General features: G+C 38.3%; 3 protein-coding genes across 5 annotated transcripts; all 3 read right to left on the bottom strand.

Annotated features, from left to right (window-relative positions):
• Positions 7,519-34,332, bottom strand: LOC100520308 (C-type lectin domain family 12 member B). 3 transcript variants are annotated; one of them, XM_021092365.1, is made up of 8 exons: positions 33,866-34,332; positions 30,056-30,243; positions 28,421-28,522; positions 23,322-23,420; positions 19,771-19,884; positions 16,962-17,125; positions 13,013-13,121; positions 10,410-11,676 (listed from the first exon to the last, which is right to left on the bottom strand). In XM_021092365.1, the coding sequence occupies exons 2-8, from the start codon at positions 30,144-30,146 to the stop codon at positions 11,660-11,662; spliced, it is 696 nt and encodes a 231-aa protein (XP_020948024.1). In that variant the 5' UTR covers positions 30,147-30,243; positions 33,866-34,332; the 3' UTR covers positions 10,410-11,659. The 3 variants fall into 3 exon arrangements, with proteins under 3 accessions (XP_020948023.1, XP_020948024.1, XP_020948025.1); XM_021092364.1 differs by lacking the exon at positions 33,866-34,332 and having other exon boundaries at positions 7,519-11,676; positions 30,056-30,418; XM_021092366.1 differs by lacking the exons at positions 23,322-23,420; positions 33,866-34,332 and having other exon boundaries at positions 30,056-30,427.
• Positions 39,950-53,736, bottom strand: CLEC12A (C-type lectin domain family 12 member A). The gene is given in 6 exon segments (NM_001301669.1): positions 39,950-40,148; positions 43,816-43,922; positions 45,475-45,626; positions 46,978-47,145; positions 47,425-47,523; positions 53,621-53,736. Coding segments are annotated over 6 exon segments (792 nt in total). The 5' UTR covers positions 53,712-53,736; the 3' UTR covers positions 39,950-39,973.
• CLEC12B (C-type lectin domain family 12 member B) lies at positions 61,465-68,330 on the bottom strand. Its single transcript, NM_001302088.2, is given in 7 exon segments — positions 61,465-61,760; positions 63,453-63,568; positions 63,771-63,925; positions 64,434-64,649; positions 66,147-66,245; positions 67,973-68,001; positions 68,004-68,330. Coding segments are annotated over 7 exon segments (825 nt in total). The 5' UTR covers positions 68,063-68,330; the 3' UTR covers positions 61,465-61,609.

The raw sequence follows: 72,089 nt of genomic DNA, 5'->3' as shown, positions 1-72,089 counted from the left end.
AACTTCCATAAGTCAAGGGTATGGCCTTAAAAAAAAAAAAAATGTAGTTGGTAGCCATTTGTTTTTGTTTGTTTGTTTGTTTCTTTTTTTTTTAAAAGAATTTCCCGATGTTTTTCAGTCATTTGAAAAATACTAACGGTACACCTAAATATCTAATAAATTCTAAGAAAAAAAATGGGATTAGGTAGTGGATACAGCAACCGATATGCATGTGGAACAGTGGGAAGAATTCGAATTAAGAGGAATGACGGAAGAAAAGCCTTCCTTCTCAATGAAATAATTTCTACCGCCTATACAAATTTGTATGAAATTTCATTTTTCTAGCCAACTCATTCCCGTGAGGTTATGGATAGGTGACCAAACTGAGCAAATTAAAGCCTTAGCATTGCCAGTTAAATTTGAATTTCAGGTCAGCACAAATATTGCAGATAAAACAAACAGAAACAGTGCATGAGGCATACATTAAAATATACCATTTTAAAACTGAATTTAAAATTTAACTGGATAGCTCGTATTTACTTGACAACCCTACTTTATTTAGGTCACAACATTTTTTGAAAAAAATCTTTTAAATTGTTAAGTACTCCAGGGCTTGGCCTGGGTTTTTCCCAATACTCTGCTTCACCTCTCTGTAAACATTTAGGGAGTAATACAGCTCAGGGACCAAGTACAAGAAAGGAAAGACAGATTGCTGCCCCTTCAAAGGATGAAAAAAGCCTAGAGAAAGAGGTAGTCAAAAATGAAGACATGGGATGCTGGGTGGTGGAACTTGAAGAATCTAGTGCAAGATGTTTATTTTGAAGGTGAGAGAAACACCGAAGAAAGATGAAAGTTGAGACGGGGGCCTGTCAAGCAAGTTCACACTGTGAATAACTAGAGTGTCATTTAGCAGAAGACCAGCATAAATACCATCAGGTTGTTTCCCTCTCTGTTCCCCAGAAGTAAAGAGATGTTTCTGTTTCATTATCAACGGTCATGACAAAACCACATGCAAAACCACAGTCTGCCTGTAGCAACTTGTTAAAAGTTTGAGCTAAATTCTTTTCCTGGCTGTGCCCAAGACATGCAAAATTGCCCCAGGCCAGGGATGGAATCCCTGCCACAGCAGCGACCCAGGCTGCTACAATGAAAACACCACCAGATCCTTAACCTGCTGTACTGCCAGGGAGCTCCTGAAGTCTTCGTAACAGTTTACAAGAGTTGAATATTTATCTCCCATGTGAGCAAGATTTCATGCCTAGTCTCTTGTTGGAGGTACCTGTCTTTTCTTCCGTCTCAGCTTAATGAACTGCCCTGTGACCTTAGGATATTGATGGGTCTGAGCAAAGTTATGGATTTGTGGATTATCCAGCTCTGCTTGGTTGTTGTAAAAGCAGGAGTGACTTATTTCCCAGCTCTCCGTACGCCAAGTAGAACTGCATCTTCCCCTGATCTGTGTTCCAGGGACCCAGCCTTGCAGCCCTTCCAGGCTGAAGTGTTTGCTTAGCTGCAGTGGGATAAACATCAGCCACACATTGGAGTCACAACTAGAACTGCTTTCCCATACGGATTTGTTTCAGGGTAGCTCCTGTAAGTACTGCCCCTCCCTTAAAAACAAATTAAATAAATAAATAAATAAATAGGCTGCAGTTGAGTGCTTAAGACAGTCCTTTGGTTGGTATGCTTAAGAGATGGCTCAGATGACAGGTTCTGGCACATCTTGCAGTTAACAGACATAACGTGATTTCTGTGGAGAAAATGCTGGGGCAACAGAATGGGGAAGAAGCCAGATTTTCCAATATTCTACTGCCATGACCAAACTGCTTAGAACTCAGCCCTTGATCAAGCCAGCAGGAAGTCTGCTCATTCCCCAGGCCCTCACCTAATACACCCACGTGCTGCATCAGAAACGCCTCCCCAGAATCTGACATCCAGACCTGTCAGATTTCCAGGTCACTGGACATGAGCCAGTAGGGCTCCAGAGGAGAGGAAAGCTGACCACCTGCTCTGGTTTCTGTAATATTGTCCCCTCATGAAAGTTCCCAAAAATCTGGTGTGGATGCATTTGTTTATCCTTAGCTCTTATGTATGTATAGGAGTAGCAGGTGTTATACAGTGAACGAGGCTTCCAGTTCTGGCCATAGACCTTTGGCTTGTATCACATGAAACTTCCTGTAAGTACTGCCCCTCCCTTAAAACAAAAAGTCATTATGAAATTGGATAGAATTTGGAAAACAACAGAGAAGACAGAACTCAAGAGACTTCAGTATACTGCTTATATGCTACCTATCTGCCAAAGAAAGAACCAAGACAAAACTCTCTTTGTAGAAAGATATTCATAATCATTACTGTTTTTATATACAATGGTTGGCAATGAATAAATAAATTATGTAGCGTCCTAAAAAAAAGAGACTAAATAGCAAAAAGCTCATTGACAAGCCAAATAATTACAGAGCTGACAAACGTAGCCGGTTCAGATACTGATGGTATCCGACAGGAGATTTAAAATAAAAATGATTAGTGTGTTCAAGTAAAAAGAGAAAAGTATAAAGAATTTCCACAGCATAGAAATAATTCAGGAATCAAATGAAAATTCAGAATGTAAGTGAATAATAAAAGAAATTAAAAATAAATCTAGGATTAAGTGAGGGAAAGATGGAATTCAAGAAATAGAAGTGTTTAGTCCCTGTCATCAAATTCACCTTTTAATATTTGATCTACCTAGAAGGAAGACAAAGGCCAGTGTGTTCCCACTGTAAGAAGCACGATAGTCTGTGGATATGTATTTGAACTAGGTAATGAGGATGCTTGGTCAGGTCCCAACTCTACCACTTATCATCACCGTGATGTTGGATAAGGACTTCACCTCTTTACAGTTCACTCTGCCACCCGTAAAATAAGGATGATAATAACAGTACTTAGTTCAAAGAGCTGTAAAGATGAAACCAGCTTAGTAAAATACATAGAATGAGATAAGCATTATATACTTAGCATATATTTTGCATATATTTTCATTGCTGGCAGTATGTTCATGGTTATATTCTTAGATCAATTTCAATATCAGGGGAAAAGTTTATTAATATTTTTATTAATTCCCCATTGAATATCTAGATGCATTTAGGAAGATTAAATTTTTTTTTACAATATTGATGTTTCTAATTTGAAAGCATGTTTTCCTATTTGCATTTTTTCAAAAATTTTAATTTTTTTTCTCACTTTGCTTATGCAAATTCCTGGTTCATTTAAATCTATTTTTGTTTGTGTTTTAATTCTTTAGTAGCTGTTATAAAAGGGGCTTATTATTTTATTTTACTTTTGCTGTCTATCAAACATAATACACCAGTTAATTTTTATTGTATACCTTAAAAAAATCTTTACATATTCTCTTTAGTTAAATATATAAATAATACCTATCCATTTATATTATTTATATGTGGCAATACCAATAAGAATTTCAGAGGAAGATTTTAAAATGAATATTAAAAAAGAACTTAGGAAGTTCCTGTTGTGGCTCAGGGGTAACAAACCTGACCAGTATCCATGAGGATGGGGGTTGGATCCCTGGCCTCCCTCAGTGGGTTAGGGATCCAACGTTGCCGTGAGCTGTGGTGTAGGCCACAGATGTGGCTCAGATCTGGTGTTGCTGTGGCTGTGGCGCAGGCCTGTGGCTACAGCTCCGATTCAACCCCTATCCTGGGAATTTTCATATGCCGCAGGTATGGCTCAAAAAAAGCAAAAAAAAAAAAATTACTCAAAAACAGTCATTCCTATCCCTAACTCTCTAACCTGTATACTTAGTAGCAAAAGGAAGGGACCTCTGCCTCCTAACAATGCTGAGTCAAATTACAAAACCCTCACCTGCAGGACCTGAAGACTTATTTCCTTTTCCCCTTATGACGTGATTTCATTTGTGTTACGATTCTTACTCATCTTGCAGGAAATTCATAGGAGTGTCTTCCTGTGATCAAGGAATCTGTTACTTTAGATAAGGAATCTGTTACTTTAGATAAGGAATCTGTTACTTTAGATAAGGAATCTGTTTAGTAATACGTACAGACTTCACTAGAACACAAGGAGCCAGGGAGAGAGACAAGCCTCCGCCTGGGGTGTAACCCTTCCACTCTACAGATAGCTATCTTAAAATGAAACCTCTGAGCGGAGCAACCTGAAGTCTCTTTGTTTCAGGGTGTGACGCCACCCTGAAAGGCTGTTCTCACTGCTTGGAAGCCGCCAGCAGCTCTATCCGTGCAGAGGGCAACTTCCAGCTCACGTTTCTTTCGAGAAATGCACCGCCAGGCATAGACGTCACTCGTTTGCTGGTGCTGAATCGCTTCCTTTTGGACTCCTCAGAATGGTTCGTTATCCCCTTTTCTATTTTCACTAATTCGACTAACCCGTGTCAGGTGGTAATTGCGTGCGGTAAACTGAGTCACAGCTTGAAGGTGGTCCATGTTTTGTTTACCTGCAACCCTGCGTTTCTTACCTGGTCTTCTGCTGGGCCTGCGACAAAGCACCTCTTTTCATAGCTCAGCTGGGAACTGGCTCGAACGGGCTGGGCCAGTGTGCAGAGGTAGCAGGGCTCATCTCAGCTTCCCTGGCCCCTTGCAGGACATTTGGTCCAAGCCAAAATGAAACTGCACAACCCAGATGGGCCTCGAACCCAACCACAACTCAGATTGGAACTTGAAACCACTGTCTTTTCATTGAAATCTCACACTTGGTGTCAGGATTTACTAAAGTTCAGGTTCTTTATGTCTCAGCATAGAAGAAATTCAGGGGGAGGCAAAGTGATATGAGTAAGAGGTAGATTCATTGAGAGAGATACACATTGCATAGACAGAATGTGGTATCTGTCAAAAGGTTTGAAAGAGGCCCCTAAAGATGGCGTTGTTAGTTTTTGTGGGCCTGGTAATGTTCTTTAAGGGTTGGGCCCTGCCTCCTTCCCTCCTGTTTCAAAAAGATCTTTGAAGTTTGATCCCTTCCAATGCCCATGATCATATGTGGTTCGTGCCAAATGGTTTCAGACAGGCCCAAAGATCAAGGACTTCTTGGTGTAGACCAAATTTCGAATGGACTTTTTAGATAGGACTGAATCTCTGCCCACTGAATCCCCACATAGATTCCCTGACCTGCGGAGTCAGTGCTGTGATGGTGAGGAAAGCCTAAGTGGAAGCTGCTAGAACTGCCTATACCTAGAAAATGGTAAACCAAAACCAATATTGAATTCCTGGGGGTGGGAGGGGAGGATTTCAGGGATGAGCGCCGTCTGCCATCAAGGACTTTAACAATACAGGGTCCATGATTCCAATCCCTTTCCCATCCACCTTTCCTATTTTGCCTGTGAAGACGACAAATGGATCTTGGAGAATGATGGTAGGTTATGATAAGCTTAACCAGATTGTTATTTCAATCGCAGCCGCTGTACCTGATGTGGTTTCATTGCTTGAGCAAATTAGCACATCCCCTACTACTTGATTTGAAGCTATGAATCTGGAAAATGTCTTTTTCTCCATTCCTGCCAATAAGACTGATCAGAAGTAATTTGCTTTCAACCAGCAAGGCCAGTAGTACACCTTCCCTGTTCTACCTCAGGCATCTATCAGCTCTCAAGGGCTATGTCATGATTTAGGTCACAGGAATATTGAACACCTTTTCTTCCAGCAAATATCACCCTGGTTTGTTACATTATGCTGATTGGTCTTAACAAATAAGCAGTAGCAACTACTATAGGTTTATTAGTAAGACATTTGTATGTCAGAGGGTGGGAACATATTTGACAAAAAATCAGGGGTCTTCTTCGGTGAAATTTCTAGGAATCCATTTCTGCAGGGCCAATTAAGAAATCTCTTCTAAGATGAGATTAATTACTGCATCTGGCCTCTCCTACCCCTACAGAGGAGGCACAACACCTAATGAGCTTCTTTGGATTTCGGAGACAACAAGTTCCTCGTTTGGGTGTTTCTCTGGTCCATCTATTTCTAGTAGAAATGGGGATGTGACTATTGTCTACATTTTATATTTAAAGCTATGAACAAAGATGAGAACTTTCAGAGAAAATATATGATAAGAAAAAAATCTGTTAAAACTCTGAGCCAATCAACATTTGAAAGTCTGATTAAGGAGAATTCCGCAAAAGAGCCAAAGTAATTGAAATGAAAGAACATGAAAGAAAATAAAGAGAAAATGATAATAAAGAAAAAGATAGGAGGGTTCAGAGACAGTTTATTGCCAATGCTTTGAAAAATTTGGCTAGTGTATGCTGACAAGTACACGAGGGTTTGGAAATCACTGATGCTATTTGAAAGTGTGGTTTCAGTGTAGTGATAAAGGCTGAATACAGAATATAGTGTACAGATGAGTAAAATGATATTGAAAATTACACACAGCAAATAGGTGTCTTTTGACTCTAAGGCATTACCTGCCTTTTATTTTTGCAACTAATCTTGTATTCCAGTGTAATGCACTTGTATTTTCAATCTTATGTTTAATCCTCTATTATCGTAATTCCCTTCTTGACACTAAATATAGACTTTTTGCAACCAATTGATAAAAAGTCAGGAGATAAGAAATCATTTTACAGACTAAGGACTTCAACTGAGTAGGTCCTAGAATTTTTTAAGGAAATATGTCCTTACATATTTTTTCTCTTTCATAGTCATAGTGACTTGTATTGAATAAATAAAACCATGGAATGATATATAGTTATAGTGCTAGGATTCTTCCTGTTCTGCAAGTTCTATAGTAATGTAAGTGGGAAAAGACAGGACATTGAATCATAAGAGATAACTTGGCTTTGCCTTGTATTTAATACAACCTTAGGCATAAAAGCTAAATTTTGAAGCTCCAATTTCTTCCTTTTAACTGTGAAAGTGATTAGATAATCTATGCAAATCATAAGGAGCATATGAGACTTTCAAGGAGAAAATATCTGAAAATTTATTTTTTAAATTTGATTGAAAATTTTAAAAATTAGAAAAAAAAAATTTGGCCATACCTGCAGTACGCTTAAGTTCCTGGGGCCAGGGATCGAAACTGCACCACAGCAGCATCTGGGACCACAGCAGTGACAGTGCCAGATCCCTAACCCACTGAGTCAGGGGGATTGCCTGAAATTTTATTTTTTTCATTTTAGCGGCTGTACCCACAGCTCATGGAAGTTCACTGGCCAGGGACTGATGCTGAGCCACAGCTGTGACCTATGCCACAGCTGTGGCAATGCTGGATCCTTTAACCCACTGAACCAGGCCAGGGATTAAACCCAAACCTTGGCAGCAACCCAAGCCTTTGCAGTCAGGTTCTTAACCCACTGTGCCACAGTGGGAACTCCATGAAAATTCATATTTAAGTCAAGTACTATACAATTGAAATATTTTCATTAACATCACTTCCTTTTCCACTCTTTGGCATAATATATGTAGAATTCCAGTAATAAACATGTAAAATTAGAGGTGGAGCCTGGTTTCACGTTATACATGAATTTAAACTTCAGATACATTAATACCTAAATGTGAAAATTTATATAACAATACTTAGAGAAAATGAAATATTATCATTTTATTTCAAAAAAGAATATCACAAAAATAATTAATACAGGATACAAAAATTGAGAAAATACAGGTCCAGTGTTTAAAGATATTAGAGGGTAGAAGTTTTTGTCCTTTTAATTCACTGTTGAACTATAGGATTTTTTTTTTCCAAATTTATTTTTTATCTTGGCAGACTCTTAGCAAAGTTCAGAAATATCACTTCTTAAGCTTCCATCCTTAGTCCTGATTTAAACTTAGATTGGCCTTGTTATCTCCTTTCTCATCCGTAATTTTTTTTTTTTTTTTTTTTTGGTCTTTTTAGGTCCACACTGGTGGCACATGGAGGTTCCCAGGCTAGGGGTCGAATTGGAGCTGGAGCTACTGGCCTACACCAAAGCCCCCCGAAACAGATCCGAGCCCCGTCTTTGGCCTGCATTGCAGGTCACAGCAACATCAGATCCTTAAACCACTCAGCGAGGCCAGGGATCCAACCTGAGTCCTCATGGATACTCATCAGATTCGTTTCCACTGAGCCACGACGAGAATTCCTCATCCATAATTCTTCATGAATGATCTTCCTCCACATTTTTATTTTATTACATCCTTATGAAATAGGAAGGGTATTCTTGATTTAAGAACAAAGGATTGCGCTCTAAAGTTAAGTGTCATAATGGGAAATACATTTTCTCTCATTTTTGAACTGATTATTTTTTAGCTTTAATGAATGGCTGAAGATATTTTTGCATAATGGTAAAAGGGAGGGTGAGTGCTAGATCATGCATTCCTTAAGTATCATCATTATTGTCTTGAGAATCTTCACAGATTTCTCATTGATAGGAATATGTATAGTCTAGAGGAAAAGAATTACTTAATTATAAAATGGAGCACACTTCTGAGGTTGTCATTTATTGTTTTGATTTTTTTTTTTTTTTTTTTTTACTTTTTAGGTCCACATCTGTGGCATCTGGAAGTTCACAGCCTAGGGGTCAAATCAGAGCTGCAGCTGTTGGCCTGTGCCAGAGCCACAGCAACTATGAATCCGAGCCACATGTGTGACCTACACCACAGCTCATGGCAGCACCAAATTCACTGAGTGAGGCCAGTGATTGAACCCACATCCTCATGGATACTAGTTGGGTTCGTTACCACTGAGCCATAATAGGAAATCCCAGATTTTTTTAAATATCAGAAATAATACCTATTTAAAAAAATTAGTAGGCAGTGTATCTGATATTAATAAAACTAGTCCACTTCTCAGCCAGAATCAGCATAGGATTATGTCTAAAAAGAAATCACTTCTAACTTTAAAAAAATTGCAAAAATAATATTATATACATGGATGTTTTCTAGAATTTTTTTTTTTTTTTTTTTTTTTTTGTCTTTTTGCCTTTTCTAGGCGCTCCCACAGCTCATGGAGGTTCCCAGGCTAGGGATCTAATCGGAGCTGTAGCCACCAGCCTACACCAGAGCCACAAGCAATGCAGGATCCCAGCCGCGTCTGCAACCTACACCACAGCTCACGGCAACACCAGATCCTTAACTCGCTGAGCGAGGCCAGGGATCGAACCCGCCACCTCATTGTTCCTAGTCGGATTCGTTAACCCTAGCCACGATGGGAACTCCTAGAATTTTAATTTTAATTGCATTTCTATTAATCTGAGAGAAGTGATGCCTTTAGAAAGCACAAATTTCTATCCAAGAATAAATTATATTATTTCTTTTGTTAAAGTCATGTTGGTATCTTTCACTACCTTTTTAAATTGTCATTTTGTATCTCATTAATTTACTCTCATTAATTTATATATCTGTTATTCAACACTATCTTTTACATTATTAGAGAGGACTATTTGCTATTCTAACAATTTTATATTTGAGTATAATAAGGCATAGACCATGGATATTTGTCATTAGATTAACCAGCTTAATGAATTATCTTGTGTTGTATAGTTTTCATTTTACTACGTAAAATTTATCTTCTATAAATCCATAATTAATATTTTGTCTTCTTATAATCAGTCATTGCTAATTTTTATTTCCCTCTTTGTGCCACTGGCTAGAATTTTGGAGCAATGTTAAATAATAATGCTGATAAGACAATTTTGGTGATTACAGAATTTATAGGAATCACTATTTTGTTTCATTTTGGCTATAATTTTAAATACAGAATCATTAGTATGTTAAAGAACTATTCTGCTATTTCTAATTCACAGAGTGATTTCTCCTTCTTTTTCCTCTTCCTCCTCTTTCTCCTGCTTCTTAAATCTGGCTTAGATGTTGAAATCTAGCAAATGCTTTTCCTCATCTATTAAGAGATCAGATGTAATCATTCAGAAAGACATGCTTCAGAAATGAATGTGTTATAAATATACAGAAACACATAGAAAAGTATGATTATGCAATACATGTTAGGTCCTTGGTGTCATGAATTGTTTGCTCAAATTTCTGGGAACATGAAATGCCAGTATTTCATATGAAAGTTGCAATCGCACAAGGAAGAATTTTACTAAAAGTAAGGCTAAAAAAAAACATATAGTTTCTAATAAAACCAACTAGAAAAACCACAGTGTTTTGTTTTGTTTTTTTTTTTAAACCCAGATGAGAATATCTGAATTAAAGGATAAATAAAAAAGAGTTTTTACTAATATCTTATAGGTGCACACGGAGCAGCTTGAGGGAAGAGACGAGGTCACTGATCATCTCTACATCCGGTGTTCTACACAGGTGATAACAGTGGGAGTAAGATAGACATTAATGAGTTTAAAAATTGCTGGAGTGGGCAAAGCCTCCTTGCCTGCCCGCTTGCATCTCTCACAAGCGTCCTACCTTAATCATTCTATTTCTTGCCTATCAAAAAAAGTTGCTGGAGTCAATTCAATATTAATCCAGTCAATAAATCAGAGTTACTTTAACTTTTAAAATCTTTTATCTTGGATATTTAGACAGAGTTGATAATGCAATCGTAATTTCTTTAGCTGAACTTTAGAAATATGACATGAAGCACACAGCTAAAAATATGCAGGCATCCTGGCAGGAAACAATGGTGCATAACATCTTCTTAGCAAGACAGGAACCTTTACCACACAGTGTAAATAATAACCTAAATACAGGTAAAAAACATCGCTGACCGTAGGAATGTTGACTCTGCCATTACTTTAGTCTCAACATGCAGTCGAAAGATCTTACTAAAAGAAATTTATCGTCATAAGTAAGAAAAGTAATTGTGGTGAAGAAAAACAATGTTATCTAAAGGAAATGACACCGGCAAAGAAACTTCACATTAAAGGAGCTGTTGGAAATATTTCATGTCTTTGAGCACAGAAAGGATAGAATGATAAAAGTCGATCCCAACTTAGAAAGGAGAATTTGCCTATGTGTAGAAAAGAGGTTCAATCTGTATAGTAAGTTGTACCGTAAGAACTTGTACCACTGTCTATGCTAGTCTGGGTAAACAAAATAAACCACTTTAATTCTCGACGCTTCTAATATTTTAAATTAAAATGGATTAAATAATGTTAATTTTACTTAAAATTTTTCCTATATAATTATAATCAACCGTAAGAGGGTTTTTAATGTTTTGACAAAAAGTCTTAAAGGTCACAATACAATCACCTTTACCTCATTTGATTTTTTTTTCAAGTGAGAATTGCAACGATTTTTAATATTTATTTATTTATTTTTGCTTTTTAGGGCCGCACCTGTGGCATATGAAGATTCCCAGGCTAGGGGTCCAATCAGAGCTACAGCTGCCAGCCTATGCCACAGCTCAGATCCTTAACCCTCATTCAGTGGGTTAAAGATCTGAGCCGCATCTGCACTTACAACACAGCTCACAGAAATGCCAGATCCTTAACCCACTGAGTGAGGCCAGGGATTGAACCTGCAACCTCATGGTTCCTAGTTGGATCATTTCTTCTGCGCCAGGACAGGGCTCCTTCATTTGATTGTGAGACTGTTTTTGCATAGTTTCAGCTTATATGGTTATTTCTATATGCCACGCTATTATAATAAACTAAGAGTGTTTGCATTTACTTGAGATTGAGAATTTGGTACATTTACTTTGTTTTCACAGATGTAATGACTAGAGTTCTTAGATTTTCAAATTATTCCATTTCCATTGAATACTGAATACGTCACTGTTCCAGCACTTGAAATACTTATGTGGGTGCCAAACCTGGAACAAAAAAGTAAATAAAAATGAGTCCTATGCTTTATCTTAAAAAACAGTTACCTCATAAATCCAATTATTACTTCTAAAACTTATTCTTTCCTTGTTAGACTATTTTAGTTAAAAGAGAAGAAAATGGCAGTAATACTGGTGATTTCTTATACTATTGTAAGAATTTGCTGGTGCTTGCAACTGTATAGGACCCCAAACCACCTCTGCCCTGTATCTACTGCCAGTTTCACCCAAGAGGCCATTGAGTAATCTTGGCTTGTCCAGGACACTGCTTATTTAGGCCTGGTATCTTGGTGTAATTATCATTAGTGCCTCTGAAAACTATTCTCCTTTGGACAATAAATCGTATGGTCACCTGCATTATAACTCACTTAAAATACTGTCATAATCTTCCTTCAGTAAAGTATATAAGCTTATATTATCAACCTAACATGAAATAGTAGAAACAAAGAGTTTCCTTGACTCCAAGGAAACACTTTATTTTTTTATTGCATTGGGTAATATCTTTGATCCTGATTTGACTCTATACCTTATACCTCATCTCCATTTCTTAGTGTCTTAGGAAAATGCGGAGCGGTTTTGGGAAATAGGGGCCATAGAGCAAAGCTTCTGAATTTTTGCCTCCTGTGCTCTTACAACCGAGCAGAACCCACCTGGACTCTTATAACTGAACAAGCCTTTCTCCCATATCCTCTGCTTCGGCTCCTCTCTGAAAGTACCTAAATAACAGTATCTGATGCACATTTCCTGAATTGTTTCACATATGTGAAAACCCCTTCACCAGGTGGAAAACGTTAACTACTTAATGACCATGAGCACATAGCCCCCAGGCCTCCTGGAGCCTAAGGACTGATGAGGTTAACCCCTGGCAATAACCTTGTTACCTCACCATTAGCCAATCAGAGAATTGTGCAAAAGGTCACCCTCAGACACCCGCTTCCTCAACCAGCTGTTAAAAGTGCTTTACTAAAGCTATTCAGGGAGTTTGGGTTTAGGGGGTAGGCATGAGCCACCTGGTCTCCTTGCAGGGCCCTGCGATAAACCTTCCTCTGCTCCAAACTCTGATGTTTGGTTTTGTTTGGTCTCACTGTGCATTGGGCACTCGAACTTGCACTAACACTCTCAGTTCCAAGCAACCCCTATATAGAATACATTTTTTACCACAAAGGAATTGACTGAGGTACAGACAAATGCTCCCGAAATTTCTTGAGTTCTCCTTCTATATCTTTGACCATATTATGGAGGATGACTTGTCAGAGAAGCATCTTTGAAATTAGCACACCAGGTATTCCTTTATTATTCACAAGAGGTAAGGGACTGGTTAACTTACAAGTCAACATGGAAATGTTTGAAACATCCTCCACTGTCTGATTTGTGTTGTCGAGAGTGAAATTCAGATCCATCCAGGAAACAGGCGATGGAAGACATCTAAAGAACAGCTATAGACAAAGGAAACATCACTTACTTTGCATGACTGCGTGTCAGTTCAGGTGCAACAGAATCATGTTTTATCATCAAAATTCCACTCAGCAGTCATTTCGGTTTTTCTTGGTTCCCTGCCCCCTTTCCCTGAATGACATTTAAAGACCTTTTTATTCTTCTCAAGTGTCCTAGGTAACACCTTCACTGCACTCTTAACACTTAGCAGACGACAGGCAAAAACAGGAAGTCACCAGATAAGCAAATAGCACCATGCAGACAACCGCGGAGGTTCTAATTTTCTTTTCTGCATTCACTGTGAAATAGCTTCACACTCCGTCAACACTCACCTTTCCAACGTGACCCCCCCACCCCGACTCTTTCCACTTTATCTGCCTCCATCCTACTCTTATTTTTTCCCTCTTTTTCTGGGCCCTTCCCTGAACTAAGACACAGTGTCTTTAAATCTCCCCCTGGCGTCATGTATTTTCTCTCGATATATAAAAAATATCTTGTCTTCCATTAACTGCCAAGGTTCTTAAGAGAAAATCTGGAGTTTTGACTTTAATGGGTTTTCCTCTTTCAGTTTTCAAGAAATCTCTAATTAGCTTCTCTGAGCACAGACTACAGCATGGATGAACCTTGAGGACATTATGCCAAGTGAAATAACCAGTTAAAAACAAAAAACAAAAATGTAACATATAGTTACATTTATATGAGGTACTCCTATTCACAGACTACTCAAATTCACAGAAAGTAGAATAGTATTTGGCAGGGCATGGAGGGAGGGGAAGTAGGGAGTTGTGTTATAGAGTGTGTATATATATGTATATATGGTATTTAGTGTGTATATATATATAGTATATAGTGTGTGTATACATATATATAGTTGTAATATGGAGAATATAGTGTGAGTATAGCGTTTCAGTTTTGCAAGATGAAAAGAGTCCTAGAGATTGGTTGCCCAACAATATGAATGTACTTAACAGTGCTGAACTGTCCATTTTAAAATGGTTAAGAGAGGAAATTTTATCCTGTGTATATTTTACCACCGTTTCCAAAAAATATTATCTGAGAGGACTCCAGCCAGTAAAATCCTGCTAGTGAGAGTCTGTGGAACCCCAAAACTCTGGAACTTCCTTCTTTGAGGAAGAACCAGCTCCAAAGAATTATCTCTGACAAGACGTAAGTAGCAGTCAGATAAGCTCATTTTTGGAAAAGTGACAAATTCACTGGGTAAGGAAGTCAGCAATGGCACGTCTGTTCTTCTTTTCCTCAGGTTTGAGCACCATACTTTTAATTTTTTTGTAATCGTAACATCATAATTTGCAGTTAAACAGTCATTTGCAAAATTCTTAATTTGTTATTTTGACTCACCTTACATTATAAGCTTTTGTAAGATTTACAAGGTCAGGGCTTTTGGACCAGCATTTGGTCCATGTTGCAGACCTTAGTAAACACTAAAGAAATATCTGTTTGAAGAATAATAAAATGTTATCAATATTTAACCCATATTACTTACTTCATTTAAAATACTTTTGTCAAGGTCATCTTTTAATTGTTGCATTAAATAAAATAATTATTTTTAGACATATCTGGGGTTTTGGAGATAGGCAGACTAGGATTTGAGCTTGCCTTCTTCTCATTATTTGTGTGACCTGACGAAATTTATTTATCTTTTGTGAATTTCAGTTTCTGTATCTTAAATTTAGGGATAATGTTTTGAGGTTAAATAAAACATTAGATAGAAAGGTTTTTATCCAGTTTGTGGCTCCTTATAGGCAGATAGTAAATAATTTTTGTCATTACTCATGTATTATTTAACCTCTTTGAGGTGTTTTCACTGGTTGATTGCATTATTCTTGAAACTCTTTTCTTTGTTAGCTCACATGGCACCATGACTTCTTTTTTTCTCTGTTTCTTTAATTATTTATTCTTAAATACTTCTGCTAGTTTTCCTATTTTCCTCCCTCATGTATAGTGGGGATATCTAGTATTCTCTCCTTTGACTTCTTTTTTTCTCAGTCTACCAGTTATTTTGGATTGTGGTTACTCAATCTATGAATTTTACTTTTATTGACCCAAACTCTTCTTTATCAGGCTTAAATTCTCCTTGATGACATGGGTCAATTCTTTATTCATCTTATATACTCAATGAAAAATACATAATAATTACTGATAAATGATTGAGAAGTAATTAATTTTTTAGTGAAATTACAAGTGGATAATTATTTCTGGCTGTGCCCACAGCATGTGGAAGTTCTGGGAACTGGGATTGAACATGTGGCACAGCAGTAACATTTGAGCCACAGCAATGACAATGCCTGATCTTTAGGCTGATGAGCCACCAGGGAACTGCATAAGTGGATAATTTTTTAAAAAGTGATCTGTGATAGTCATCTCCCCCTTAGCTCACGCTGAAATGTATTTCATATCCACTGATTCTCAAAGCCCCATACATTTTGACGTAAAATTTGCATTCAGTATCAGTCCCAAACAGAAAAAACTGACATGAAACTAATCATTTTTTTCTTATGTATAAATTCACAATAGAAAATTTTAAATTACAATCTGCTCCCTTTTCTTCACACCTCATATCTAATTATATGTTATCAGGAAACAATTTTATCTGTATATGTTTTCTTAATTTCTTAATTTTTTTCCCCTGATTCAGATGTTTTTCTCCTTAGGAAAGTAAATTACCATGGTAATATGTTAAAACAATGAAACATTTCTGACATTCTAAGTACTCCCTTTGCCTACAGAAAAAGATCACCTTTAAAATATATATATATATATTGAAAAACCTTGTACTTTGGCCAGGCTTAAAGTGTTTTCAGTATCATAAAATATATACAGTAATGAGTAAGACACTATTTCTACCTTCAAAGAGCTAAAAGTCTAGTGGTACAAAGGATGCATTTATAGCTGTGGACTAAAAACATAATATTGTGGGAATATGAAAGAAAAAGCCACTAATTGAGCTTATTGTGATAGAAGTAATTTTTTCAAAGAAGCAATGTGGTCGAAACTTGAAAACTCAGTTGGAGTAACCAAAAATAACGGAACAATAATTCAAGCAGTAAAAACCATAAAGAGCAAAAATCACAGAGGTGTGAACCACAGTCGGGTTAATGCTGATGACAACATTTTTTTTTTTTTTGATAGGCGCATGTTGTTAAATTAAACAAGAACATGTTGTTAAATTAAGCAAGAAATTAAATGAATAGATTGTTCTGAACAGAAAGGGTTTTAGCATATTACAGTTGGGAGTTTGATGCTTTTTTCTACACTCAAATATTAAGAAAAATAAGAACAGCAAAATAATCATGGGCATTGCAGTAGTTTTATCTGATTTTTTTTTTTTTGGTAGTTTAACTTTATAATACTAGGTAGGGTTTTAATATGTAGAGATAAGACAGAAAACATGATTTTATATGATTGTACCAAGTGGTTTATAGCCAAGAGTATGATTTTTCATTAGTGGACAGCAACTCTAAGGGGCAGAGAATCCCATAATTTCATTTGCATCAGTGGTCTATTAAAATATGCTTCACAATTGGAAACAAATCATTATCCTCTCCTTCCTGGTTCTGCAAAACCCACAAATCAAAGGGAATGAGAAATATATACACTTCTGTAGCTTACTTCACAGACCAGCAACTCTAATCATTATAGATCCTTACTATCTGAACCTGCAAATTCCCCAATGACTCCACCCAGAGGGACAGGGCAAAAGTAAAGGGCATGAAAGCCATTGATTAGGAACAGCCAAGGATAAGGCTATTAGCCAAATTCTCCTTACCAGTACCTTAACAACAAGACATTTCTATGGATGCATCACAAATCATAGCACAGACCTGGGTTCTATTCCAATTTTCACTGTCGTCTGTATTCATCAGGGAGAAATGATTCTTTTCGCAATCACTGTTACTCGTATTGGAAGTCTTTAGTTCGGTGGAAAAGTAGTAACAGCAGTTTCCATGCCATATCCACAGCTTGGAGCAAGAGTAAAATCCTTGGCCTGAAAAACAAATGAGGAAAGTCTGGAAAGATATGATACTGATACACACATGTGCATAATATGTATGCACTGATGTACGGTAAATAAGCACATATACCAGAATATGTAAGCATTTGCATTATGTATCAAAATGATTAACAGAAGTTATATTTCGAAAGAGACAGTTGCTTAAAATAGGAGAGAAGAAGGGAAATGTGATCTGAATGAAATGGGATTTGGATCTGTAGCAATCCAAAGATGGAAGAAAAATCATAGATACAGAGGAAGAAAAATGATGAAAAGATTATTAAAAGCACTCAGAGAAAACTTCAGTATGTTTGGATTGCTGCAACAGGACCTTAGTGACTATTCACTATTTTCTATAGAAACTTTATCACCTCACTATTTCCCACGATATTCCTATGAGAATCCACTTCAAATCTATTTCCACATAGATTTCAGGTTAAAATTCAAATTCTCTCCATTATCTATAGGAAACTAATGACATTCTAATTTCATCTCCTATCCGTCCACTTAGCTTCCTGTCATCCATTCATCCTGAATACCTTGCATTTTTCCTGCAAGTGCCATGCTATCATTCCTTTTATGACAATATGCCTCCAATTCCTGTATTGAATATTGTACCCCTATTCAGTCTGGACTGTTTCCTCCAACTGTATTGTTTCTTCCACTACATATTTATATTTATGAGCATTTATTACACTGAACTGTAATTTTTTGTTGTCTGCTTCTGTTATACCTTAAATTACTCAGGATGGGGGGATTATGCAGATAACTTTTATTCTCAGAGTTCCTCAGTCTGTGTTGGGCTTCAAGGCCACATCAAGGAGATTGAACTCAAAGACTCTGCCCAGGACAAGAATTGCCAGACCTTTATCATCGCCCCACCCATTTCATTGTAAAGCCTCCTCCCCCACATTGAGCAGCCTGGCCTACTCCTTTCTGATCCCTACTAGGATAGGTATGTGGTCCACTCCTCGCATTGCCCCTATAGTGCCCCTATATGCCCCCAACCAACCAGCAAGTGTATCATAAGACCCCTCTTTCCCCAACCCATCAGCAGGTCAGCAGGTGTATAGCAAGATCTCTCATTTCTCCCTGGGTTATAAAAACAGACATGACTATATGCTCAGAATTGGCTCGCCCTAAGTATCAGGAAGTTGTCCCATGGTGCCAGCATCTCTATTCTCAATAAACTCTTCTTTCTTTTCACCCTGATGTGAGTAGGGAAATTCTTCTTTGAACTCACATGCGCAGACCGTGACAGTGTGCAGTGATTTTTTTTTTTTTTTTTTTTTTTTTTTAATGAAAGAAGCTACAGACTGAAGAGAGGAAGAAGGAAAACTAGTGAGATGTATAGAATTTCCAGGAGAGGAAAGGACATAGTTGATTTCTGAAAAAATCGAATGAGCTATCTGGCAAAGCCTAGGTTTCTACTGCAACTGTTGATGCCACACTTTATATCCAGCTTCACTTGCCAGGGAAAGTTCCCTGTTCAGCACTTTTCCCTGGTCTTCCATCCTTAAAATACCAGACAGATGTTTCACCTCTGGAAAGTCTAATGGAAAAATCATCCTCTCTAAATAGCAGTGGAGTCAATCCACACTAGCTTTCACTTCCTTTCTTGAAAATGTACCGAGAAGCCAGAATTATAAGTTACATAGGAGCACCAGCATATGAAAGAGAATTCCCATGATATAAGAAAAAGAAAAATATTGTTAGAGGCTAGTGAATCTCCCAGAAGCTAAAGCTAAAAGGGACAGTAAATACTAAGAAAAGATGATAGTCTGCAAATCTGAACTTGTAAAGAAGAGAAGACATGGAAAGAATAGAGGAAATGGTATGGAGGAAAAAACAAGTTTATAAGGAACAGCACATATCTTTCCTCAATTCAAAGACATAAACTTTAAGATTGACGAGACCCACTAAGTGCACACCAAATAAATAATTAAAAAAACACTCATATCCAAGAATATCCTAAAATTTCAGGTCCCCAGCAGCTAAAGTCAGGTCATTTTTATGGAATGAAAATTACTCTGGGAACAGACTTCTTGTTTGCCAGAGACAATGAAATAACTCTCCCAATATTCACTAAGAAACTAATTTTTAACCTTCAAATTTACACCTAGACAAATCAAAGACTTTCTCAGACATGCAAGAATACAAAACATTTATCTCCCATATAAAGGACTAAACTTCACTACAGCTAAATTCCATTAAAATATGTGTAAAGGTGAGGAAAGAGGGAAGAGGTAAAAAGAAAGGATTCAAGAATTGAGTCTAGCCCAAAAAAGAGGAAAAGAAAGAACGAGAGCGAGAGAGTTTTTGTCTTTGATAAAAACAGCAAAGATATAAAGAAACCAAGTTAAGAAAGACAAAAAGGGTTTGTTTAACAGAAGAATCTGTAAGTGGTTACCATATTTCCATTTTTTTTTTTTAATTTCAGACCTATTTCAAGATTTTTGAATGCAGTGAGAAGATGAGGGAAAATTGGAGAAAACGGCGTGACTGATGAGACTCAATGAAACAGAAAGACCATTCACTCACCGTTTCCCTTCTGCTGTGAGCCTTCCGAGTACTTTGAGGTACTGTTACTCACCTCTTTCAATGTGTTTTCAAACATGTTATTGAAACGATGAGCTCACCTGAGACATTTTTAGGCACGTTCACATCTAATGTTGTGTTTCTCTCCACCTGTTCCGTGAGGACTAGTTGCATGTCAGAAGCTGTTGTGTTGCTGCTGAAGAGTTTGTAGTAATCTGGAATTCGTATTTAACATAGTCAAACTTTTCCAATAAATGATACCACTGTCACAGTAGGTGTTAAAAACTTAATGGAAAACACATATTGAAAGGATAGCTACATAAATGTAGAATACTAACTTTATATACTTTTTTTTATTCTGAAATTTTATCTTTATTTTTTACAGAATAAAATACATATATTTAAACACAATTACATTCACACAGATTATTATATCATGGATCTTAAGAGACAGATTAAGTGACTCCCACTGGAGAAGTGGAATGGAAAATTTGCCGAGATAAATAAGAAATTTATTGTATACTTTATCCCATTTTTATGGCTTTCATCTTTACTACTTAGTTTTATCTATTACATTTCCATTTTTCTTTAAAAATTAGCATTATATTAAAATTGTTATATTATGCAACTAAAATTTATAAAGAAGAAAGCCTTATATACCATTAAATATTTTATATAGCATAATAAAAAGAATAACTTAACTGGTAAGAATAACAAAAATAATACAATAACTTTACATACTTTTTAAGATTGAAATTTGAGAGAAAAATATTTCATGTTAGTCAACAGAGTACTAGTTCTTGTTAAGGAGATGCCCAGAGAAGTTTAAAAATACAAAACAAAAAAGATCCAGGGAGTTCCCGTCGTGGCGCAGTGGTTAACGAATCCGACTAGGAACCGTGAGGTTGCGGGTTCGGTCCCTGCCCTTGCTCAGTAGGTTAACGATCCGGCGTTGCCATGAGCTGTGGTGTAGGTTGCAGCCGCGGCTCGGATCCCGCGTTGCTCTGGCTCTGGCGTAGGCCGGTGGCTACAGCTCCAATGAGACCCCTAGCCTGGGAACCTCCATATGCCACGGGAGCGGCCCAAAGAAATAGCAAAAAGACAAAAAAAAAAAGATCCACATGAAGTAGGGATTTCAAAATAAAAGACAATCAAATTCAGCAGTTTTTAAATATACACACCACACTTCTGAGACTAGGTGACACCAGAACACATTGGTGAGCCTATGTTATATTTTTTAGTTCTTTGGACAGATATAACCATTATTTAAGGATGTAGAATTAGTAAACACCAGCCTCAGAATTTATTATTTATTTATTTATTTATTTATTTGCTTTTTGGGACCGCACTCACGGCATATGGAGGTTCCCAGGCTAGGGGTCCAACGGAGCTGTAGCCGCCAGCCTACACCAGAGCCACAGCCACGCGGGATCCGAGACGCATCTGCCACCTACACCACAGCTCACGGGGCAATGCTGGATCCTTAACCCACTGACTGAGTCAAGCTAGGGATCGAACCCGCAACCTCTTGATTCATTTCTGCTGCACCACAAGGGGAACTCCAGCCTCAGAATGTAAAAGAAAAGTTTCGAAAGACAGGAATCATGTCTCTAAAGAACTTCAGAAGATTCAGAAAACATAACATGTCCGTTTAGTGGACTATTACACAGAAACTGTCATTTCTACAAGACTGATATTAGTTTACTTACCAACCTTTCAACCTAATAGAATCTTTAATTTTTAAGTTTTATGAGGATGAAGTGAGAAACGATCACAAAGAATGGACACTCAAGAGATGTTAATTAATTGTTATTGTCATCCTGTATTTCCTCAGACTCCCTTTGCACCCACTGTTGCAGGAAGGAAGGGAAAAGGAAGAGCATTTCCCAGTAGCTCCCATGCTTTAGAAGAGATGCTTCCCAAATACGGAGTTGTTTGGGAAAAAAACCTTTTATTTATCAATAACATAATTAACGGATATTTAAAGAAACAAAATATCGCAGCAATTGGAAGGTAATCAAGAAACAGAAGAAAACGTGATCAACATAGCAAAGGAAAGACAATGGGATATTAAACCATAACGTGTAAAATAAAATGAGAGATGTATGATCAAATATTCCCCTCTAGTCACTTACGAACGCACAGGACTGAACACATATGTTGAGTTCTATGACCCTGGAAATTGAGACAAAACGGAACTATAAAATATGGTTGGGGTAAAGATGAAATAAGTTAATGCATGTGAAGAGCTTGAGAAAACATTAGTTCTCCAAAAAGTAAGTAAATTAATGTTATGAGAGTGTTTATATATTAATATACCTACTCTATGATACGGAAGATATTAATGTATATCTCTATATTTTCATAGCTCTTGCCTCCTATTGGCAGATACGAATTGCTTTTAGTTTCTTGTCCTTTTCTATATTCTGGAGTTTTGACAATATACAAGATCTTTATTGTAAATATATTTTAAAGTACCCTTTCTTCTTAACTGTGGAACAAACTACTGAAAAGAATAGATTGAGAGGTACCTTTTTTTGTAAAGATACTTCAGCTTTAAGAGTCAGAAGCCTACTAGTTTCTGCTTGTTTATTCATTTGTTTGTTCATTCACTCATTCATGTATTCATTTAATACATTCATTCAGCCAAAAAATACAAAGAATGAGTAATCCAGAGTCTGTGCCCTTTAAGAAGCTTGCCATATATTGGAGGAAAGCTGGCCCACAAAATACTATACTAAGGTCCAGAACAACAATTATGGATGTTCTAGAAGCAAATAATATATTATTTGGGAGAAATTATTTTTCAAATGACAGCACCATGAAACCAGGTTATATTCGGCTGAAATTGTGATTCTTAGAATAAAATAAATGGTCTATTAATCAAAAATTAGAGTAAGAAAATCAAGTAATGATAAAAGTGGAATCTAAAATATGGCATAAATGAACCTATCTACAAAACAGAAACAGACTGAAAGACAGAGAGAACAGACTTGTGTTCGCCAAGGGGGAGAGGAGAAGGAGTGGGGTGCACTGAGAGTTTGGGGTCCGTAGATGCAGAGTATTACAAGGAGAAACAACAAAGTCCTACAGTACAGGGAGATATATACAATATCCTGGGATAGACCATGATGGAAAAGAATACACACACACACACACACACATATATAAAAGTGTGTGTATATATATGTATAACTGAGTCAGTGTGCTGTACAAAAATTGGCACAATATTGTAAATCAACTATTCCTTTAATAAAAATTAAAAATCAAGCAAATGATAATGGCATCTTGCTTGTTTTAAATTAGAATCAGTTGGGCAAGGAGAAAATGTCATGAATATGAAGAATTTGTTTCAAATAAATGAAGTCATCATGAAAACTCTCAGGGTATAAATTAGTTCTACTTCTGCATTGACTTTACAATGTTTAGAACCATAGGCTTTACCGTTACCATCTTTAGCATTGGATACTCTGAAGGAAACTGATATTAAAATAGCCTTAAAAGATTGGCTAAGGTGATATGGTTGTACAGAAATGAAATCTGTTTTCCTATTTATTTTGAAATTTTACCTGTATATGTCTCAGGACTTGGATTTATTTGTGATACACCTGATTAAAGCAAGAGATGGCCACAGAGAAAAGTGGAAACTTACTCATTAGGACTAGGGTTCCCAGTCCAGCCAGCATCACCAGTTTCAGCGAGAGTGAGATGAAAGCAATAGTGCACCACACCTTTGATGGAACACTATGACCTACAAGGAAGCAGGAATTCAGGAGAATGATGTGAAACCACGCATTTTAAGCTGATTCCTCTTTCCTTAACCCCCTCCATCCCCTGCTCCTCTGAGCACAGTCCTGGACCTCTATTTTATTTTTAATTAATGAAATTGCTTATAGGCATTCTCTTGTGGTGCAGCGGTTTGAGGATCCTGTGCTGTCACTGCTGTGGTGAAAGTCTGCCGTGGTGAGGGTTTGATCCCTGGCCTGGGAATTTCATATGCTGCAGGTATAGCCAAAAAAAAAAAAAAAAATTGCCTTGCAAAGTCAAGGAGATCTTATTCATATTCAGCCAGCGTGAATACATCTGTACATTCACATCTAACAATAAAAATACAATTTCGTGTAAGTGTAATCATGTGAAATTTTCTAGATATTTTTATGAACATTCTCTTATTATATTTTAGCAGTCCTTTCCCCCTCTACCTTTTTTTTTCTTTCTTTTTTTTTTTTTTTTTTTTGGTCTTTTTGTCTTTTCTAGGGCTGCTCCCACGGCATATGGAGGTTCCCAGAATAGGGGTCTAATCGGAGCTGTAGCTGCTGGCCTCCGCCAGAGCCAGAGCAACGCAGGATCCAAGCCGCGTCTGCAACCTACACCACAGCTCACAGCAATGCCAGATCCTTAACCCACCGAGCAAGGCCGGGGATCGAACCCCGCAACCTCATGGTTCCTAGTCAGATTCCTTAACCACTGAGCCAGGACGGGAACTCCCCCCTCTACCTTCTTAATCTGGTTCTCGTTGGTCTACATTCCCATCTCCAGGTAACTAGTGTTAACCACCTGCGGGATCGTCTTCCTTACTTTTTCCATGCTAGTTTTGAAATATACTATTTAATACAATTTCCAATCCAATCCAGGATGATTGATGTTCTCAAATGTTCTCTTTAATATGTTGAAAGAAAATCCACTCTCCAATCTGGACTTTTATAACATCTTTATTCCCTCACCTCTTCTCTTCCTAACCCTATTATCCTGTGAGAGTTTGAAAACAATGTATTATAAGACTTTCTCTTGGAATGTATCTATTTCATTGAAAAAAATATTTAGCACTTTTATCATTATAATTTTTATATTCATTACACTATCAGTTATTATTTTTCATGCTTCTAAATTTCTCCTTAAGGTCTAATTAATTAATTGTGTGTCTGGAAATTTTCTTGAGGATTTTTCTCAGATGATAATTTTTAAATTTTGCTCTTTCAACTCATCCTCTGGAGTTGTTACAGTGAAAGTCATGTTGTTTGAAAAGAAAAAAAATTAATGCCATAATTTAATATCTTATATTATCTTAAAATATTGGTTGTTTAGTTTTATTATCTTTCTCTTTCAAGAATTCTATTTTACCAGGAACCGCTTGTTTGGGGTCTCTGGTTTTTTTTAATTCCTCCTCTGGCCTCCAGGTCCCCTAAAATTAGTAGCATTTTTTCTTGTTTTCCCTAAGTTTTATTGACTCTTGGGTTTGGCATCAAGCTTTCGAGTACTTTGAGAAGCATCAAATCATTGTGTATAAATGGAAAGCACAGTTGTTTCCTTCACTCAGTGTCAGTGGCATGCCAGATGACAAGCTGTTAATTCTATGCCCCATAAAAGAAGAAATCTGGTCCAGTGTCTTCTCAGATGCAGTCCAGGGCTCTCTATGACTTAGGAGAGCAGAGCACCTTTTCTGCAGGCCTGTTCAGTTTGCATACTAATCCTCTGAGGCCAGAAATATAAGCAAGTTCTCCGAGGACCACCCAAGAAATTTGGTACCATCTTTTTTCTATGGAGTCTAATAATCTCAAGAGACTAGGTCCTTTCTAGGCACCAGAGAGACCTGAATCTTCTCCTTAGCGTTTTTAAGGTGAATTTTTTTTTTTTTTTTTTTTTTTTTTTTTTGGCCTTTTAAGACCACACCTGCGGCATATGGAAGTTCCCAGGTTAGGGGTTGAATTGTAGCTGTAGCTGCCAGCCTACACCACAGCCACAGTAATGTCAGATCCAAGCCAAGTCTGCGACCTACACCACAGCTCATGGCCACGCCAGATTCTTAACCCGCTGAGCAAGGTCAGGGATTGAACCTGCGTCCTCATGGATCTAGTCAGATTTGTTACTGCTGAGCCATGATGAGAACTCCTTTAAGCTGAATCTTAACTAGCACAGGGATACACAAATCCAGCACCTCTTCTCTTCACCGGAACCTCAGAAGAGTTTGATACCACAGTGTTAAATTTGAGACCTTAATGCCCTGCCTCGTTGCTAGCCCCACAGTTGCTCCTCTCACAATTGTGAGAAATGGGAAGGAAAGGGAGAAAAAATACATCTGGAATGATTGAAATGTTGATTAAAAATCAGTCTGGAATTAATAGGTAGATTTCATCCTTTTACCTTGGTTTTCTCTAAAAATTCTAATAAGATAGGGGAGTTCCCATCATGGCTCAGTAGTTAACGAATCTAACTAGGAACCATGAGGTTTCGGGTTCGATCCCTAGCCTCGATCAGTGGGTGAAGGATCTGGTGTTGCCGTGAGCTGTGGTGTAGGTTGCAGACACAGCTTGGATCTGGCATTGCTGTGGCTCTGGTGTAGCCCAGGCTACAGCTCCAATTAGACCCCTAGCCTGGGAACCTCCATATGCCATGGGTGCGGCCCTCAAAAGACTAAATAAATAAACAAATAAAAATTCTAATAAAATATAGAAAGTAGGTGAAAGGAGGTATAGATGCACAATAATAAAGAGAAAGGAAACCACAGTACTGGCATTTTGGAAGGTAAATAGCAAACACAAAATCTCTGAGTAACTTTGTGGGCCCTTAGAAACTGAATCAAAGTCAGCAATGTGGAAACAAAAGAAGCAAGCTGATTCTCACTGAAGAACCTCCAAAGCTCCATGAATTGGTGAAACCTGGCACTTTATCTTTCCAACAGGAGGTATAAGTGAGCCTGAAAACTGAAAAAGTGCTAAAAAGTTGACATAAGATACAGATACTCCCCTCATACTGTATTTTTCTCTCCATTCATGTAACTGAGTTACCTTCAGTATATTGGAGGATTCATCTCCAGAGCAATTAACTAGCCCAAGAGGGGAAAAATAAACCTATCAATATTGAAAACTGGATTTCTTAGTGACTGGCCCCATCTGTGAAGGCTACCATTTAGCAGGCACATCCCATATCCACAAAGTCTTACTACATCAATTTAGTATCACACACTTAAAAGACTACAGACAATCAAGGATCGCCAGATATTTAAAGAAAGCTGCCAACATTAAAGACTGAGGAAAGAGAAACCATAGACAAAAGAAATTTAGAAGAAAAAGAAATACAATAGGAAGACTTCAAAAATTCTGTAAATAAACTAGAACTCTCTTAGATGGCTGATGGAATTATAAACATGGACAATGGTTTGGGTCATTTTCTTATAAAATTAAACATATACCAACCATCCAATCCAGAGTTCTGCTCCTAAGTATTTATTTGATAAAATTTCTAAAAATATGTCTACACAATGACTTATACATCATAGCAGCTTTATATATACTTGCCCCAAATAGGAAGCAACTGACATGCTGATCTACAGATAAAAGGATCAATGTATTATGGCATATCCACACAATGGAATACTACTCAGCCATGAAAAATAATTCACTGCTGATACACAAAACATGGATAAATCTCAAAAATATTAGCTTAGTGAAAGAAGCCAGTCATAGTAGAACATATATATCCATTATATATCAAACTCTAGATAAGACAGAGTAGTCCAGAATGATGGAAAGTAAATCAGCAATAGCTTAAGGTTGGTGATGAGAGTGATGAGGGTAAGTTGGAAGACACAAGATGTCTTTTTGGGGTGACATAAATATTATCTATTTTAATTTTGGTGACTATATGCATATACTTTTAAGAACAGTGAACACTTAAAGTGGGCCTATTATTTTGTATTTAAATTTTACTTCAATAACATTGACTTAAAAGTACAATTTTCTGTCTTTTTTTTTTTTTTTTTTTTTTTTTTTAGGGTCACACCCACAGCATGTGGAAGTTCCTGCATGAGGGGTTGAATCAGAATTGTAGCCCCTGGCCTACGCCACAGTCACAGCAACATGGGATCCAAGCCATGTCTGCGACCTATACCACAGCTCACAACAAAGCTGGATCCCAACCCACTGAGAGAGGCCAAGGATTGAACCTGTGCCCTCTTGAATACTAGTCAGGTTCATTAACTGCTGAGCCACAATGGGAACTCCTAAAAGTATAATTTTTAAAACCATCAGAGAAGTTATGATTTTGCAGCCACCAGTAAGAATAGAATACCATAAAAGAAGCCTTTAGAAAACATCAGAAGTTCACTGAAAATAAAATAATGCCAGGGACACATTTTTAATAGGAAAAGATACTTTAAGAAAATCTTCCATGAAATAGATCAAAAGATAAAATGATGAAAAATGGGAGTGAATAAGTCAGTGAGGTTTAATATAAAAAATTGAGAAGATTCAGAAAAGGATATGAAAATGCTAGGGGCAGATGGAGAAAATAATCAAAAATCTGATTTTCCATAACTGAAGGACATGAGTTTATCATCTTTGGCTTATCCTCCTTACTTCTTTTCTCAAAAATTTTTTCTTTCATTTTTAACAACAGTCTTTATTTTTTATTTATTTTATTTTATTTTTGCCTTCTTGCCTTTTCTAGGGCCGCACCCGCGGCATATGGAGGTTCCCAGGCTAGGGGCCTAATTGGAGCTGTGGCCACCGGCCTACGCCAGAGCCACAGCAACGTAGGATCTGAGCCGTGTCTGCAACCTACACCACAGCTCACAGCAGCACCAGATCCTTAACCCACTGAGCAAGGGCAGGGATGGAACCCCGCAATCTCATGGTTCCTAGTCGGATTCGTTAACCACTGAGCCACGATGGGAATTCCATCTTTATTTTTCATACCCCAGCACCTCCCACAATGTCCTCTGTTGGTGTCTCTGTTTATTCAAATAGGTCTTACCTCTCATAGCTCTGCTCTCAGCGACCTTAGCTGTGGCCTCAACACTCCCTGTTCCAGTTTCAGCTTTATCTTCCAGCTCCAACTCTGGCCTGTCATGATTATCTTTTCAGGAAAAAAAAAGCAGAAGTTCTTTTTTTAAAAAAAAATCACTCTTGGGGAGTTCCCGTTGTGGCGTAGTAGAAACGAATCCGACTAGGAACCACAAGGTTGAGGGTTCGATCCCTGGCCTCGCTCCAAGGGTTAAGGATCCGGCATTGCTGTGAGCTGTGGTGTAGGTCACAGACGCGGCTCGGATCTGGCGTTGCTGTGGCTCTGGTCTAGGCCGGTGGCCACAGCTCCAATTAGACCCCTAGCCTGGGAACCTCTATATGCCACAGGTGCAGCCTTAAAAGGATAAAAGACCAAAAAAAAAAAAAAAAAATCACTCTTTTCTCTAGCCTTCTTTGTACTTCCTAACTATCCAGATATTCCCAGTGTTTCTGGCTTGATTTTGATTCTGACGATAGACTTTTAAAACAGAGAGACACTTTGTGATCTTTCATAAAATGGACATCCCATCAGTTCATCCAGATGTATATAGAAAGGGATAAAAATGTTACATCAGGAAACAAATATTAGGAAATACATGGCCGAACATAAATCACCTCTCCAATTTCATAAATACCGTATATCTGTGGCCTATGATGTTGGCTGGTTGGTGAGGATGTAATACTTCTCCTAAATTCATACAGTGCCTTCGTCAAACATCATAGAGACAGAGAAGATGGCTCTCTTTGAGGTAACTAGTCCCTAAAACGTTATCTGCTAATCCAAAGCCTAAAATTCTCTAATCAGAGATATGTACATATCAAGTGCTTTTACTTCATTATTTGAATGTAATATACTTTGGGATAAATTTATTTAAAAATGTACAGATATATGATATAATTTATAATTTTACACAATGATCAAAAGGATTTCAATTTTAAAAATACAAAAATAATGGAAATAACAATTATAAATAATAAAAAACATCCAAGGGAATGCTTAAGAAACCGTGTATCTACAGCAATAAAGAAATTTCAGTGAATAGGACTTTGATGTTGCTAAAAATGATCTTCCTACTGCTTCATTGTTACTAGCTTTCTAGGAATTGAATTGCTGGATTAAACAGACAGAAATTATATTATGGTGAGATAAGGAGCCTTCAGTCTCATTTCTTCTCAGTAAGAAATATTTCCTACACCATCACTGACTGAGGCTCCATAGTCCCATGGATCTCATTGCATATGTCTATTTTATATCTTTTATCAGTTACATAAAAATACTGGACAGTTACTTTCATGTTATTTTCCTTCCCCTCATAGCTCGTGTGTAATATCATCCTAAGATATCTAAAAAATACAAGAAGTGCTATTTTGGTGACATTGGATGTCTGGATTTTCAGAGGCTTAGACCAACAGTCTTTTTCCACACAAACTAAATAAAATAGACAAAGCTATTTTAGTTATTGGCATAGTTATTGCATTACAAACTAGCCCTCCAAAATTTAAATGTCAGAGGAGACCAACAGCCTTGAGCTGAAGACACAATCACTCACCAGTTGAGTTGAATCATCTCTTCTCTGGTCTGTCTGAGTCGCATAGAGGATCTTACCTGTTCTCTTGAGACTGTGGCTGTCCTGAGGTTCGTTTGTCTTAGAATGGTTTGGAAATTTGAGAGTAGCATAAGTCACTTCTTCAGCCATTACTGAACAAATAAAGCACAATTCAAGCACCCTGATCTTCACAGAAGGTGCTCTTGTGAGGTGACCGATTTCTGCAGAGACCGAGTTGAGTATCTACCTTGGAAAAGACCAAGCAAAGAAAGTAGTATCAGAAAAGAGAACTGTTCCACTGAGGTGAGAAGGTCAGAACTGCACTCTTCTCACCTCTGTACGTCTCTCTTATATCTCCTTTCCTAACTTCCTCTAATCAAACAGCAGGTTGAAGGAATGACCAAGAGAAAAACATTGTGTTTTAAATATAAACAATCCTTTTCTTTCAACCTGTAGGAAAACCATACGGATCTCCAGAATTGAGACTACCCCATGAAAAGCCATAGAAAAAGGTACTTATTTCTGTTCTATAATCAGCTGTCAATCAGTATGTACCTGTGAGAACTGTGTTATAATTGCACGTGGTGACTCCCAGAAAACCACAGGTGAGTTAATTCTCACCAAAACATTTTCCCTTCCATGTGTGTGCGTGTGTGTGTTAAAGAGTTCTGAGAACTTAAAAGCGGAATATTAATGGAGAAATGCAAAGTCAAGAAAAGGAGGGCTGCTGTGAGTGACACTAAATAGAAATTGTTCCCCTCTCCTGCTCCAGCTCAGCCAAACACAGCAGCCACTGGAAAAGTGGCAGTGCTGTCTTTAAAGTGTACCCATCAAGTTAAGATTTGACTTTCTTTCTTTTTTTTTTTTTTTTTTTTTTTTTTTTTTGTCTTTTTAGAGCTGCACTCGAAGCATATGGAAGTTCCCAGGCAAGGGGTTGAAGTGGAGCTGTAGGCTACATCACAACCATAGCAACACCACATCTGAGCCGAGTCTGCGACCTACACCACAGCGCACAGCAACACCCAATCCTTAACCCACTGAGTGAGACCAGAGATCAAACCTGTGTCCTCATGGATGCTGGTCAGATTCGTTTACACTGACTTTTTACTTGAATTCTGAGAGGAAGGCGGGGTATAAATATCTACCAACCTATTTTACATATTTATTTATTTATTTGTTACAGAATTATATGCCAGCTTTTTATTTATTTATTTATTTTGTCTTTTTTAGGACTGCACCCGAGGCATACGGAGGTTCCCAGGCTAGGGGTCGAGTCAGAGCTGTAGCTGCTGGCCTGCACCACAACCACAGCAACTCCAGATCTTAGCCGCATCTGTGACCTACACCACAGCTCACGGCAGCGCCAGGTACTTAACCCACTGTGTGAGGCCAGAGATCAAACCTGCATCCTCATAGATGCTAGTCAATTTGTTTCCACTGAGCCATGACGGGAACTCCAACTATCAACCTATTTTAAAGATTGGAAAGTTGAAACCCAGGGCAATCCAGTGCCTTGTTCACAGCGCAGCATGAGATTGGTCAGTGGAGAGCGTCCTCGCTGCCTACTGAGTATTTAGCATAATGACAATCAACTCATAGATGTTCAACCACTATCTTCGAATGGATAAATTATTCATTTATTCAGATTAAACCCAAGTTAATTACGGTTGTCTTCCAAAGAAGAATATTTTTGTAAATTATTTCCTTATTCTACAATAAGGAAAAGCAATGATAAATATTGATAGTGATAATACTTTTATTGACTTTTCAAGACAGATCAATGAAAAGCAATGATAAATATTGATAGCGATAATACTTTTATTGACTTTTCAAGACAGATCGGGCCTCGTGCAATAGGCTGACAGAACCACCTTCCATAGAATTAAAAAAGAAAAAATAAATACAAGGAATTAATTTAGGAAAGTTGATACAAGGAAAAAAGACATCACCTTATACCACAGAGTCTGAGGTGTTAGTTTAAAACAGAACAGGCAAGACGCCGTAAGAAATACTCATAACTTGTTGCAATCAGATAAGAGTATAGCGAACTTTTCCTTCTCCCTCAACAGTGGGGAGAAGCTGTACTCTGACCGAGGGTTGAGGGCAGAAGCAGAGATGGGGCAGAAAATACTTGCGAAACATGAGCTTTAGTGCTTTTTTTTTTTTCAGTATTAAGTAAATTAGGGAAATCTCTAGGCCTGACTCAGATTATTTACTAAAAACTAAATGGGTTGATTGAAAGTTTTTTGTTTTTGTTTTTTTTGTCTTTTTGCTATTTCTTGGGCCGCTCCTGCGGCATATGGAGGTTCCCAGGCTAGGGGTCCAATTGGAGCTGTAGCCACCAGCCTACACCAGAGCCACAGCAACACGGGATCCGAGCCGCGTCTGCAACCTACACCACAGCTCACGGCAACACCGGATCGTTAACCCACTGAGCAAGGGCAGGGACTGAACCCGCAACCTCTTGGTTCCTAGTCGGATTCGTTAACCACTGCGCAACGACGGGAACTCCTGATTGAAAGTTTTTAACCTATTTTTCTAGATGTATATGGTTCTCTAATTCTACTTCTCCTTCTAAGAGTGCATCTGTCTAACGCTTCTTTGAAGTCTACTAATCTCACAGTTTGGGCTAGACACAAAGATAGACAAAAGCCTATATACTTGCCTGTTAATCATTATTTATAGGAGTGAGAAATGATAAAAGAGTTAAATATTAAACAAAAGGAAAAATTGAAATTCTAGGGAGTTCCCGTTGTAGTCCACCATGTGAATGTGGACTAGTATCCATGAGGATACAGGTTCGATCCCTGGCCTCACTTAGTGAGTCGGGGAATCCTGCATTGCTGTGAGCTGTGGTGTAGGTCACAGATGCGGCTCGGATACCAAGTTGCTGTGGCTGTGGTGTAGACCAGCAGCTGTAGCTCTAATTCAATGCCTCGCCTGGGAATTTCCATATGACCCAAGTGTGACCCTAAAAAGAAAAAAAAAAAAAAGAAATTCTAGAATTCTAGACTATGCAGATAGTGAAATCAGCAGCCAAGTTGATGTTTTCCACCTCGCTTCTTAACAGAAAATGTGTTAAGGTGTACAATGTCTGGGGTAAAATAAAACACTATAAAGGTAGACGTTAAGGAATATTTTGTGTCTTGGGAAACAATATAAACACACACACACGAAAACCACGTTCTGGTATAAACCTTAATGAAAAGGGAAAGACTTTTAGTCTTTGTAGACTCTTACCCTGCAGCCCAGAATTTTCACTGACTTGCATTTATGCTGGAGCAACAGGTGTTTCTGCTGTCTTCCTAAATGTACATCCTTCAGGATACTCCCAGAGGAAAACTCATTCAATATTCTAAACGACTTTCTGAGAAGCTGAGTAGTATTATACCTCCTAAATCTTCAAAGGACCTGCTTTCTATTCACAGATATAGATGTTCATCCCATCCTAGTCCAATCACGACAAACTTTGTCTCCATAGATATAAATGCGGTGTATTTTATTTCATAGGTAGATTCTGCCTGTTCAACTTGGAAAAAGAAAATAAATATTTTCACTTGGGGGTTTGGAAACATTTGCATCTTCATCCATCTCCTCACTGCTTTACACAACAGCTTGAGTACCTGCTCTATGCAATGCATTATTCTAGAGCAAATGGTAGAAACTTTTTTTTTTCCTCAAGGTAATTTACATTCTATACTTCATATATTTATTTATAAATATATAGTTTTATATTCTATTTTATACACTTATTCATGGATAAGCAATATGGTATAAGGTGGTGATAAGTCCTATGGATAGAAATAAAGCAGGGCAGAAGAAAGAGTGACAGAAAAAGAGAGGAGGCTGATATCAAATAGGGTACGTACGTATGGGCGGTCTCTCTGTGGAGTAGTCATTTGGAACCACTAGAGAATAGCAATGACAAGATTATTATTCTACAAAAAACATGCTTATGTAATACTGTACTATCTCTTTTTATTGAAATTAAAGAGCCAGAAGTTACTCACTCTTCAGTTTCAAAGATTTCAGTTCCTTTTAAATTTCCTCTTTCTTTTCAATTTCATCATAATATGTTCCTCATTTACAAGTTTTGACCTCAAATTAATCCCTTGCTACATTTAACCCAGGTAGGAAATATGTCAAACATTTTGTTCTCATCAGAATAAAATAAGAATTAATTCGTGTTCTCACCTTTGGATCCACTGATCCAGTCCCAGGAACTTAGTACACGTTGACTTTTAGGTGTGTTTCACTACCAAGGATTCTTTATTGTGAAAGCCTGAATCAGAACCCCTTCACCACTGGTTATATCCAAATTGACCTATTTGCAAACACAGAACCAGCTAGGAAAATAACAAGCCTGCACAAGAAGGCAGCAACCCCAAAACTGACAGATATGGGATTTGACGAACAGCAGACAATCCTCACAAGAGCAGTGACAGATGTTTCAGGCTGGTTATTGCCATATTTCTTGCAAAATGCTTGTACAGAATGAAACAGGATGACTGGGGGCTCTGGGAAGGCGAACCATAAGAGAACAGAACATGTCACAGAGAGTGCAATATGACAATCTAAAAATCTGGAGGATATAACGTTAAAAATTTAAGGAAAGAAAAAAGAAAGGGAACTAGACAATCAAAAGGCAAAAACAAATAACTGTAGAATAACTATGACCAAATCTGAGGTAAACACAGATATGGCGTGACTGAACAATTTGTGAGACAATACTATCCATGCAAAATTTATTTATTTATTTTTTTCCACTGTACAGCAAGGTGATCCAGTTACACATACATGTATACATTCTTTTTTCTCACATTATCATGCTCCATCATAAGTGACTAGACATAGCTCCCAGTGCTACACAGCAGAATCTCATTGCTAATCCATTCCAAAAGCAATAGTTTGCGTCTATTAACCCCAAGCCCCCAATCCACCCCACTCCCTCCCCCTCCCCCTTGGCAACCACAAGTCTATTCTCCAAGTCCATGATTGTCTTTTCTGTGGAAAGTTTCATTTGTGCCGTATATTAGATTCCAGATGTAAGTGATCATCTGAAATTTATGCTCAGAATATTTTCCTTTGAGTTGCAGACCAGAGATGCAAAGGTTTGTAATTTCTGCATGCAATCGTAATATGATGAATAAATAAATGCATTTAAAAATTCATTCTTAAAATCAGCCAATGGTAAAATGAAGAAATAATTATGGCTATGGAGCAAATGTCTAGTAGCAATGTTAAAGTGGAGGATCAAGTAGCAGAGGTTAAGAGAACGTAAGATGAGAGAGAGGGAGGACAGGAGAAATAGAAGGATGTGGAGAATTTAGAGATATACCCTGTGGTTGTTAAATAAGAAATAAAGGTTTCTATGAGGCAGTGAGGGAAAGGAAGTGAAAGAGTGATAAGTGAATCATTTATCAAAATAGTCAATACATAACTTCTAAAGTTTATAAATCTATATAGAGTAGTACAAATATTGTTTAAAGCCATAAAGATAATCACCGTAAAAAATTAAAGTAGAGACTTCCTGTCATGGCGCAGTGGTTCACGAACCCTACTAGGAACCATGAGGTTGCCGGTTCCATCCCTGACCTTGCTTAGTGGGTTAAGGATCTGGCGTTGGCGTGAGCTGTGGTGTGGGTTGCAGACGTGGCTCAGATCCTGCGTTGCTGTGGCTCTGATTAGACCCCTAGCCTGGGAACCTCTATGTGCTGTGGGTGTGGCCCTCAAAAGACCAAAAAAAAAAAAAAAAATTAAAAGCAAATGCCATTGAGGAACAAGACAATCGTTTGAGGGGAGATATTTTTTATCAGCTAATAAGCTGTTCTGGTTTATTTTGTTTTAAACTTGTTACTTTGAAAAAATGAAAATAATAGCAACTGTGTACATTCACAGCTATTGACCAAGGCTCTCCCCAATTTCATAATTTGCCTTCATTCTAACTTTGTCCCAACTGGTTTCTTTACTCTTGATTCTGCACTCAATTTAAACCCCACAGATTGACATGTTAAACTTCATGCAGTGAAGTATGGGTAGGTATAGATTATGAATTTCATGTTTGTTTTATTCCTATATATATGAACTAGGTCTCTAAGAGTTAACATTTACATTTAAAATAATTGATATACATTTGATAAAAACAATATAAACGCATTACTCATTTGAATAACTTTTAAACATAAACATAGTATTGTATTGGAAATGCTTTCTTTAATGATAGACTATAATTATCATGCTGTACAGTAGATCCCTAGTAAGTACTCATTGTATAACTGGAAGTTTTTAATTTTTTTGTGTGTGTGTGTATTTTTAGGGCCACACTCGTGGCACATGGAGGTTCCCAGGATAGGGATCTAATCGGAGTTACAGCTGCTGGGCTACACCAGAGCCACAGCAACGCCGGATCCAAGCCGTGTCTTCTACCTACACCACAGCTCACGGCAACACTGGATCCTTCAACCCACTGATTGAGGCCGGGGATCGAACCCTCAACCTCATGGTTCCTAGTCACCACAACAGGAACTCCTGGAAGTTTTTACTTTTTAACCACCTCATTCCATACCCCTTCACCCCATTTCCCACTTCGGTACCTGAAAATCTGATCTCTTTCTATGAATGTGTTGCTTAGGTTCCACTTATAAGTGAGATCATACAGTGTTTCTTTCTCTGACTTAATCACTTAGCTTAATTCCTTAAAGTTCTATCCATGCTGTTGGGATTAGCAGGATTTTCTTCTTTTTCATGACTAAATCATGTTCCATTTTCCGTATATTTCACGACTGCTTTATCCATTCATCCATTGGGTGACATAGGTTCATTCCATGTCTAGGCTATTGTAAATAATGCTGCAATAAACCTCAAAGTGCATGGGTTTTTTTGAGTTAGTATTTTCATTCCTTCCAGATAAATATCCAGAAGTGGAATTACTGGATCATATGGTAGTTTTATTTTTAATTTTTTTGAGGGTCTTCCATACTCCTTTCCGTAATGGCTATACCAATTTTCCATAGCACCAACAGTGCAAGTGTTCCCTTTTCTCCCCATTCTAGCCAGCCTTTGTCATCTTTGTGATGATGGCCATTTTGACAGGTGTGAGGTGATAGCTCATTGTGGTTTTGTTTTCATTTTCCTAATGAGTAGTGAAGCACAATAGAACTCCTGAACACTGACATCAGGGATGTAAAATTGTACAAAAATTTGGAAAACTGTTTGGTGAGTTTTTAAATTCTTAACTCTACACCTGCCATATGACCAGTCACTGCACTGCTAAATATTCATCAAAAGCAATTGAAAGGGTTTGCCCATATAAAGGCATGTGCCAATGTCCAAAGCAGCTTTATTTATTGTAACTAGAAATGTCCCAAGTGGCCATGAGCAAGGGAATAGATAAACAAGCCCAAAGAATAAGAGAGAACTTGGCAACAAATAGAGTGGACAACTGATTGAAAGAGCCACTTGCAAAATCTCAAAGTAATTATTCTTATGAAGTAAAGAAGCCAGACAAAAAAGTACATATACTTCATGGTTATATTACTTAAAATTCTGAAAAGTGCAGTCTAATCTAATGTAGAGAGAAATGGCAAACTTCTGAGGATTTGGATATGTTCATTATCTTAAATGTGGTGATGATTTCATGAGTTTTTGCCTATGTCAAAACTTAACTGAATTGTTAACTTTAAATATGTGCAATCTACTGCATATTGAGTATACCCCTGAAAGCTGTTAAAATATGCAAGAATTTTTTGAGGAACATTAAATGTTCACTGAGAGATATTTAAAAGTCTTAAAAGGAAAGATATATCACGTCATTGGTTTAGAATATTACATGTGTAAAGTAGTCAGGTCTGAATTTTACTTAAAATGTGTTATAATAGTTGTAAGAGTCATACTAAATAATTTATGTAATTATTGGCAAAGTGCTGAGAGTCTTTCAGTTCAACTACAGAAGAGGAGGTTATAGTGGTTTGGGTTCTGTTTTATTGAAAAACAACTCTAAAAGGTGAATAAAATACTAAAATAGCTATTTGAGGACATTAAATATCACCTAAATTCAGCCAGGATTTATGGGTATCGAGATTGTGTACCTAAAGGAAACACTTTATGGTGACTCTGATATTCACATTTCCACATTGCTGATTCCATTTTCTGTCAGGGCCTAAAAAACGAGCAGAAACCAACCACTTTAAAAATTGAGACCATTTCACGAGCACGGGGAGACAAAATTGGAGTTCAGCAAAACAGGATAATCAGAATTTATGGGAACAAATTGACATTAAAAAAAAAAAAAAAAGGTGGCGGGGAAACCATAGAGAAGTGAGTCTGACACTCTGTGCTGCTGTTTGGCTCCAAGTGTTTCTCTTCAAGGCCATCATTACAGGGCCTGATGCCAAGAAGCCAAGTGAAAATGATGGCTTAGAGCCTTACAAGATACTGAGAGTTTATGAGTCTCATCTTGCTGCAGTGACAATAAAAACAGAGCCCTGAGGTTGAGGTCCATGAAGTCAATATTTCAGAAGAGGTATCTCTTGGAATAAAAATTAGAAAGATGCCATCCTTCACAATGACTGAAACACAACCTTACATAGCTCAACTCCTGATTGGGGCAGAGTGATTTGCCCCTACTAGAAATTTCTGTCAAAACAGAATTATATCCATTCTAGAGAAAGAGAACATCATCCATAGCTTCCATAGTTTTTCATATTATATCACAGTAATTGACTGAAGAGTAACGAGGCATGTCAGGGTTTAGGTGCAAATGACAGAAAACAATAGACTTTTTATTTTTTATTTTTTGCTTCTTTAGGGCTGCACCCACATCATATGGAAGTTCCCAGGCTAGGGGTCGAATCGGAGCTATACCTGCCAGCCTACGCCACGACCACAGCCATGTAGGATCCAAGCCACTTCTGTGACCTGTACCACAGCTCAAGGCAATGCCAGATCCTTAACCCACTGAGCAAGGCCAGGGATTGAACCCACATCTTCATGGATCCTAGTCGAGTTCATTAACCATTGAGCCATGAAGTGAACTCCCAACCATAGACTTTTAATTGATGTGCTTACTAGCATGTGCAATATGCAACAATATTGGTTTCAAGATGGGGAATGCTACTAGAGATGATGCATCTATATAAAAGAAATAGAAGTTCCAAAACTAAAAAATGCAATGACTGAAACTAAGAACTCAACCAAAGAGTCCAACTGCTGACTAGCTATAGCAAAAATACATAGAATTAGTCTGTATTTTTTTTTTTTTTTTTGTCTTTTTCAGGCTGCACCTGTGGCATATGGAGGTTCCCAGGCTAGGAGTCCAAGTGGAGCTGTAGCCACCGGCCTACAGCAGAGCCACAGAAATGCAGGATCCAAACTGTGTCTGCAATCTACACCACAGCTCACAGCAATGCCAGATCCTTAACCCACTGAGTGAGGCCATGGGTCAAACCTGTGTCTCCATGGAGGCTAGTCGGGTTCGTTAACCACTGAGCCATGAAAGGAACTCTGGGTATCGAATTTTTTTTAATGCTTTTTCTACATCTACTGAAATAGTAATATAATCTTTCTTTTATTTTTTCCCCCAAAGGAAATCAACCTGTATTGCCCCAATTGGTCATGATGTAATATCCCTTCTGTATATTTATTCTAAGATTTATTTTATTTGATTTTTCCATAGGTTATTTCTGGAATAGTAGGGAAAATAAGCTTCAATTTACTGTATTTTCACCCAGAGTACTGTATTTATATTCAACAGTATCTGGCTTATATCTTGATGATAAGGTACAACTTTAGGTATGACTTTAGGTTCCAGGCACTCAGCAAATGAGGAGAAAGAAGGGTTTGAAAATGTAAATTGTTAGGAGAGAGACAGAAATTTGGTTTCACTGCATCTTTATGCCATCGTGTGGTTTACAAGATGTATTCTTCCTAATGTTGTCTGTTATTGAAGGATAATAGCTGAGGCAAAATAATTGCACTAACTACATTCTTCCAGCTGGTTCTTCACTTGTTAGTATATCCTCAATCTTCATTGGATCAGCCAATTTCTCACATATAATTCTTTTTGTCTCAGTGCAGTCAGCATAATTAACACGGTTATTATATAAGTATCCACAATACATGCTATCATTTAAGTCATTTGTATTTCTTGTAAACCTGAAAAAGAAAATAAAGAATTACAGTTGGCAAGTCAAACATTTGAAACATATTCACAGAAAACAACCAAAAAACTTTTCCAACATGCTCCTAAGGTCTGCATCATCTAAAGTAAGGTTTAATTATTATTCAGAATATCAACCATCCATCTTTTTATTGACAAATATGCCATGTCATACACTGCCTTTTCTACTCTCTCATATCTGGAATATTTGTTTTTCTTTACTTCCAGATGTAGCACCTTCTTTCCCCAATACCAAATGTGATTTAGAATAATGCAATTCCATTAAATTCTCTGTGAAAACTGGACCAGCAGTGAGTCTTTGAGGCTGTCATCCTCAAATGTTTTCAATAATCACCAAAATCAGATTAATCTAATCTATGATACTTTAAGCTCCACATAATCTTGAAGTAACATTTTCCTCTGGACATTTTTTAGAGATTTTACTATGAAGTTCAGATTTTACTATGATTTTACTATGGTAATTCAGATAATTACCAGACTCTAGTACAAGATTACTGATGAGATACTGTGCATTAAACTCAAACTTGTCATCTGAATATATTATCATGGGGAAAAAGACATAGCATCAATACTTGGGTCAATAAACAATCAATGATCATTAATAAATAATAAATGATCATTAATAAATAAACAAGTTCATCAGTTACATTTTTAAAAGTGAAATTTCCTCTTTGAAATGGCATAACACAGATATTATTGATCAAAACTCATTTCCAGAAACAAAACCCCCAAATAACATCAAGAATAAAAAGCAAAAGGAGGGAGTTCCCATCATGGTGCAGAGGGAGCGAATCCGAATACGAACCATGAGGTTGCAGGTTCGATCCCTGCCCTTGCTCAGTGGGTTAAGGATCTGGCGTTGCCATGAGCTGTGGTGTAGGTGGCAGACTCAGCTCAGATCTGGCGTTGCCATGACTGTGGTGTAGGCCATCAGCTGTAGCTCCGATTAGACCCCTATTCTGGGAATCTCCATATGCCAAGGGTGCAGCCTTAAACAGCAAAAAAAAAAAAAAAAAAAAAAAAAAAAAGAAAAAAGAAAAAGGAAATTATTTCTTGATAATTTGAAATATCTACTATGATTTCTATCCCATTATATATCATCTTTCCGTTAACAATAGTTACAAATAAACACATGGAAATTTCAGGTTTTGAAACAAGATTCCACCTATACGGTCTCCTGATGCTCACACTACCTGTACTTCTAGTCCTTCAGGCCAAATTACATCTTTAGACTGTATTCTTCTCTCCTCCATTCGTACTGATCTTATTCCCTGTTCTGGACTATCACTGCATTCTGCCAAAGACGCAGCTGTCTTGTCTTTCTATCCCATACTCCTATACATACTATGTCTCTCTAATGGAAAAAGCAAATGAGAGAAAACAGAAACAATCAAAGCTCTTTACTGCTTTGCGCACCAAGGTGAGTATGGAGGAATCTTGGGCTTTAGATCCAGGGGGGCAGCACCCCAACACACTTGTCCTGAGGTCACTCCTGCTTGATGTGTCCTCAAGTGACCACTACAAACTTGTAACCGTACCTAGCAGTCTGAAGCTCTGCTTTCTTTCTTTAATCTAATTCTGTGTGCTTCCCAAATTTAAGGAATTATAAAACACAAATGGAATTTTGGCATTATTTTTTAAAAGCCTTGCCCTCTCACCCCATGACAAGCAGAACAAATACAACATATGAATCCATTTATAACCACATTTCTTAATATAGTGCACAAGATAGTTTACCTATCCCATATATGCAATATATCATGCCCATGTTCATTTCATTTTCTCTACCAGAAATGCTCTGCTAGTCAATCTCTATAGTTTTTCTTTAAAAGTAACCATTGTAAGTGTCAGTTATAACACATATCTTTTTTTTTTTCCCCACCCTTTGTTCTGTTGCAACATGAGTATCTAGACAAAGTTCTCAATGCTATTCAGCAGGATCTCCTTGTAAATCTATTTGGTGTCTGATAACCCCAAGCTCCCGATCCCTCTCACTCCCTCCCTCTCCCAACAGGCAGCCACAAGTCTTTTCTCCAAGTCCATGATTTTCTTTTCTGTGGAGATGTTCATTTGTGCTGGATATTAGATTCCAGTTATAAGTGATATCATATGGTATTTGTCTTTCTGACTCATTTCACTCAGTATGAGATTCTCTAGTTCCATCCCTGTTGCTGCAAATGGCATTACGTCATTCTTTTTTATGGCTGAGTAGTATTCCATTGTGTATATATACCACTTCTTCCGAATCCAATCATCTGTCGATGGACATTTGGGTTGTTTCCATGGCCTGGCTATTGTGAATAGTGCTGCAATGAACATGCGGGTGCATGTTCGAGTTTTGTCCAGATATATGCCCAAGAATGGGATTGCGGGGTCATATGGAAGTTCTATGTATAGATTTATAAGGTATCTCCAAACTGTTCTCCATAGTGGCTGTACCAGTTTACATTCCCACCAACAGTGCAGGAGGGTTCCCTTTTCTCCACAGTCCCTCCAGCACTTGCTATTTGTGGACTTATTAATGAGGGCCATTCTGACTGGTGTGAGGTGGTATCTCATGGTAGTTTTGATTTGCATTTCTCTTATAATCAGCAATGTTGAGCATTTTTTCATGTGTTTGCTGGCCATCTGTATATCTTCCTTGGAGAACAATCTATTCAGGTCTTTTGCCCATTTTTCCATTGGTTGATTGGTTTTTTTGCTGTTGAGTTGTATAAGTTGCTTTTATATTCTAGAGATTAAGCCCTTGTTGGTTGCATCTTTTGAAACTATTTTCTCCCATTCTGTAAGTTGTCTTTTTGTTTTCTTTTGAGTTTCCTTTGCTGTGCAAAAGCTTTTCAGTTTGATGAGGTCCCATGGGTTTATTTTTGCTCTAATTTCTATTGCTTTGGGAGACTGACCTGAGAAAATATTCATGATGTTGATGTCAGAGAGTGTTTTGCCTATGTTTTCTTCTAGGAGTTTGATGGTGTCTTGTCTTATAGTTAAGTCTTTCAGCCATTTTGAGTTTATTTTGGTGTGTGGTGTGAGGGTGTGTTCTAGATTCATTGCTTTGCATGCAGCTGTCCAGGTTTCCCAGAAATGCTTGCTGAATAGACTTTCTTTTTCCCATTTTATGTTCTTGCCTCCCTTGTCAAAGGTTAATTGACCATAGGTATCAGGGATAACACATATCTTAAAGGCAAAATTTATTTTTGGTCTTGCTGTGTAGTCTTACTGAAGCATTTATCACATTACATTCTTTTTATCTGTGGAATTGTTTAATTAATCTCCACACATAATTAAATGGTTAAGTACAAAGAGAAGAATCCATCTTTCATTCCTTTTTGAATCCAGCATTTAGCACAATTTTAAGTACAGGTTCAAGGCCAGTGAATTTTTTTGGCCTGTATAATTCTCTTAGATAAAAGCATTACAGAAATTCTCACTTATTCGGCTACTATATATTTGTTAGTTAAGGTAACAGGAAGTCATTTACAGCAACGTTTTACGTTATTAAACACATTACACGAGTTTGATGGAAAAGAGTTGTTTAAGGATGCAATTTCAGTTGAAGCTAGTTTAACTTGTACTCTACACTTCTCCTGAGGAAAACACTTTATTCCAACCTACTGTAAAAATTCAACAAGGATAAAGACTTACCAGTCAGAGGAGATAATTGTCTCATCCAGTTTCCTGCTGACTGTGTGAGTTTTTCTGGGAGATAATCCCAGCCAAGATGCATATATTTTCCTAGATTTTATAAATTCCTACAGGAAAGAGAGATGGTTTGTTAAAATTATTTGTCTCCCATTTCTGTACAGTACCTCACAATGTAGTTTCTTAACAATTACCATCCTTTTTTTTGTTTGTTTGTCTTTTTGCCATTTCTTGGACCACTCCTGCGGCATATGGAGGTTCCCAGGCTCGGGGTCCAATCGGTGCTGTAGTGACCACAGCCACAGCAGTGCAGGATCCGAGCATCTGCGACCTACACCACAGCTCATGGCAACGCCGGATCCTTAACCCACTGAGCAAGGGCAGGGATCGAACCTGCAACCTCATGGTTCCTAGACGGATTCGTTAACCACTGCACCATGACAGGAACTCCACAATGACCATCCTAAGGTGATGTCGTGGATATTCTGCTATACCTTTTCTATGCCATTAAAAGAAATTAAGACAGTGTCCCTTATGGTAAGATTTCCTTCAACACTTATGCTCAGTTACTGTCACATTGGGAAAGGACCTATTTTCCATTATGACCTTCACTTGGGGTCAATGAAGTTCACAAACTTCAGGATTCAAATACTGAACAGTAAAATACTCAGTTTGGGGGCAAAAGAGGTGGTTAATCACCAAAAACACAAGAGAAGAGAAACCCAAGGAGGAAAAATAGCAAAGTCAGATTGGTGGTTATAGAATAGAATTCAAAACCCGTCCAGAATTTTGTAGCCAATTTAATGGTTTTTCTCATATTCCAGTCATTTGTTGATAACCACGAATGGGTCTTAGTATAATAAGATAAGGAAGAAACTATGGATTTATTTCCCTTTTTCTATGAAGGAGAACAAGGATCCCTATAGCAGAAAAGCTGAAACTTTGGGGAAAATTTATTTTTGCTTAAAAATAAATATGTGATTACTATCTGAAAGCCTAGAAAAGCTGATTAATAGGTAAAACATAGAGAAACCAATTAAACGTTAGAAAAAACAAAGTAAATATATAAATAAATTTTCCAGAGAACTCACTTTCCTGGGACCCAGAAACTCCATGTAATAGCAGTTGCTTTTGCCACCCCAGCTTAATTCTACTTTTTTATATATATTTTATCCAAACTATCTTCTTATTCTAGTATATGTTGGCTTCTTTTCTCTCAGTAAAAAAAAAAAAAATACAAAATTATGGAACAAACCTTCTCTTATACAGATTTTATGGAATTGGTAATGCTCAGGAATCATTTCCAGATCTTCCGTTTTTAGATAAATGCTCAGAAATCGTGGTCTGAGAGTTGATCCTAAAGTTCCAGTTTAGAGAAGTGCACAGACCTAAAGATTTTGGGTGTCCCTTATGTACCCATCCACCCATCAGCCTCTAAGATTCCACCGATGCTGAGGTCCAAAGCTAAGGTTATATATGATTAACTCTGGCTGAGGTACCCTGAGATAAGTATACCAAGTTCCATTCACCTCCTACTCCAAACAAAATAAGCCAGACTCAGGTCTGGGCTAATACAAACCTCCCCCAACATGCCTCACTCTTCTGTTCTAGGATGGGGAAAGTGACTTCATTCCACACAAACAGAGATTTATGGGATCTTACCAACACACTTTTGTTTTTAATCTTCAACAAGCTGGCATTTTGGGCAGAACATAACATGTCACTCTTTTGCCAAGTTTCAGGAAGTTTAATTACTATGTAGCAGCTGTCCTCATGCCACATCCAGTTCTTTGGACAAGGTTTACATTTGTGCTCTGGAAGAAGAGCATGGTTTCATTTGGTTCGTGTGGATAATTTTCATTACTTTTATTATTCCCATTGTTCTCTATGTTAAATTAACCACATTGACTTGCCTTTCTACATCAAAGGTGAAGAAAATAAACACTGTGTTCCAGGCTCCCATGTACCACCACAATGTCAAAACAGAACTGGAACACATTTGAAATTAAACACTCAATTCCAGGGTATTTTTCCACCTCAGGAGCTCAGAATAGCAATTAATCTCCTCCTTCTCCTTGTCATTTTTTTTTTTTTTTGTATTTCTACATGGCAATAAAAGCTAGTCACAAGAAACATTGCCTTTTCCAAGGAGAGCATTTCCAGTTCTCTAACTTACTGAATATTTGGGAGACTTCTTAAGGGACAAAGAACATGTTTTAATTAACTACAGAAACTCTTAGGGATGTTAAAAGGCCAGGTCTTCCCAATTCCAGTGGTAACACTTGATTTCTTTTCCATTGACTCTTATCAAACATTGGCTGAAATTTAGGAGTGAAGTCAGCTATAAAGAGGTGACCTAGGAGTTCCCGCTGTGGCGCAGTGGTTAACGAATCCGACTAGGAACCCTGAGGGTGCAGGTTCGGTCCCTGCCCTTGCTCAGTGGGTTAACGATCCGGCGTTGCCGTGAGCTGTGGTGTAGGTTGCAGACGCAGCTCGGATCCCGCGTTGCTGTGGCTTTGGCGTAGGCCAGTGGCCACAGCTCCGATTCAACCCCTAGCTTGGGAACCTCCACATGCCGCAGGAGCGGCCCAAAGAAATAACAAAAAGACAAAAAAAAAAAAAAAAAAAAAAAAGAGGTGACCTACCTATCTTCCACTGTTATCTTTTATGAAGGATATGAAGAGGTTATCTATTCTTTCCATCTCATATTCTATTGACCTCAGAGCCCAAAACAACAGTGGTAAATGTCAGATTAGAGGAAATGTATATTGTATAATGTTTTAGTAAGTAACTATCATCCTCTAATAATTTGGGAGCCTAAATTTATTATTCTGTTTTTCTTCTACCTACTCAGAAATATCAGTGAGTCTTCTGTCAACCACATTTAATTCTTTCCTCCAAAAAGGGTTTCCTAGGGAAAGGCTACTAACTATTGAGGAAATGCTTCTCAAGTGACTCCTAGGTTTAGTTCATTGTCTAATAAATAACTCAGAAAGAGGAGCATTGAGAACTATGTCTAGATACTCATATTGCAACAGAACAAAGGGTGGGGGGAGAAATGTATACATGTAAGAGTAACTTGATCCCCATGCTGTACAGTGGGGAAAAAATAAAAATAAATAAATAAATAAATAAATAAAATAACTCAGAAAAATGTAGGATTACCTGGTTTTTCTATAGATAGCTGATGACACAATTTGGTGGCTATTTCTTGCAGTGTGATCGAGAGGTTCCCGATCTTCTTGGCACTGTTCATGTCATGTATTACTTGTAGAGAAACATTTCTCTGAAGTTCTTCATTGAAATTTTGTAGTTTATTCAACTTTTCCACGACTTCATGATTTAAAAAAAAGAGATGTTAAAAAATTGTAATCCTTCAATACAACCATCACCTTCCTTTTTACTGAATTGTATTAAGAATATTAAAGGTCTAAGGAGGCATTATTTCATGGGAATGAGAGAACGAGACTAAGCACCATGCTTTAAGTACCTAGTGATATGTTTCCTTTGTGGGTATTTCACCTATAATCATTCAAGGTCTCAATTCAAAGAGTAAAACTCATGCAACTCTAAGTGTTTTCTCTGTCAATAAAAAACACAGGTATTACATACGTATGCCTCCTAAGACTCCCAGTCCAATCAGCAGCAGAACACAGAGAAGAGTTAGAACCAAGGCTCTTTGACGCCACGTGTGGGGAGGAGCAGGAGGTACTGTGGGAAGCAAAATAATTAAAGATGCTTGAAATGGAACACATCCTAATTTAAATCATGCATTCATTTTATTTTGCCTTTATTTCTTTCCTCATATGTCCCTGGTAATGGAATGTATTTTTCTAGAAACTCAAGGACATTTTAAAATGACATTCTGAAGAATACATCCAGAAGAAGTCGAAAACATTTTTGTTAATTGTTTTGCATGCAGGCTAGTTCTCAAAGGAAAGGCTGTTGATAGGCTAAGAAACCAAGGCGAAGTGGGATTGAAAGAAGTGAAGTGAGAAGACCAATCAATCTGAATATGACATGACGTATGCGCAAAATTGGGAAAACCGTGGCAGGCAGCTAACAGAGAGGTCAATATGGATTTTCCTTCCTTGAGTCAACAATTGCGGGGTGTCAAAAAAAGATAATTTCAGTTATTTATGTTTTCCCCAGAAAATCCTGAGTTTGGCTGTGGGACATATATGATAAGCTCTCTCCACAGTGTCTCTGGGTGTTCTCCTCTCAGCCAGATCTTAGGCTAGACCTATATTATTTCCTCAGAATTCTTTCATGCACTTAGAAAAAAACATTTGTCGAACTTCTTTTGCTGAACAGTGAAACTCCAACCAGATCATTTCCCTATTAAAAAAAAAAAAAAAACAAAACAGAAATATTAAACTTTATATTATAAATAAATTTTAAATTTTAAATCATATGTATAAATACTAGATATTTCAAGAAAATATAATTTGGTGATAACATAACCTTCCTATCCTTCTGATTATGTCCTATACGTCACAGTTGGTGATACAATAATATTATGAAATCTAGGGAGTTCCCGTCATGGCGCAGTGGTTAACGAATCCAACTAGGAACCATGAGGTTGCGGGTTCGGTCCCTGCCCTTGCTCAGTGGGTTAACGATCCGGTGTTGCCGTGAGCTGTGGTGTAGGTTGCAGATGTGGCTCGGATCCTGCGTTGCTGTGGCTCTGGTGTAGGCCTGTGGCTACAGCTCCGATTCAACCCCTAGCCTGGGAACCTCCATATGCCGCGGGAGCAGCCCAAGAAATAGCAACAACAACAACAACAACAAAAAAGACAAAAAGACAAAAGACAAAAAAAAAAAAAAAAAGAAAGAAAAAAAAAAAAAGAAATCTAGAGAGAACTGAACATACAAAACAACTTTTTTAGACCTGGGACAATAGTTAAAAGTGAAAGAACTACATAGTCAAGATCTAATCTAAGGATAGAGTTGAAGTGCTATCGTTCTTACAAATTTTTTCTAATTTATTTATGGATTCAATTATTAAAAATTATTTATGGAATATTGGCTGTACAATGGTGCTAACTATATAGAAATGAGCAAGACACACAGATCCCAGGTTTCCTAGGAGATAAATTTTATTTTATTTTATTTTTTTAATTTTTTTGTCTTTTTGCCTTTTGAGGGCCGTGCCTACAGCACATGGAGGTTTCCAGGCTGGGGGTCTAATCGGAGCTACAGCTGCCGGCCTATGCCAAAGCCACAGCAATGCCAGCTCTGAGCCGAGACTACGACCTACACCACAGCTCATGGCAACGCCAGATCCTTAACCCACTGAGCGAGGCCAGGGATTGAACCCCTCGCAACCTCATGGTTTTTAGTCGGATTTGTTTCCACTGTGCCACGACGGGAACTCCCTAGGAGATAAATTTTAATTGTGAGAGAAAATAAATGGATGGTAGGTGATAGATAAATAGACAGAGATATAGATAATAGACAGATAGATAAATAAATATCAAATTGTTATGTGGCATGCACAGATTTGAAATGGAATGTAGGATAGAGAGCAGGTAGTTCAGATCTTATGGCTATTGGGAATCAGCACAAAATGTCAGCATGAAGAACATTATAGGCAGCAAAAACATCTGGGTCAAAGACCCTAATTTGGGGAAAGGTTTCACCTATTTGAAAAATGTAAAAGATTCAGAGTATCTAAAGAATTGTGACCAAGGCGAGAAATGATGTTAGAAGAGAGCAAAGAAAAAGTCAGAAGATGGGTTTTTTGTTTGTTTGTTTGTTTTTTAGAGCCACACCCATAGCATATGGAGGTTCCCAGGCTAGGGGTCCAATCGGAGCTGTAGCAGCTGACTTACACCACAGCCACAGCAACACAGGATCCCAGCCACGTCCGCAACGTGCACTACAGCTCATGGCAATACCAGATCCTTAACCCACTGAGCAAGGCCAGGGATGGAACTTGCATCGTCATGGATCCTAGTTGGGTTCATTAACCACTGAGCCACTAAGGGAACTCCAGAAGACAGATTATGTACAGGCTTTGTTAGCCAGAGTAAGGGCATTGGTGTTATTTGGGAAACCAGTAGAAGGGTGCAATTAGGAGGGGAACATAATTGAGTTTTTTTTTGTTTTTTTTGTTTTTTTTTTTTTTTTTAATAGAAAGATCCCTCTTACTGCACATGGAGAGTAAACTGTAGGGCTACAGTGTTGGAAGCAGGGAGAAGAGCAAGAACCCTATTTCAGTACACTATGCGTGAGAGAATTGTAGCTTGATTTTACTAGTATTAGAGAATGTGATGTCCCATGGATAGATTAACAATACATCTTGAAGTCAGAATCTCTAATTCAAATTTATAAAAGGTTTTGAGGGATCTTCTACTTGATAAAGTTGGTAGACAATAGTATATACACATGTATATGTAGTACAGCATTATGTATATGTAGTACATGTATATGTAGTACAGCTAGCACAGCATATTCTCTGGGGCTAGTGTGTCCTGGTTCTGCTGCTTATCACCTGTGGGACCTTGGACAAGTTACTTAGCCTCTCGGTGTCTTAGTTTCTGCCTTGGTTCAAAGAAACAGGGAGTTCCCGTCGTGGTGCAGTTGTTAACGTATCCGACTAGGAACCATGAGGTTGCGGATTCGGTCCCTGCCCTTGCTTGTGGGTTAACGATCCGGTGTTGCCGTGAGCTGTGGTGTAGGTTGAAGACGCGGCTCGGATCCCGCGTTGCTGTGGCTCTGGTGTAGGCCTGTGGCTACAGCTCCGATTCGACCCCTAGCCTGGGAACCTCCACATGCCGTGGGAGCGGCCCAAGAAATAGCAAAAAAAAAGACAAAAAAATAAAAAAAATAAAAAAAATAAAAAATAAAAAAATAATAATAAATAAACAAAAAAACAAGCCATGAAGTATCAAAATTAAGTGATTTAAGATTTGTGGAGTTCCCATCAGGGCGCAGAGGAAACAAATCTGACTAGGAGCCACAAGGTTGGTTCAATCCCTGGCCTCGCTCAGTGGGTTAGGGATCTGGCATTGCCATGAGCTGTGGTGTAGGTCACAGACGTGGCTCGGATCTGGCGTTGCTGTGGCTGTGGCATAAGCCTGCAGCAACAGCATCGATTAGACCCCTACCCTGGGGTGGCCCTCAAAAGACACACACACAAAAAAAAAAAAGAGAGAGAGATTCGTGATACTATTACGACAGTGTTAGCACATAGCAGACACTTGGTGATTGTGCTTATTTATATTGGTAGTTGATGAGAAGAGGATGATTGGGGCCAGGAAACAGTTTTAGAGGAAAAATAAATATTTCTATTTTTGACAGTTTGAATTTGAAATGAAATTAGAAACCCATATGAAAATCGGCACTTGTATTTTCCAATCTGGACGTCCAAGGAAAGGTTATACAGAATCATTGTATTTGAATCCAAATAACTGAATGAGGCAACATGACAAAGTATATTTAGTGATATGAGAAAAGTGGATCCAGAAGAGAGCCCTGAAGTATTCTGTCATATGGAATTTGATCCCAGGGGAAAAGTCCAAGGAGAAGACAGAGGAAGCAGCCATTGTGATAGTAGGAAATGTGAAGAGATGGCCCTGAAATGGGCAAAGAGAAGTGTTTGAAGAAGAGGGGCTCTTTTCAATTCTGCAAATGCTGCAGGGAAGTCAAGTAGTACAAGAGCAGAGATGTGACTGTTGGGATGAAACAGGGAGGCTGTCTGTGACCCAGACAAGAATCTAGGTCTCCATGGAACAAGGAGAGCAGAAGCCTAGTAGAGTCCATTGAAAAGAGAGTGAGAGATGGAGAACCAAGAGTTTGTGACCAAAGACAACCTTACAAAAAGCTCTGTTGTGAAAGGAAACAAAGACATGGAAGAACAAATGGGGCATGTGAGTGGTCAAGTAAGGAGTGCATTTTGTTAAAATAGACATAGCAGAGTATGTTGGTGCACGAAGAGGGATAATCAACTAGAGGAGGGAGATCGAACGATGACACAGGAGAGACGGGGGAACATTGTAGAAAAAGTGTCTTTGAGAAGGACACTTGGATTGCAATTTAGAACCAGATGAGGCGGTCTGTCTTTTGATAAGAGTAAATAAGAACTTTGTAAATATTATCTAGAAGTAAGGCAGAGTGTACAAGGGAGGATATGGCAGGATGGAAATTTGGACAGTAGAAAGAAAAGGGGTAGAATGAAGTAGGAGCAAAGCTCATCAAGTGAGAGTGAACTGGGCTTGAAATTTTGTGTGTATTTTTTACTGAAAATGTTCAGCTGCTCAGGTGGGGCACAGGTGAGTGGATGTTTAAATTTAACAAGAATTGGAATTTTTCTAGAAAAAACACAAAGAAGAGATGTATAAGAGAGTCAGGTTAGACGTTATATAATACAAAGTTTACATTACATTATATAGTCTTTATAGACTGAATAATCAGAAAATTAGATAAAATTGAGAAAGTCAACAAGACATGGATGAAAAATTTCTTCAGGGTCAAAGAATTTCTGAAGTGGAAATTTAGAATGAGAATGATTAGTAGGACAGGAAAAGAGAAGGGACGTGGTAGGATTTGTAAAGAGCAATTACGGTGTATTGCGTTTATGGTATGTTCCTCTCACACCATAAAAAGAGAAATACAAACAAGAAAATTAAGACAGAAAGTATTGTGACATCCTTAGCATCCTGCCCTTTAAAAAAAAAATCAGTATTCAAGGAAAAGGCTACAGAATTAAGCTGTTATCCTTCATCAAGATTTATAATGTTCATGATAAATGAGAATGACAATGGATAAATGGGGAATGATAATGATAAGTGGATCCAAGATTAAACAGTGAAAATTCGGTTCACAGTAAGGTAGAACGTCAAAGAATGCTACATTTTTTAGAGGTAAAAAACCAATGAAAGAATACACGAGTATTTTTCTATTACTCTTTTCTCCTAATATCACTGCTTCTGTTAACTCTTTGTGTTCTCTATATCTACCATTTAATTTATACACACTGATTTTAAGTATGGGTATTCTGGGACATTAGGGATACTTTATTGAAGCATAAACTGAAAGTAAACACAAGTGGTCCATTTATATCATAATTAAATTTGACTTAAAAAATACAAACTTTCCAGGTACAGGGTGCATTTGAATTATTGTATCTTCCAATATTTATTTCTTTCCTCCCTTTAGTCTTTGATGTGTCTTTTCAGGTAACTTAACCTCTTCCATATTGTAATAAGTTGGAAAGAGATCTCCAAAGGAAGTAAGAAAAATTCTAAAAATTCTATTAGCAAATTCTAATAAAAGCTTTATTTGGTAAAAACTAAAATAAAATCCTCTGAAGGTCCCTTCTCTCTGTCTCTTTCTTTGGCTCTCTCTCCCTATCTCTTTCTTAGACACACACACACACACACACACACACACACACACACACACAAATTAGCATTTTCTTCTAAAAAAGAACATACAAACCCAAGACTTTCCTGAACAACATGTTCCTAGTTCTATGGCTTTCTTTCATGGGGGAAAAATAATTCATAATCCAGTCATATGAAAATACTATCCTAGCCTAATCATGATTGTGATAGATTGAAAAAAATTATAAAAGATTGTGTGTTAAATGCACTGCTTATTTTCTTTAAAAAATCCTTTAAAATCCTTTTGTATGGTCATTTTTGGTAGTTTTGGTAAAAAATAAGAGGCTTAAATTAAAAATTCAAATTGAAAGGTTATTGTCAATTCACTAACACTCAAGGAGCAAGGCATCTACCCTTACACTTCTGCCACCTTCCACATTTTATCCACCTCACAACACAGCCATAGCTCAAAATCTTACCTTTTATCCCAAAGTTGCCAAACTCCTGGGTATTTTCTTTCTTACCAGAGTCCTGGAATTTTAGATCTGCATAAGTGACTTCTTCAGACATTGATGACTATGCAGGGAAAGCTTGACAAACTGTAAAAAAAAAAAGAAAAGAAAAACGAGGGTGAACTAACACAGTTTGATGGTGATCAGAGTTGTGATTTTAACCTCCGTTTATAAACCAAAGCTTAAACTTAAAAACTTCTGTTTTTAAATCGAGTCCCAATCACCCACATATCCGGAAACAAGCTGCCACCCTAAAGAGAGCAGAGTGCTGTTACAAGAAGGAACACCTTTCTTCCTCTTATCTCTTTCTTTTCTCATTTCTCTGTGTCTACCAACTACAGAAAGTAATTTTTAAAACTGTGTTTGGGTATTATTAGCGTTGTGCCAAGGGCTGCAAATCACCAGTGCTATGTGCTGCAGATATAACAAGCATTTCTTGGAGAAACACTTTTAAGGAGAGAAAGAGGAGAAAGGATACAATTCTCAAACCCTTGCTAGTCAGCCCCAGTGGCCTGGCATAGATTTTCTGTACATCTCCAGGTCCTGATAGAGAGGTTTGCCTGAGCCAAGATCACATGTGCACAGAGAGAGGAGATAAGTCCCACGCAGTCACCCTGTTATCCAGGTACAGGAGTGCCTAGAGGACCAAGAGAACACTTAGATTCTCTAGTAACAAGAAGCATAGTAAGGGATTTAGAATAGGAACTGTGCCAGGAAGTATGCATACAGATGGCTATGGGCAGTATACCCAAAGCTCCAGAAATAGCTCTGCAGGTCTGGAGGTTAGCAGATATCTGGGTCTGGCCAAATGTCTATAAGCCATTTGATCCACACCAAAAAGTCCTGGAAATTTGGTCCTGTCCAAAATGTCGATGAGCATATTTTGTCCATGCCAGATGGTTTGGAACAGAACTAAATATGACCAAGTTTCGAGGACTTTTTGGTGTGGATCAAATGGCTCATGGAGCAAATGGCTTATGCTTGTTTTGGACAAGACCAAATGTCCTTTAAGGGTGGATGCTGCCAGCTGCTGAGTGGATTTATTCCAACTGTGCATTGTGGAAATGGACAATGACCGCAGGATGGATTCAGGGACACACTGGGCCTACCATTACACCCACCTAAGCTAAAACCCCACTGGTTACCTGACCGCCGTTGGCCCTGACGAATGGGCCACAGTGAAGTTTGGGTCTCCTGGAATTAGTATAGGATCAGAGCCCGAGTCTAGTATTTTCCGAAAGGCCTGATCATTTCCTTTTCTAAAATGCATGGTTGCCTTCGTAGAAGGGGAATTTTTGCTTACGTCCTTACCATTTTAACATCTGCTAATTTAGAAGCCCTGGTTTCCAGAGTGGAAACACTTCAGGCATCGCAGTGAGAATCCCATTCAATTTTTTTTTTTTTTGTCTTTTTATGGTGACACCTGTGGTATATGGAATTTCCTGGGCCAGGGGTTGAACCAGAGTGGGAGCCGCAGGGCTACTCCACAGCCACAGCAATACCAGACCCAAGCTTCGTGTGCCACCTATGTCACAGCTGTGACAACGCCGGATCCTTAACCCCCTGAGAGAGGCTAGGAATCATACCTGCATCCTCAAAGAGACACTATCGGATCCTTAACCCACTGAACCACAGTGGGAGCTCCTCATTAAGTTTTAAGCTATGTCTGCTACCCTGGGCTTCTTATGCCAGGAACACAACAGGAAAAGAAAATGAGTCACAATCCTGACAGGGCTAATTAACCTGCTTATCAGGGGAATGTAGGACTATTGTTGCATAAGAGAGAAAGTGAAGCAGGTGTTTGCAATGAAGGTGACCCACTAGGATGTCCCCTGACAGTCCCCTGATAAATTTTGACAGCTAATAGGTAAGTTCACTAGAAATGGGCTATTGTCCATATTTCATACTCTTGTAAATGTGGATCTTTTGTACTTTGAGCATATATTTTAGAAAATGTGTATGTTAAAAGGTCACCACGATGTCTTTAGGCAAGTTTGCTGTGGGATAGTTTGTTTAACAGTCAGGAAAGTTACACTGGTCATTATTAATATCTAGCGCCACCAAAAATAGCCTGTAGCATCTGAGGGTGAAAAATAAATGAAGCATCTCCAGGAAAAAACAAAAAAGAATTAGTGTATTTTGCCAGGGGCTTAGGCCCCTGACTGATGGGTACCTTGGTCCCACTAGTTGGTAAAACACCTGGTCTGGTTGAGGGTGTCGTCAAGGGTGAGTGGAGTCCAGCAAGGTAGGGATGTAGGAAATGATGGATATTGGTTGCCATCCAGACAAACTGCAATGACAGGGTGTATAGTTTGTCCCACTAATCTTGTTTCTGTGAGTTTCACCAAGAAAAGGAACTGAAGAGAATACCAGAAGGGCTGGTTATAGAACGTTTTTCTACTAACCAGGCAGATGGGGCAGTGCAAGAGCAGCGTGCAGCAGGCACACTGGTCTGCTGCCCAGATGCTCTAGTCAGCACCGATATATTCATTTCCCAAGCTACTGGGAAGGTTGGCAACTGAATTCTCTCAGCTGACTCTTTCTCTGAGAAGTGCTGTGCACCTCTCAGGGACAGCCTACATCAAATAGATGGGCAGGGTGACAAGGTAGAGGAGGAAATGTCCCGCTTTTCTGGCTTCAAGAGGTGCAACTTTGAAGGACCAGCCTATCTCCAGAGGTCCCCATAGGATTAGCCGGGGCCTCTGCTGCAACTGCGTTGTGTGGATGAACCACTCCCTTTATCCAATGTTGCTCTCTCACCCTCTACGCTCTTATTCTCAACAGCATTTACCATTAAAGCTTCTATACATAAATATCAGAGTTTGAGTCTAGTTCCTAGGGAATCCTACTTATTAAAAAAAAAAAACAAAAACAGTGATTATTTTCTTGATTCATTTTGTTTCATTTTATATTTTTAAGGGAATATAAACATTTTGTCCCATCATGACCCTTGTTGCTTCCTTTTAACTTAACTCTTACTGTACTCACTCTTATTTATTCGTTATCCATCCATTAAGGAAATGAGCATATGCTTAAATTGCAGAAATTATTATGCCTAAGATTAGACGATGAATAATGTACTTGTGGGTTTTGGTCTGGTGTGTGAAGAGATCAGAAATTATCACTCCCATCCACACAATAAGAAAAAATAAATAAATAAACGACCCTTCTTAAATCCATCAGAGAACTGAGATCATAAGGCAAACCACTTCACCATAAATTGAAGAGACACACAAGGAAAAGTGATGAATCACAGCTTATTGGAGCAGAGGACTAGGAGTAGGAAAATCCAGAAGCGCTGGTACCAGAGTAGGAAACTGTAATTAACAACTTTATGGGAAAAAGACTGAATGGAGGCTCTGCAAAGATAATGACAGCTCACCCAAACAAGATCAATGAGTAGAATATGTTCTGTCAATCACGTATTTTCCAAAATCCAATTTCTGCATGAGTTATTTTCTTCACCAAATATGGTGTTGTTAAAAACATTCCCTACCCTGCTGAATTCTTTGCCAGACAGTTTGATTATCTCCATTGTTGATTATTGATGCTTTATTTTGTTCCTTTGGTACTGTCATATTTTCCTGATTCTTTGATCCTTGTAGCCTTTCCTTAAGAGTTTAATTGAGGGAGACTTCAGGAAGCTGATGCAATAGGAGGATCTATCCATGGGGCTGGCCAGGAACTTGCAGGGACTAATTTGGTGCTAGGAGGAGTTGAGCCTGAGTCTGTGGCAGCAGGCCTAGAGCTTGAGTCCATGGAGGCTGGATTGCAACACGGCTGGCCTGGCACCAGATTTTACTGGGGCAAGCCTGGGGCTAGGGATCACAACAAAGACAGATGCTCACTTCACTCTCAGCCAGGTGGAGGGTATCTGTCTTGTGCTGCATTTCCTGTGCTTGGGGAGAGGAAATGAGTGAGTAAAGTGAAACTGTCCTTCTCACTGTCATCAGTGTGTCCTTTCTTATTTCTATGCTCCACCTGCTGCCGTAATCTCCCACCTTGAATCCACAAGCCCCATGAAGATCTTCTCATAGGTGAATGGTTGTCAAACCAGTGTTTCTGTGAGGGACAAGGACCCTCCTATTGCATCAGCTTCCTGGTGTCTCTTCCTCAATTAAACGCTTAGGAAAGATCGTTCCTAAAATAGCTTACATTTACAGGTCTTGTACTTTATGCATCTGTCACAGATTAACCAGTACTGGCATAAAGGTGAAACTCAAATTTGCTTCCTACACTGTTTCTCTTTCTGCTGTTACTTATCTCAAATAACAACAGGTCTCTGTGACGCTTTGTGTCTACTAATTGCCAAATGAACTTAAAGTGAAATGCTCATAGTTTCCGAGAACATCTTTTTCTTAACTATAATTGTATGATGAAATTAACAATTGAATCATAAGCTGTCATAGCCATATTTTCTAAAATATTCACTGGTGCTCCCCAGTGAGAGATACATTTCCACAGTACTCTATTTCTTAGTGGAATAAGGCTCAGTTTCAGCTTTTAAGAATTAATTATATGTTCTAAATGCTAACCCATTTCCTTTTGCTGGACCAGAATATAATAAAATAAATAAATAAATGAAGATATTTTCATGTTTCTGTCTTGTTTTTTTTTTTTTTTTTTTTTGACACTTCAGTCTTTACATAGGTCCAGAAGTTTGTTTTGATAAAGAAAAGAAGTTCATACTAAATTACACAAGGTATCATCATATTTTTGGAACTTTAAACTTCTGATGATATCTTATTTGGGCCATGAAATTACCTTGCGTGACTTGGCTAACTCTGTTGATTGATTTTGAATGCCGTCTAATGCACATTGTCACCTTGAAACAAACCAAAAAAGTACTAACAAGACCCATTTCAGACGTCTGTACATACTTAAAAATAGTAGTGGCTGTGAGCTGTATGTAGGTCGCAGACGTGGCTTGGATCCTGTGTTGCTGTGGCTGTGGCACAGGCTGGTGGCTAAGCTCTGATTAGACCCCTAGCCTGGGAACCTCCATATGCCGCCAGTGCAGCCCCCCAAAAAAAAGACCAAAAAAAAAAATAGTAATGAGTTTGGAGAAAATCTTTACAAAATCAGACATGAAAAATTTTATGATACTCATCTGAGGGCTATGTGGTTGAATCCTCTCAAATGGTTATAAAATTAAGTATAAAAAGCATATGTTGGAGTTCCCGTCGTGGCGCAGTGGTTAACGAATCCGACTAGGAACCATGAGGTTGCGGGTTCGGTCCCTGCCCTTGCTCAGTGGGTTAACGATCCGGCGTTGCAGTGAGCTGTGGTGTAGGTTGCAGACGCGGCTCGGATCCCGCGTTGCTGTGGCTCTGGCGTAGGCCAGCAGCTATAGCTCCGGTTTGACCCCTAGCCTGGGAACCTCCATATGCCGCGGGAGCAGCCCAAGAAATAGCAACAACAACAACAACAACAAAAAAGACAAAAAGACAAAAAATAAATAAATAAATAAATAAATAAATAAAAAATAAAAAGCATATGTTTTTAAATGTCTCCTTAAATTCAATTTCCAACTTGCCACATTATCACATAGGTAAGTTAATTAATTTCTCTATGCATCATTTCTATCCTTGTCAAACTGAGGTAATAATAGGTCCTGATTTGTACGGTTATTGTGAGAAACAAATAAATCAGTAAATGCAAAGTTTTCTTATTCCTCTTTTTTTTTTTTTTTTTTTTTGGCTGTGCCCATAGCATGTGGAAGTTCCCAGGCCAGGGATCAAAATCAAATCCAAGCCACAGCAAGGACAACATCTAATCCTTAACTGCTAGGCCACTAGGGAACTTGAGTAAATGTAATGTTTTAAGGGGACTATCCATGTAAATCTAATGTGAAGGCAGGTTTGGAAACCACATCATTATTCAATGATGAAGGAAAAGTTATCCAAAATAAATACAAACCTTGGCCTCTCTCCAGAAATTTTGTTGCAGGGTGTGTCTGTGTCTAATATCGCCTAGGAATTTTCACCAGGAGATGGGGAGAGAGAGATGGAAATTCTTGAGTTACACCATGCCTCATAAGCCAAGTCATCATGGAGCAATGAGGGATCAATTATTCTGACAGCAGAGGTTAATGCATCCTCAAGAAAACCTTTGGATTTACTCATCCACTGTAGACACTGCCAGGGATGATGGCAGGGGAGCAGGAGAGCAATAGGATCAGATCAAATTCCAGAGCCATTCCAAGGTCAGAAGCAGAAATAGTCTTTTTTAGTGAGTGTGAAAGTCAAGAGTGTCCATGAGATAAGAGTTAAAAGATATGATCCCATGGGGTAAACAACCTGTAAACTCTTTTTGGGAACAAAATAACCAACAAAGATATATTATTAATAGCAGATATTTTTATGGTTTGAAATAAAGGAATAATAGAAGAGATTATCTTTCCCATGGAAATAAAGAAAAACCCCGTGTGTCGGAGTCAGTTGCAGAGTTCTTGACTTTTAACGAATAATTTTATATTTGTGAGAATGACTGTGACAGTGAGCTACTAAAGAAAAGTGAGAATATAAAGTTGCTTTTTAAATCCACGTATTTGTAACTTGTATTAACTTCTCAGATAAGCGAGCACTCAAGGAAGTAAGCAATACTAACCCTACCCCATAAGAAATATTTAAGGGTCTTCTTTAAATAGAAAAGAAGCAAGAACCTATAGGAAAGGGAAAGTCACAATAGGAAAGGCGAAAATATATAAACGGATTGAAGATCGCTTAAACCAGAATGGAGATTAAAAACAATCGAAAACTGTAAAAAGTGACTGTAACTACAATAAACAGTAGAAGGATAAGCGTGAGGAGGTAAAATAGGACATCAAAATCACAAAATGTGGTAGAGGGAGGAGAACAATGTGATCTTTAAATCTTTAGAGAATAACAGCCTAAGGATGTTCTTTCAAAGAACTGTCAAAGTATTCTGAAAGAAAACTAGCTTTGAACTCAGATCATATCAGTTTTTTTCCGGTAAAATCTTGATTGGTGTAGCCAAATTAGTATCACAGTTTCGTTTACCCTCTATACTTAGCTATGCAGGTGTATGAGGAGAAAATGAAAAGTGTATCCTTTATCAGCATTCCAGAAAAACTCTTGAACTCTAAATAAATATACAGTGTTTAGGATCTCATGTGCAGCAACATTAACAAACTATGTTTCAGAAAAGACCTGAAAACCAAAAAAGAAATTTTATTTCCTTCAAATAAAATTTCAATTATAGGAGTAAACTAATAAGAACACTCAGATGACCAAATCAATAATCTCAGTTTGAATAAATGAGAATAGTGGTACTAAATGTTATGCATTTCACCAAGAAATTTCTTTGTAAATTTTAAAGATTAATAAAAAAATCTATTTTCATACAGAGACAGGAGAGGAAGTATTTTGCTCATGCAGGCTGATACTTAGCTGGTATACCATTTGCTAAGACGAACTATTTGCTAAGAGACTTAATATATTTCCAAATATTCAGTATAGCTCTGCCATCCCAGCCACCAGGACCCCTTCCCCAGGGTCCTCCAAATCTCTATGTGATCCAACAACTGTCACAACAGGGTCTCCGGGACCTCGTTCCAGTGCCGTGGCCTGTGTCAGTTCTGGCTGTTAAATATCACATGCCATCCCTGTGCACTTCTGCATATGTAACAACCACGCAAGAAAAGTCTTCTATTTGTAAGACAGAGGAAGTTCCATGAAATGAGTCTGCAATCGAGTAATAGAGCCATAGAACAGCGATTGCTATAGGTTCCCAGTGACTTTATGACTGAATAACAAGCACATGAGATCAGAAGGCAGCAGGCCTGGGAGACTGTTCCATGAAGCACGTTTATTTGCTGGGTAGTTCACATACATAGTCACTTTTTAATTTGTTTTTAGCTCTAGGAGTTTTGTCTTTTCTTACATCAACTTAACCACAAGTCCCTTACTTCTTGGTGAATCGGGAGGAAGCATATTAATCTAGATCTTCAATCGTCACGGATGCAGCTGTCTTCTCACAAATCCAAGAAGTTTCAGCACTGCAGCGGGAAACGTAAATACTTCCTTTTTGAAAATAGGCACATCCTCTGGATCTGTTCATCTGAGCATACTCATTAGTACTAAGTCTGCAAATCAATCGATTTTAAATTAATCACAAATGTCACATTTGATGTTGATCACAATTCCATGTTCTCAGGTCCCCTGACAACCAAATGTCATATATTTGAATGTCGAGAGGCTTCTGCTGCCACCACTCATCAAAACACCAAGAGCTAGCATATCTGAATTTTTTTTTAATTTCAAATTAAATCATGATTCCAGATAGAAGTATTTAAGAAGGAAACTTAAAGTTTAGGTTGGGAATTTGGGTCTAAACCTTTTGTGTGCCCCAGACTGCTTTATCCAGCAGTCTGAATTACACTGTGATATTCTTTTCTTGCTTCAGAGGGGAGCTTCCTAGGTGAGATAGCATATGCATTGCTCAGAGTAGCCTTTACTCAATAGGAAATGGCTGTGTGATCCTGAGACCAATTTTACTACCCTGAGTGTAACCACTGCAGTCTCAGGGGATCAGTGTCCATAGGCTCTGAACCCTGCTCTGGGGATATCTCCTCCATACATTAACTGGAAGTGAGTGGAGGGGAGTTCCCATTGCGGCTCAGTGGGTTAAGGACCTGAGATAGTTTCTTTGAGAATGCAGTTTGATCTCTAGTCTCATGCAGTGTGTTAAGGATCCAGTGTTGCTGTGAGCTGTGGCAGAGGGTGCAGATGTGACTCAGATCTGGTGTTGCTGTGACTGTGGTGTAAGCCAGCAGCTGTAGCTCTGATTCGACTGAGACATTTCATATGCCACAGGTATGGGAGTAAAAAGAAAAAAAAAAAAGAAAAAAAGTTGGCAGAGGCCCCAGGGATGAGTGAAAATCCTTCGAGAGAACTGAGACATCTTCTTAAACTCCAAGATAGAAACAACTGCACTTATGTGTGTCATGGCATTGCTCTGTAAACCCCGAGTCTAGCAGCAAAACCTCAGATTAATTTGTAATCTTTTCATGCTCATCATTCCTCCACTTATGAAAAAGTAACTGGTATTCTTTTTGTTTGTCTGTTTTATGTGTTTGTTACTTTGCACATGCTTTTTTCCATTATTATTTATGTGAAATTAGACCAGTTGATTTTACATGACTAGTAATGGTGATTAAAAAGTGACTGTGGGTACCACATGGGATCCAAGCTGCGTCTGTGACCTACACCACAGCTCATGGCAACGCTGGATCCTTAAGCCACTGAGCGAGGCCAGGGATCGAACCCATATCCTCATAGATCCTTGTCAGGTTTGTCAACCACTGAACCATTAAGGGAACTCCCCTGAGAGGCTGAAATCTTGATTGCACAAGCCAAGCCCTCAGTCCTGATTTTGCCACTCGTGAGCCAAGTGACTTCAGGCAGGCTACTTCATCTCTCTATGACAATTTTTTAAAACTCTAAAAAGGGAATATAATAATGCTTTTATCACAGGGGTTCTATTTATAAAGTGTATTGAACACAGTATTATTTGTGGTTGTTAAATAGAGAAATAAATTTAAACTAATAGACGGTGCTCTGTATCCTGCCATGAGTTTGTCACACACAGGAATCTAGTTACTCCTCCTTTTTCCATCTGTTAATGAAGCTTTCCTTTCTTTGCAGGTTGTACTCTTTTTTTTTTTTTTTTTTTTTGTCTCTACATTTGTAATTCTTACAAAGAACATGTATTTTCTTAGTATTCCATTTCTTAGTACCCCTAGCTTGTTTATTTCCCCAATCGTAGGGAGACTTACAAGGATGGAGAGAGGAGCGTGCCATCTTCCCACAGCCACCTTTGGCCAGATGGATCCCATGATAATCCCAACCAGAAGAAAGAAAACTTAGGTAATGGCTGTGACTTCAGAAAAACCTGTGGGAGGAAACAGGGAAAATGTTCTGTGAGAGTCACATTCCAGTTTGCAGGAGTAGGAGAGATGGGAACAGTCCTCAAATTCATGCATTAATTCTTATTCCAAACATGCTGAACCCCTACCATGTGAATCAGAAGTTCCATTTATTTACTTTCTAGAGGATGGGTCATTTCTCTAACCAGGGAAGGAGACTCAACTGACCTTTTCCTCCAAGCTATCTATCTTCACCAACGTGGAGTTCTTGTCCATGCAGCTTTTTCTACTGTTAGGCCAGGTTTTCTCCTCATTTGTTGCAAAATAATAGCAGCTGTTTCGGTGCCAATGCCACGTCTTAGGACAAGGCTTACATTTATGGTCTGAAAAAGAAATGACACCCAATAGCACGAACTCAACAGCTCTGGAGTGACTGGGGACTGGAAAGTAAATTATGTAATTTGACAATAGAGCCTCTGAGCCAGCACCTTGACAACATGCTGTTTTTAAGAAAGAGCTTCTGAAAATGAAGTCACCGCCAGTTATGCTTTAGGACCATGGTAACTGGAATTCTTTTTCCAGGGCTCAGTCTTCTGGCCTCAGAATTACCAACTACACTTTTAACTTCTTACGACAACAGGATCATCTTAAAATAGTTCATTAAACAAGGAGCAGAAGTATCCAGATGGGTATCATTCCAGGATGCTTCCCAAATTCACCTCTGTGTTTTCAAAAATATTAAAAGAAATTTGCATCTTCCCTTGTCGTCTCTTAGTGCTGCATCATTAGAAGCCATTGGTTACACCCTCTCTCATACTCCAAGGTGGTACCCATAGTCAGCCTAAACCAGAGCAACAGATTTGACCTGACCAGTTAGCAGGTCCTGATTACCTGAAGTGTGAATGATTAGCTCTTGGCAGAGTTTGACGGCCATTTGTCTCTGTCTCTTCAGTAAATTGGAAATCTGTGATTTGAGTTCCTCCTCTGTGGGAAAGTTCCTGTAATAGCTCAGCTGTTGGGATAAGTTATCCTGCTGTTGGTGGATGATTTTCTGGAGCTGACTCAGTTTCTCCGAATCTGAGTTAATTTCATTAGATGTCTGCAAAACTCCAAGACATAACAGGTGACAAACACGTATCTTTCCATTCTCATGACAGCCATAGGTAATTCTCTTAACAAAGAAATACTTCTGAGATTATTTAATATTTATCAGTAACTCCTAGTAATCTAAGCATCATGGAAGAAACACACCTGATGTCTTTACATTCCAAATTGTTTAGAGTTCATCTTTATAATTTTAGTTGTATTTATGACTCTACTTATATTAAAGTAATAAATTAATAATTATTTATCTCTGAAAATTCATCTAAGGCAGTGCCAGTCATTTTGCCATTCATATTGGTGGATTTTTCTTTCTTTTTGTAGTTGGTTAATGTAATTGTTTTACAGAATCCTTTGGATCAAACGGTAATTCAAAGTATACTCTGCAGATTACCTGTATCAGAATCACCCAGGCTATATATATTTTTTAAAAGCAGATTTTAATGCCACACTAGATCATTTTTGGTCCTGGATCCACAGAATCTGCATTTTAAATAAGCCCTTCAAGTATTCACCAGTACAATAAATTTAATAACCACTGCACTAAAAGTACTGCATTTTAGGGGAAAAAAAGTGTTCACCCTTCCATGGTGAACCAATGAATATGTATCATTGCATCTTCGTTAATTCTTTTAAACATGCATCATCGTAGAAGATCAACTGCTAATCCTCATGGTGATTGGCTACTGAATATCCATCTCTCCTGCTAGAACATCATATTTCTTTCCAAAAGAGCAATCTATATCATTAGCCTCAATTTATATACTTGAATAAGTATACTGAATTCTCATTACCCATGAGATCTTAAATATGTAAGAAGAAATGAAAATAGCAGTGAAGGTGTTAGCATTCTACAGCAAAGACGCTTTCTTGGTACAAGTTCCCTGAAAGTTCCCATACTGTGCCCACTCATATACTTAACCGCATCCTACAAAGTGTGTATTCTTAGGATGTTTTCCCACCAACTTTCTGTTTACTGAGTAAGATATTATAAGGCAACTCTTCCTCCTTGTCTGTATCTCTTTTTCCTTCATCAGACTGTAGCTGCTGCTTAGAAGTCTTCTCTGTACCAACATAGTCTTTGGTGAGAAGATTAAGCCTTTATTGTGCTAAGTCTTAGAGGTAAATGAAATGCCATGCCTTTCCTTGAACCCACCTCCCTCAACTCTTGTTTCTCAGCATTGGAATAATGAGAGGATATGTGTCTAGGCAGAAAAGAGGCTCCTTATTCCAGTCATTAACTAGAAAAGTAAAATTTATCTTCATGGTCTAGTCTAGTTTATCAAGAGAAAACCATGTATTTAGGGCCAATTCCTCATAACAATAAAATATGTCCCTTGCAGGTTGACCTTGGAGACCTGGAGAATGAGAGGGAGATGAGGTGGCACAAGCATTAGAGGATTCTGGATGCCAGCACCTATCATATAATCTAACCTGAAATTTACACAGTTTACCAATATGTTTCCTAATCACTTTTCTCAGGCTTGATACAAGCATACTTACACATAATCCCCAAGGTCACCAGCCCAATCAGCAGCATCAGACAGAATGTGAGCAGACCCAGGGCAGCCTGACGCCATATGGAGGATGAAGCTGGATGCCCTGAAAGAAGCCGACAGAAGGATTGGCAAACAGAACTGCCTTGTGGCTGTCATACTTTGAATTGTTTATTTCTTCCACTTAGTATGCTTCCAGATAATAAAATTTCTCTCTTGCTTCTTCAATTCCCCTATCTAGTAAATACCTAAAATGATGCATAATAAGGGCCCCACCATAGTTCTCCAGTTTTTTTCCCCCAGAATTCTCTTTGAGAATCTCTGAATTTTTAGGTTTTTATTTTATATCATCACACACTTTTCTTCTTCAAGATTACTGAATTCGTGAATGAGATGTTGCGGAAATTTCTCTGGATGATACTGACAATGGAAGAGGCGCCAAGTTTTTGAGATTGCAAACCTCCATAAAGCAGGTGTGAATTCCACTTTTATCTATTACGTATTCCATCTTTCACCTAGTAGATAATCAGTTGAATTATCTAAGCTAAAAACAACAGAATAGAATAGAAAGCAACAGGATAACTCTTCAAACTTTAGCATGTTATATATATATATATATATGTATATATGTGTATACGCATACACACACACATATACACACACATATTTTTTCATATTTGCTTGACATTCCTATTCTTTAATTCTGGATCTAGTGAAATCTAGCCCAAAGTTTCGGATAGATTAATACAATCTCCAGAAGCCCTGCCGCATGTACCACATTCACAACTCCCTTTTTCTCAAGGATTAGATTAAAAAAAAAAAAAAACAGGTCAAAAATGTATAACTACCTTTATTAGACACATGCAAAGTCTATTCCCATCCTTTTTTAATATATCATCCCCCCAAAGCCAGGCACACATACACATATGTGCTTAAAATAAAAATAAACCTAAAGAACAGGAGAATGTTTTAGAGGATTCACGACAACCACCTAAACTGTCAACAGATTTTTGAAGGTAAGGGATGTAGTCTGATACCTGACGCTGGATTCCTGACCACAGAGACAGCTATTTTTTCCAACTGGGCACAAAGAAAGGAGTGGAAGATAAGAACAGAGTCTGGTCTCCATCACAGGACAGTTGTATGAACTTGGTTAAATCATTTAATGTCTTTGAGCCTCAGTTTTTTCATTAATACATTGGAGAAAGAACTAATATTATTCCATTTACTTCACAACCATATTTTGATAATGATGAGGTATAATGTATATAAAATACGATACAGATGTCACTGTTGGTTCAACATGACTAATTATACTGGAGTTTCAACTTCCCTAAAAAAGTTTCTAAATACTTATCATGCAGGAACTAGCTTTTGTCTATTTTTGACTCATTCGTCTTCCAGTGCTTCCCTTCAGTTATTTATACCTTCCGAAAGAAAAGTTCCCTCCACCGTCTTTATTTTAGAAGCCTCCGAACTGTCTTCTGAAAGAACAGTCCCCTGGCATCTCTCACAAGGTACAAATATCAAGGACTACATTTAGAAAAATGAATCTTTGAGACCCCAAACTCAATCTCTGGCATATTCAGTCAAAATGATTCATTACAGCACAGAGCCTCTTGACACATAGCAATATCACACAGTTTTAAAAGGTCCCTGAAGCCATGTATTTCTTCCTCAACGTGACCCTATTAGAAGATTCCCCAACTTGGTCTCCATTTTGGAGGTTCCAAAGCACACCTCTCTTGAGCATTCGTCTCAAAGCCAGCACTTCAAGGCACTTAACAGCTGCCCATCCCCTAAAGTCACATCTTGCTTTCTCCGAACTCCTACCTCTTTTCCTTAGGTTATTTGTATCCCGATATTTCCTGCTGCCACAGAATCCTGAAATGTGAGTGTCGCGTAGGTCACTTCTTCGGACATCGTAGAAGAAAGCTCTACTATAAACGTAATTAGTGTTTCAATATCTACAGACCCGGGAAGAGGATGTTCTTTTCAAGGCTGGGAGGTTTTATATCCACACTGAACCAACCCGAGACACATCCCACGGCCCCTCTGTAAGGACAGAAGAACAATCAGTTTTTCTGTACAGTAAGTTAGAGAAGGTCAACTCTTCCCTGAAGAAATAAGAATACTGTAGATCTCAACTGTCTGCTCCTTCAGCGTTGTTCTTGCTGTGAAGCAAAGAACTGGTACTTTGGAGCAGGGATGCTGGTTTCAAGGGGAAGTTCCCATGATCCTCAGTGGAGAGGCTGCTCTGAGTGTTTCAGTCAAGACTCAGGTTGGCCTCTTTACCGGTATTAAAAGCAGCTAATCCTGTATGGAGACTTTGGATCTGGGTTACACTCACCCATACAGGTATCGAGGAGATACACATACTGAGACGAAGGGCTGTCTAGCTAAAAACCAGCCACACCTCGCTGCTGATTTTAAAAACCAAACGTGGAGTTCCCGTCGTGGCGCAGTAGTTAACAAATCCGACTAGGAGCCATGAGGTTGCGGGTTCGATCCCTGGCCTTGCTCAGTGGGTTAAGGATCTGGCGTTGCTGTGAGCTGTGATGTAGGTCGCAGTCGCGGCTGGGATCCCAAGTTGCTGTGGCTCTGGCGTGGGCCGGTGGCTACAACTCCGATTGGATCCCTAGCCTGGGAATCTCCATATGCCGCGGGAGCGGCCCTAGATAAAAGCAAAAAGAGAAAAAAAAAAAAAAAAAAAAAACAAAAACCGAATGTGTACGAGAGACAGTGCAGGCTATAGGCCCGGAGAAGAAATGAATAGCTATTAGAACTCGGCGTGAATGGGAGTTTCCTTCTTACATGTAGATGCCTAACAGAATAATACTCCATTAGGTAACAACCAATGCTCAGAACAAGATTTTTAAAATGACTCCCTGGTATCTTAGGAGAGTGAGAAAAGCAGGCAGGTTCTGGAGAGAAGGAGGCTGGCACATGGGAAGGTGCTTCTGCTTCTGTTTTTCATTTGTCCACTTGTTTGGCTTTTAAGGTTGAGGGAAGCCCACAGTCATTTCAGTGGGGCAGCTGAACTTCCGATAGAGGAAGTACAGGCTTCTGATAAAAGCACAGTCTTCTAGGCCTGAAAAATCAGAAGATGGGGGTTGGGGCAACTGAAGGCAGAGATGCTGTTGGATATTCGAAGGGAACACTGGATACAGGGGATTCTCCGGAAGTCTTTATGCTTGAAGTCTCTTTCAGCTACAAGTAATTTACATTTCATTAAAAAAAATGATGAAATAACCAACCTCTATCTTCTCAAAGGCCTCAAAAAGCCCTGAAAATATGTCTCAAATAAAACTGAGGGAAACTCACTGCACAAGGATTTACGCTGTGACACTGTGCGTTTCAATAGCATCACATGATCAATAAAGAGTTGACAATTTATATAGGAAGTGTTCTGGCTGTTACTTGGAAGCACACAGGAAAAAAAGCACATTGCCCTGTGTGGCAGGTCATTTAGTCACAGCAAGCATCAGACTCACAGAGCTCTTAAAAAGGATTGCATCTTCTTCTAATCCCATGATCCTTTTTATAAAACATACTCATTTTATAATCTTCTCCTTCTAATCCCATCGTACTCTTAATCCCATAAAATGTAATAGTTTATACAAAAGAAAATAGTGCATTGCTGCCAAGAACCTGAGGTAGGCGGAATAATAGCCCCCTAAAGATGATCTTTGCCCTAATCCCTAGAACCTGTGACCATGGTAGATATGGCAAAAGGGGCATTGCAAATATGATTACAGATTTTGAAATGAGGAAATTGTCTTACATCATCTGGGGGGTGCAATTTAATCATGGGAAAGTGGAGAACCTTTCCTGGGAGTGGAGAGATACAGGTTGCTGTTGCTCTGTGAAGACAGAGAAAGGGGGCTGGGAAGCAAGGAGTACAAGCTAAAAGATGAACAGGCAAGTAAATTGATTCTCCCATAGAGCATTCAGAAAAGAGCCCTGCTCAGCCCTGACTGATTTTACCCCAGTGAGATCCAAGTCAAACTTCTAACCTACACAGCTGTGAGACAATAGATTTCTGTTGTTCAAGTGGCTACCTTTTTTTTTTTTTTTGACTTTTTAATCCTTTATTTTCATTTAACAATAAAGTGGCTACTTTTGGGTCATTTGGTAAAGGAGCAAATAACAGAACAAAAAAATATTTGAGCGGGGCTCTACCTGAGGAAGGAAACCGAGGAATCAATTCTAAAGCTTTCCTTTGGGGGAAGGAAGAGAAGATGATAAAAGTGTCGGAGTTCCTGTTGTGGCTCAGGGGTAACGAACCTGACTGGTATCCCCGGGGACTGGGGTTTGATCCCTGGCCCTGATCAGTGGGTTAAAGATCTGGCGTTGCCATGAGCAGCATGGCCATGCGCTGCATGGCCATGTGCTGTGGTGTGGGTTGCAGATACGGCTTGGATCCTGTGTTGCTGTGGCGTAAGCTGGCAGCTGTAGCTCTGATGCAATCCCAGCCTGGGAACTTTTTAGGGTGTGACCCTAAAAAGCCAAAAAAAAAAAAAAAATTTGTGCTTAGGAAGCGACTGTGGTGTGGGTATTTGTTTTCAGATGGCTGGGGAGGGACCCAAAACTTCCCAAGGTTCACCTCTGTGGGGAGATTATCCTAATCAAATGTCTCCATAATGAATGGCAACCACTTTAGGAGTGTGAACAAATATCCAATGGGCTGTAGAAATGCAATGTGACATGGAGTTCCCGTCGTGGCGCAGTGGTTAACGAATCCGACTAGGAACCATGAGGGTGCAGGTTCGGTCCCTGCCCTTGCTCACTGGGTTAAGGATCCGGCATTGCCGTGAGCTGTGGTGTAGGTTGCAGATGCGGCTCGGATCCCGCGTTGCTGTGGCTCTGGCGTGGGCCGGTGGCTGCAGCTCCGATTCAACCCCTGGCCTGGGAACTCCATATGCCGCAGGAGCGGCCCAAGAAATAACAACAACAACAAAAAAGACAAAAAAAAAAAAAAAAAAAAAGAAATGCAATGTGACAATAATAACCCTTCAGTAATATTTTTGCGTGATCTCTAAATACGTAAATGTACATGTATTTCTTGTTCATTTTTTTCGAACTGATGGAGTATTGAAGTACAAAAAAAAATATGAAGTCTCTGGGTCATGATCAACTAAACTCCACTGCCAAAAATGTGAAATGAATAATAAATCTATGGTTAAGTTTCTATTCTGGGTAAATTAGATAAAGGCAGAGAACATTGACATGGCAAAAGTTAAATCAAATAGATGATTTAAAAAATGAGAACTCAAGGCTGTTTTTTATTTTTGTTCTGTTCTTTCACTGTCACCAAATTTTGCAAAGATTAGGACTGTGTTTTCATTTTCATTTCCCCAATTCTTTTACAAACCTCAAAGTTCCTTATAAACATATTTTTAATTTCTTTCTATCTTATATAAAATAATGCTTGGATAAAACAATGATGAAGAATCTCATCTGGTTCCTAATTATTTTTATAAGAAAGAAGACTGATCAGACTTCCTACACATTTTCTACTATTATGATCTGAAAATGTTATATTATCTATTATTTGTTGATAATAGTGTTAATTTAGAAATTACTGTCTATAATTTTCTCCTTTAACAATTTCCAGCATATCTGTTGCTCATTTTATCAGATTACACTACAACACACCTTGTTGCAATCATCTACCAAATTCTAAGCCATTTCTCCTCATTTCTTTTTTTTTTTTTTTGTCTTTTGTCTTTTTAGGGCCATACCCATGGCAAATGGAAGTTCCCAGATTAGGGGTCTAATCGGAGCTATAGCTGCAGGCCTACACCAGAGCCACAGCAATGCCAGATCTGAGCTGCATCTGCAACCTACACCACAGCTCACAGCAACGCCGGATCCTTAACCCAGTGAGCGAGGCCAGGGATCGAACCCACAACCTCATGGTTCCTAGTCAGATTCGTTTCCACTGTGC

Source organism: Sus scrofa, chromosome 5 (genome assembly GCF_000003025.6).
Source record: "Sus scrofa isolate TJ Tabasco breed Duroc chromosome 5, Sscrofa11.1, whole genome shotgun sequence".
NCBI lineage: Eukaryota > Metazoa > Chordata > Mammalia > Artiodactyla > Suidae > Sus > Sus scrofa.
This window is presented reverse-complemented; position numbering and strand designations above follow the sequence as displayed.

Coding starts and splice junctions, on each gene's coding strand:
- LOC100520308 (XM_021092365.1), bottom strand. CDS start 30,146: ATGGCTGAAGAAGTGACTTATGCTACTCTCAAATTTCCAAACCATTCT. Junction 28,523..30,055: donor CCACAGTCTCAAGAGAACAG/GTAAGATCCTCT, acceptor TTTCCTGAAAAG/ATAATCATGACAGGCCAGAG. Junction 19,885..23,321: donor GGGAACCCTAGTCCTAATGA/GTAAGTTTCCAC, acceptor TACGAATTCCAG/ATTACTACAAACTCTTCAGC.